Source organism: Rhipicephalus microplus, chromosome X (genome assembly GCF_043290135.1).
Source record: "Rhipicephalus microplus isolate Deutch F79 chromosome X, USDA_Rmic, whole genome shotgun sequence".
Classification (NCBI taxonomy): Eukaryota; Metazoa; Arthropoda; class Arachnida; order Ixodida; family Ixodidae; genus Rhipicephalus; species Rhipicephalus microplus.
In genome coordinates, this window is record NC_134710.1 from 203583611 (window position 1) to 203655699 (window position 72089).

At 43.0% G+C, this 72089-nt stretch overlaps 1 long non-coding RNA gene across 1 annotated transcript; it reads left to right on the forward strand.

The window, feature by feature from the left end:
- The first annotated feature begins 19631 nt into the window (after positions 1-19631).
- Positions 19632-38371, forward strand: LOC119187703 (uncharacterized). The gene is made up of 6 exons (XR_005111887.2): positions 19632-19890; positions 21670-21771; positions 23742-23785; positions 27568-27666; positions 36401-36529; positions 38020-38371. It is a non-coding gene; the product is annotated as an uncharacterized LOC119187703 (long non-coding RNA).
- The last annotated feature ends 33718 nt before the right edge of the window (positions 38372-72089 follow it).

The following is a 72089-nucleotide window of genomic DNA, read 5'->3' on the forward strand; positions in this document are numbered from 1 at the left end:
TCCCAGAGGTTGTTTACCTGACTGCCCACAGAAGGCCTGCATTCAATTTCTAAATGAATATGTATATATATATATATATATATATATATATATATATATATATATATTAATATTTGCATCCATCATGATTTGTCGTTCAGAAGCACCACCTCCAGCACTAACACCGGAATTTCTGTGACGTGGGCTGTCATCATCAAAATTATTTTTGAGAGAGAATGCTCAATAATGGTATCAATTAAAACACACTAAACCTATTGTATTGCAATATCCATTATATGGACACCCTAGGCGTATCTTTGCCAGTGGCATGGGCGTTAACGGGAGGATCCGTACGAAGCTTAAATCAATAGGCAGTGACTATGGTGACAAGGCGCGTCAACCCAGTTCTATCGTTAGAATGAGGGGCCCGTCAGCGTAGTGTAATTGTAATTACGGTGACGGGGTAAGCGGCCCATCTGCGATGCAGCTATATAGTGATGCAGGATAGCGATGCAGCTATAGCAACGGGCCCCGTCACCGTAGTATAATGGTGAAAACGAGGGGATTGGGGCGCCATCGCCTCTTTGTAGTCGTTTTAGACGCCACCACGTAGCTGTTCTGGTATCGCAGTGAAATGATGCGCATTTAAGGATGCGGTCGTGCCGGAGTTTGAATTCGGCTATTTTTTTAATTTTTCTATGGAAATGCTTCGATATTCACGTTACTGCTATCAAACAGTCGTATTTTTACATTTTTGCAAAAAAATCACATCGATTTTTGCACCATTTGTCAGCCCTACCTCGTTGATTTTTCGAGGAGCAGTAGGTACGTTGTTGGGGTTAAACGTAATGCGTTGTTGAAGTGCGACTTCAGTTCAAGTCAAGCTGAACCACTGAACATTTTTCTTTCTTTTCTGTTTTCAATGTTATTTCGAGTAATGTTGCCTATTTTAAAGGGAGCATCCTACAGTGGAGCGATGGAAGAAGCAGCTGGCCAGCGACAACCTGGACGATCAGCTGAGTCGAGGTTTTCGCTGACAGACCCGGCTCACTGAGTGGCAGCTGTCGCAAAGCCCTGGTCTGAGCCACCCCCCCTCCCCCCCCATCGCGAAATCCACTGCAGTACTGCGAGTGTAGCAAGTTTTTTCCGCCACCATTAAAAGCGCGTGCACAGACACTGCCGCATCGAGGCAATTACTACAGCGCCGTAACGATGTAATTATGTCGTGGCCAAGGCCACGACATAATTACATCATTACGGCGCTGCAGCGTTGTTAAAATGACCGTTCTAACAACGCTGCCCGTAGGGATCGGCCTCAACATAGTGCTGCTGTTTGTGCTATTACTGAAGTGATTGCAGAAGTTTTCACTTGTTTTTTTTTTTCTTTACTGCTGCGCGTGACAACTCCGTTCAAGCTCCCGATGGCTACCTTCCCTCATCTTAGAATATATCGACGCTGCTAGATACACGTACATTCTTGGGTATTCGTCTCATTGACTCGGTCACACCTTGTGACATACCCAAGCCCGCAGTCGCACAAGCCAGCGCTTGCAAATTAAAGCATCCAGATGACCGGTGATGCCCACGACTGGAATTTGAATCGCCGGTAACGATGCGGAACACTTTTGGCTCCCGCAGGCCACAAGCATCGTTTCAGGGTGGGAAAACACCTACGCAGAGCATACCACCATGCAAGTATCTACTGCTCCATGGAGAGCTCGAATGTCTATCTGCGTTTACATAGCAATAACACACATTATTGGGACAAAAGCAACGTGCATGTACCCTTGTTTGAAGCCACCGATTCGATGACATCAATAAGTCTCTGTGTGTGATTTCACGCGAAGTAGGCCCAAAGTCGTATCTACGCGTATTGTCACATGCATGGTTGTTTTGAGACGTAATGAAAACTGTCTAACTTCACAGCTCTCAGGGTTGGAACACATTCTATGTTGACTTGCAAAACGTTTGGCATCAGCCTATATTTTGCCTTTATACAGTGAAACGAAAAATACGTGCAACGGATTGATTTCGAAACATCACGTCATGTGTAACCTATTATTAGTTGCAGCAACGGTATCTATGCAAAGGAACGGAAATCCCCCTGAGGGTGGTAGTTGAATGCGATAATAAAGTTCATTCGCACGCATACAACGAAATCTGCTCGCCAGCGCAGTACCAATTAGAAATCGTCGGGCAAAGTCTTCATGCCACGTTGGACGTAAAAGAATGTTGAAAAAGAGCGTGATTCCCACTGAAGTCTTACAACAACGACACTGCGCCACGGAATCTGCATGGTAGGGCTGTCTAAGAACAATCGCAGACAGCTAAATATTTTTATTGCAGCATCACCTAGAAAAAAAAGAAAAAAACTGAAGCATTCGAATATGGGAACTCGAACTGACAACCTCCGCCATGACAGTCAGGAATGCTTTCAGAAACTGCACGTCAAGCCACCATGCCACCACAGCAGCGATACGTTGACGTTTAAGAGGACTACAAAGTTAGAACAACGGGCTCCCTCATTTTTACCAATACACTATGGTGAGGGGCCACCTCACCCTTTACAATGACGGGGTCATCGCTATAGCTGCATTGTTATTATGACGGGCCCCGTCACTGTTACGATTTTCATACGGTGACGGGCCCCCTCACACGAGCGGATGAACGAAGTGAGGTTAACGTGAATGTTCGGATTTGTTGTCTTCCCCCCGTTTTTACGCATAAAGAATTCTGAATAATCTGTAAAGTGGTCATCGCCTGCTCATTTGTCTTTTTTGTTTCTTATTCGATGAATTTTGAATAAGACGAAACGCGGGAAGACTTGCGCTTTCCACTTGCCTCCACTAGCCCTTGCCATTTTCTCAGCGATATCATTTATTGAATCGCGCTTGGTTGACTCACTCGGTTAGCGTGGCAAGTATGAATACGGCATAGATAAGACGTTTGATGTAGTGTGCAGTGAACGGAAGCCGAAGTAGGCCTGGTGAATAAGCGCTAATATGCATTAGACGAAGATGGCGCAATAGGGGCCCCACATGTTTCGTGCGGCTGTACAGTGCCTCAACCTCAGCATTTCCAGATCCGCGAAGGTTTTCAAGGTTTCCTAATTGATTGATTGATTGATATGTGGAGTTTAACGTCCGAAAATCACCATATGATTATGAGAGACGCCGTAGTGGAAGGCTCCGGAAATTTCGACTACCTGTGGTTCTTTAACGTGCACCCAAACCTGAGCACACGGGCCTACAACATTTTGACTGGACTGACAGAACTACAAGTGACTGGACTACAAGTTTGACTGAACTGACAGAAGTACAGTGTCGCTAGAGTAATTGTTCAACATGGCGGCCAAGTTGCTGTCGTCAAAACACGTTTATCGATATGTTTGAATTTGGTTTGCTGAGCTGAATATTGTTCCTTCTTTCACTTTTAACGTGTAGTACAAATGACATAAAGTATTTCTAGGCTCCTTCTTGATCATGAAATTCATGTAGCCAGGGCTTAGGTTTTTAGTCCTAATACTGTCAGTCAAATACATGTGATGGGCTAAATGCTTTTAAAAATCATTACAGTGAATGTCACTGGACCCAACGTTCTCAAAAGTTAACATTTTCTTGTCATGGTGACGCCATTGCCCTGACGAGGACAAGTCAACTTTCCGAAACACTGATTCCAGCGAAGTTTTCTCTTCAAAATCTACTGATCGCTCAAGCCTCCTCGTGCCTCTGAATTTCAGTCTTGTTTCGTACTGAAGTTCTGTAAGAAAACTATGTACGTCGTCATAACAAACGTAACTGGTTGAAACTCGACGTGTCTCACTCGTGATTGTTGATAATTTTTGCATTGGTTTGGATATTCGGGGTCCAATGCTAGCTCATTATGACCAGTGTCAGTTGTAAATTAAAGCTGCTTTTATGGATTGATACTTTCACAGTACGTGTATGGCTCTTTTTTTATACAACACGTGTAATAAAATGCTCATTACATTTGTGCCGATCAAGTTTTGTCATATTGAGCACCCCGTCAGCTTTAGATTCGCCACCTTAGAACATACAAACAACAAGTTTTTAAAAGATATTTTAAAAGATAGGCCGGAAGAGACCTCCAACAAAACCAGCTGGATTTCCCAAGCCAATTGAACCCCCGTCGAGACAGACCATTCCAACAGATTGGTATGGACCTGCTTGGACCTTTCCCCACGTCAACATCCGGTAACAAGTGGTTCATAGTGGCCACTGATTACCTTACCCAATACGCTGAAGCAAAGGCCCTCCCGAACGGCACAGCCGTAGAAGTTGCCAAATGTTTTGTCGAATCAACTCTCCTCCGTCATGGCGCACCTGAGGTACCAATAACAGACAGGGGAACAGCGTTTACGGCTGATCTTGCTCAGGCAATCTTACATTACAGTCATACAGATCACCGAAGAACAACTGCGTACCATCCGCAGACAAATGGTCTCACGGAACGCTTGAACAAGACCCTTGCCGATATGCTCGCTATGTACGTGGACACAGAACTCAAGACCTGGGACTTAATTCTGCCTTACGTGGTCTTCGCCTACAACACCGCGGTGCAGGAGACCACTAAAATGACACCATTTAATCTCGTCCATGGGAGGGATGCCGTTACTACCCTGGATGCCATGCTGCCTAATGTCACCAATGAAAACAACCTAGACGTGGCCGCCTACCTTCAGCGCGCAGATGAAGCCCGGTAGCTTGCTCGTCTACGCATAAAAGACCAACAGTGAAACGACGCAAGACGCTACAACCTGCGGAGACGCGATTTAACATACAGGCCAGGTGACAAAGTCTGGGTTTGGACACCCGTTCGCCGCCGAGGATTAAGCGAAAAACTCATGCGCCGTTATTTCGGCCCATACAAAGTCATCCGTCAAGCGGGTGAAGTGGACTATGAAGTGGTCCCTGACGGGGCTAGCTCATCCCAACGACGCCGCGCACGACAAGAAGTGGTACACGTCGCCCGTTTGAAGCCCTATCATGCGCGCTAAGGAGGCTCCCTGTTTGCATCTCTTGTTTTGTTTATGTGTGCGTGATTTGTGCTTATTTGCCATTTACTTTAGCACAGGCTGCCCTTTTGTGTTGGTTTTATTTTAAACAAAGCATCGGGTCGATGCTTACGTTGAGGAGGGGAGCAATGCCACGAGGCGTATTGCGGATAGTGTTGCGCATGCTGATACCGGCGGCACGCGGCCTTATCGTGGTCCAGGATGCACCGCGACTCATCTGCGAAGATCATGGCCCGCACGTCGACCATTCGTTGATAACGAGATAGCGCCAGACGCTACGGCGACTGTATCTCGGATGGTGAATGCGCCTTGCGTTCCAGTGGGACATTTCTGTTACTCGACGGCCGTCGAACACGCCTTGCGTTCCAGTGGGACATTTCTGTTACCCGACGGCCGTCGAACGCGCCTTGCGTTCCAGTGGGACATTTTTCTGTTACCCGACGGCCGTCGAACGCGCTGTTCGCCTCCCGCTAAGCCGGTGTGTCTGTTTTCCTTTAGTGGGCGCAAGTCCGCCAAATAAACGGATCTCCTTCTATTTTTACTAACCTCCCGGTCTCCTGTCTTCGGGCTACTCTCACTCTTACGTGACAATATGATTAAGAAAATTTTCCGAATGGCCGCATCTTTAAAGGAGCCAGCGGACATGAAAGAAGGCACGAGCGCATTCCATCTGCATGTGATGTGGGTAAGAGGGGCTTTCATGGTAACCGTTCTTTTCTGTATTTTTCGTACTTTCCCTATATTTGGGGACGTCACCAGTGACGTCATGAAAGAAGTGTTCTGTTCGTGATTTATTTTAGTAGGATGCCCGGCTGCCGCCAGTTGCAAATTCTGTGCTGCAGCTGCGTATCAGCATGCGAGAGTGAATACAAGTGAGGTGAATAGGGAGTTTCTGCCCCTTGATTTTACTGCGTTGATGGGCTCCAACGCCATTATCACTGCCGAATCAGTAAGATGGCTTCGCGCATCATTAGTTCCATATGCTAGTGAAAGTGTGGGGTGGCACGGCACGTTTAGGAAAATCCACACTTTACTTGGCCGGGAGCGGGCACGCACTTATCGCTACAAGCATCAGCAGTAGACCAGCCCCTACATATGGGCGGGTCGCTCTGCTTGCTATGAAGTGATTGATAGCACGAAGGTCACTCCACTTGCTGAAGCGATCATGTTTCCGTAATCAAGGGTTTTGTTGAGTTCTATCAGGTTGGATGCAAGAAAAGTTAGCCGCTAACTTTAATTACTCTAACAAGAGGGTAGACATACAGGCAGTCTAGCTGGTATAGATTCATTGCTAGTATAAACAAATGAGATGAATTGAAGTTGGACACAAACAAACACAGTCAGAACTTGGCATTTATTCACAGAGAAAGTGTATGCTGCAAAAAAATACGGTGATATAGCCCATGCCGTCTGAATTGCTTCTCGACTGTGAGATTTCATTTCTTGGGGACACTTCAATTCATTTTACCTTTATCTTTCGGTACGATTTGTCCCAAGAATAAATGCAGTTTTCAATGTGCTTGTTCTTGTCCCCATCCCCTATGTCTTCTTTGTGCTTCCGAAGAGTCGCAATCATTCCTTTAATATTGCAGTATGTTATTACCGCTTTGAGTGGTTTGTCAATAGACAGTTTCAGGACTTGAAACTTTGTACCCCAAAAAGCTCCTGGTCACCTCATTTATCAGTGCCTAACGTCGAACTGAAAGCACGTTTTCAAGTTTCTTCAAGAATAAGCAGAGTCTGTCTTTAGTTTTTCAGATAAAGTAAACGTGCCCAAAGTTAAAGGGAATCTCTTAAAATTTTTATGTAATTAGAAAGAACATTCATTTGAATATATATTGTCAAATAGGAGAAAGAGAGGGTAGACAATTAACAGACTATTTTTGAAGCTACTTTTGCCCACCGATTCTATTAAGGCACATCGGTGGTCGAAACCGGATACCATCAGGGGCCTTTTTTTTAAACAGTGAAGGGGTCTATATGATAAATGTGTGCCATTTTTGTTCAACCCAGACGCGCTGCTTTCATCCGCATGGGTGAGTTATCTCACAGAACATTTAAACTTGCGTCGAATGTATCTATTAGAGATTTATATTTTAGCAGGCTTAGTGGGTTAGCGAGATTGAAATGCGCATGCACCGCATGCTATATGCCTCGTACCTTGTACTGTGGGCAGGCTACTTTTCTGATATAGCTTTACCATGCTTTCGTAGTTTACATGTACGTAAAACGTTGATGCGGTTTTGAGCTCCTGCTTCAAACTGAATTTTGCGTTACTGGGAAATGATTCACTAATTTTTTTCCTAGCAAATGACTACGTAAAATGACTTCGCTTGTCTGCAGGTAGCTTCGACAACCGAGTATTACAAATGGCTTAGCCTATAGTTTTTAAAATCACTTCCCGTTTTGGACGTCCCTCGGCCTAACTAGACGATGGATGTGAAGAAATCTGCAGCATATAAACTTTCGTGTTTGTTGTATGGTTCAAATTTACTACTCTATTATTACTAAAAATAAAGTAATATCGCTTGGCGTGGTGATACAGACAAATATTCTAGTTATTTTTTTCCTTCTTACTACGTTTTTTTAACTCAACTACCTTCCGCTAGGTGGCGTCACCAACTTAGCTAAGGCACGTAAACCACATAAACGCTTCTCTGCTAAACTCAAAGGCACTCTGCGCAACGGACGTTGGCGGCACGTTAACGCTATTGCCTTCATCTCCACTATCCGACTAACGCTAAACTATTCCTCTCTATTCTTTACCAAGCCATATATAGCATAAGTGTAGAAGGCAGAAGTGTGATTGGCCACGCCGCGGTGGTCTAGTGGCTAAGGTACTCGGCTGCTGACTCGCAGGTCACGGGATCAAATCACGGCTGTGGCGGCTGCATTTCCGATGGAGGCGGAAATGTTGTACACCTGTGTGCTCAGATTTGAGTGCACGTTAAAGAACGTCAGGTGGTCGAAATTCCCGGAGCCCTCCACTACGGCGTCTCTCATAATCATATGGTGGTTTTGGGACATTAAACCCCACATATCAATCAATCAGAAGTGTGATTGCGCGCTGTTATTGGTCGCGTATTCAATCTTTACTAGTGATTTGCAGAGGGCAAACGCGCGCACTATAAAACGCTCTAAATGGGCTCTCTTTCAGTCATGCTATGTAATGCCACCGAGACAGCCTCGAGGCGTGTCGAGAACCTCTGAGTGGTATTAGTTCGCAATGAAAAGACACCTCAAAAGTATACAGATCTTCAAAGTCATGTGAATATAATCACGAACACAACTTTCTATGCCGCCATTAGGTGCATAAGTGAAGGTTTTAGAATATCTGACGTACGCAGGAAATAGTTCATTAATATGTTTTTTTCTTGAACATATGCATAAATTGCATGTTTGCATTCGTGTAATGTCGCCTGCTAATTAGGCAGCTTCAGAGTTTAACCTGGTTACAAAAATGTCATCGTTTGGCTGAATACCTTAAAGTGTTCAGTGCACTGTTGGTAAGCATGGCGAATTCTTAATTATTGGAAGCAGCATATATGGCCTGAATTCTTTTTTGACCTACCTTCGACTGGCGAGTGCCTTTACTATATAACGTAGGCTACTGTAATCATTTACAAAGACAGATCATTACATAACTGAAATAGAGTTTATGTAACAGTGTGGCCAATTCCAGACAGCTTGTGCTGGTCGTTCGGTTTATTTTCACTTGGCCTTAGTCACTGAGAAATTGAAGTGTACGGTCAGTCGAAACACTTTAGCCGACTTTTGCAGCCGTTCTTCGCTGCAATGAGATATCATTCAGAACTTTACATGATGCTAGAGCATAGAAACGAAAAAATTTATTTGAGAATATAGTTTTTGTTTTTCGACTGCACGCGTCACCGCTTCACGTTCAAGAATGAAGAACCAAAGCAAAAAAAGCGCAATGAAGCAGCACGAGTCTGAGCTAATTGGGACTTTATATCCTCGTGATCACAATAAAGGTAACATAATACAAAACAAGCAATGCGAAGATCAACCTATTAAGTATGCGATCTCACTATGTTACTTCATGTTCGGCCGTAGATTACGTCTTCTCACATCAGTAACTCTTAGAAATCTTATATCAACAGAGGGATTAAACTCAGCTGTGCAGGGACCTGTAAGAATTCACTCTAAGAATCCGGGAACATGTAATCCTTGTTTTGGCACACAAGTGCCCACAAATACAGAAAAAATAACCCTGCATTCATTAAACGCGCATTATACACGTACCTCCTCCCCGAGTTTTCGTTCACATCCGTTCACAAGTGCGAGAAACTGTTTTTGAATCGCACGATATTGAGGCACAGAAAAAAGTTTGGGATCCTTAATCTTCGCCTTTAGGAGTTGAATGCGATAGCGATAACCTGTCCCTAGTGCGTACTTCAAACACTTAGTGAAAAAAAAATTTTGCGAAGTTGCTATGCACCCATTACGTGGCCTTAGTGGAATAGAAGCAGTAACGTGTGTCTCTTCTGTAGTGGGTGAGTGGCTTTAAACAGTGAAAACATTATGATAATCACATGCTCATACTTCCGATGGCAACGTACGCTTGTACCACGCACTATTACTGGAATAGTGCTAGTTCTATTGGGAAGCATGTATACACGACGCGTGTTTAAGAATGAAAGTTACTTTCACTGCATTTCAAAGCAGGGGAAGACATTTTTACCGTACTCGGCAGCACACACTTGGCTGTGTGGTAGAACACCTGCTTGCCACGCAATCAACCCGGGTTGAATCCCCACTCAGACCCAGAATGTCTTTAATATTTATTTTATTTTCATCTTTGTCAGTTTTTTGGTTACTCACAAGATGATGATTTTTCGCCCACAACCATAAAATCATCTTCAGCATCGATTCATGAAAGTGAGCTCTGCAGTTGTCATTTGCATAAAAAAGCATGGCTGCAAAGACTTTAGGACAATTTTGATTGATTGATACGAGGACTTTAACGTCCCAAAATCAACATATGATTATGAGAGACACCGCAGTGGAAGGTCAACCACCTGAGGTTCTTTAACGTGTACCGAAATTTGAGCACACATGCCGAAAAAATTTTCGTCTCCATCGAAAACGCAGCTGCCGCAGCCAGGATTTGATCCCACGACCAGCAGGTCAGCAGCCGAGTACCTTAGCAACTAGACAACCGCGGCGGGGCACTTTAAGAAGATTGGTGATCACGAAAGAAATTAGGACGAGCAAACAGTGACAAAAAAGGCAAGAAGAAAAAGCAAAAGTACACACCGACTGAAACGGCCACAACAGATTTCAAAGCAGCTGATAGCCGTCTTTATGTTGTTCACACGTTGTTCAGATTAATGTTATTCTCGGTAATAAACGTCCCTGTAAGCGGCATCTACTGCCATCCGCATCAAAGAAGTGAGTTGCAAGCGATTCTGGTTACGGAACGTTTCATAACCTCCCGTTACGCGCAGTTAAAAGTTCCGCTGTGAAGATGACTCATTCGATAAATTCAACGCCGATGTTAGAATTTCTGCAGAATGAGATTTTGAACGCTATCGCGTTAAAAGTGATGTAACAAAAGGAGATGCCTAGCAATGCGTGTTTGCATGCACACGAGGCTGGCAAAAAGCGTGTTTTGCGTGACACATAGACATTGCTCTGTGAGCCTTCCCCCTTCCCCCCCCCGAAAAAAAGGGGGACCCTAAAGCTTCGCCTTTAGGAGTTGAACGCAACAGCGCCATTTTGTTCGTAGTGCGTAGTTCAAACACTTAGTGCATTAAACTTTTTTTTGAATTTGCTATTTACCCACTATATATACGTGGCCTTCAGGGAATAGACACAGTAGCGTGTGTGCCTTTTGTAGTGATTACTAGCTTTCAACCACGGTGTCATCATGATATTCACAATATCTTGACGCCTGTTGGCAAAGAACACTTTACCACGCATTATTACTGCATTATTTCATGTTGCATTGTAAAGCATGTATACAGGACATGTGTGTTCGTAAAGCACGAAAGCTACTTTCACTGCATAGCCAAGCAAATGGCGTTAATTTCACCTGTTCTTGCAAGCTGTGGCGTGGCCGTGTGGTGGAACATCTGGTTGTCACGCAAAGGGCCCGAGTTGGATTCTCACATGGATCCAAACAACCGTGGCTTGGTCTCCACCCTTCTCCAGAAATTTGATCATTTACTTACTTTATTTGCCTCATTCCAAATTTTTCCGTCACACATAAGATGTCGTTTTTTCGATCGCAGTCAACGATGCCGACGCCGACGCCGACGCTGGAATTTCTGCGAAGCGAGCTCTTTAACGCCATTCCGTTAAAAACAGCACACCACAGGGCGATCGAAAGTGGCAGTTAATTTAGTGCGTTCAAAGTTGTGAAAGTGAGGGCATTGAGTGTAGAGGACGTTTGGCATTGGGCTCGAATGAATCATCCTCACAGCGGAACTTTAACTGCGCGTAACGGGAGGTTGTGAAACGTTCCGAAACCAGAATCGCTTGCAGCTCACTACTTTGATGCGGATGGCAGTAGACGCCGCTTACAGGGACATTAATTAACGAGAATAACATTAATCTGAACAACGTGTGAACAACACAATGACGGCTATCAGTTGCTTTGAAATTGGTTGTGGCCGTTTGTGTTATCTTTTTGATAGTCGGCGTGTACCTTTGCTTGTATCTTTTGATAGTCGGCGTATACCTTTGCTTTGTATATTGATAGTCGGCGTGTACCTTTGCTTTGATTGATATGTGGGGTTTAACGTCTCAAAACCGCCATGTGAATATGAGAGACGCCGTAGTGGAGGGCTCCGGAAATTTCGACCACCTGGGGTTATTTAACGTGCACCCAAATCTGAGCACATGGGCCTACAACATTTCCGCCTCCATCGGAAATGCAGCCGCCACAGCCGGGATTCGAACCCGTGCCCTGCGGGTCAGCAGCCGAGTACCTTAGCCACTAGACCACCGCGGCGGGGCTGCTTTGTATTCTTGTCTTTTTTGTCTCTGTTTGCTTGTCCTAATTTCTTTCGTGATCACCAACCATCTTAATGTGCCCCGCTGTGGTGGTCTAGTTGCTAAGGTACTCGGCTGCTAACCTGCTGGTCGTGGGATCAAATCCTGGCTGCGGTGGCTGCGTTTTCGATTGAGGGTACAATTTTTTCAGCATGTCTGCTCAAATTTTGGTACACGTTAAAGAACCTCAGGTGGTTGACCTTCCACTACGGCGTCTCTCATAATCATATGTTGATTTTGTGACGTTAAAGTCCTGGTATAAATCGATCAAAATTGTCTCAAAATCTTTGCAGCCATGTTTTTTATGCAAATGACAACTGCAGGGCTCACGTTTATGGGTCGATGCTGAAGATAATTTCGTGTGCCGTTTTCCTCATAAACATCTGCTCAAAACCAAAGAAGACGTCTCTACTGCCGAATGAAAAGAAAGCGAATGCGGTCGATACATGTCCGCTGAATAAAACATCTGCACCAGCTTGACTTTTATATGCATATCTTTACCCGGTAACGTTTCCATGGTATAACGGTAAAGTGCTAGAGAGTGTGATGTCTAACCATACGTTGTCAGTACTTTTTTTTTTTGAAAGCACATAATTTTGAAAGTGGTCTTCAGTTGTCTGACACAATGTAAGACAAATACCTACGTCAATAAGAATTTTAACAAGACCGGTAAGGGCAGTTTCACCACGTTAAACAATAACTAAGTGTGCGATGTTATAGTTCAGCCGCAAACAGTTTTTCTGGCTGTGTCGTAGGATAAAGAAAACAGTGTTGCTGTTGGGCCCGGTTGACGCTACTCGGGGTAAAACATAATATTATATTTGGTGAAATTCCCAAAATGACGCTATGATTATGAGAGGAGCCATAGCAGAAGACTCTGGAAAATTATACGACCTGGGGATCTTTAACGTGTACTCAAAGCTAAATACACTAGCCTAAAAAAATTTCGCCTCCATCGAAAACGCAGCCACTGGAGCCGGGCTTTGATCCCGCGACCTTTAGCAGTCGAGCAATATAATCACTATACCACCGCTGCGGTGCTCGGGACTTAACAGTACTGAAAAAAAAAAAGGTTTCACTCTTAACGGAAATTTGTATTTTCATTCACTCTAGGAGTAAAGGCCACCTTCTGTCCTGTACTTACTCTGACGCACAGGATAACAATGTTAAGTTCTGTTCTTATGTTCCTCAAAAATCTCCAAGGTAGAAAAGTTTCATTTCTTTAATGCCGGCCTACGTGCACGGGAAAAACTATTGGAAGATGAAGAAAAGGAAGAAGGCCGTTTTGTTGCTCTACCAGAACATTTATTTTTCAAAAGTGGCAGTTTTTTTTCCTATGATGAAGTGCATCGAAAACACGTACGTGGCGGTAAGAACAAGTGAGGTGGTTCTTTCGTAAAGGCTTCCTGATTTTCACGAACAGCGAAACCACACAGGACCCAAGAAAAAACACAGTAGGCTGTGATTCTGCTCCGTGATTCTTGTTTTGGGTGCTTGCTTCGTTTTTAATCTGAAAGTTTACCAGCAAGCTCAAGCCCAAACCTATTTAGATACACTCCCCATTTAAGGCATCTAAGATAAATAAGGAGGGGGGTCATTCTGCCTGCCTTAATTTTTAAGCTGCATTAAATATATCTTTTTAAAGAAACAACACACTTTAATGAAGACAGTCGTATGTGAAAGTATCGCCGTGAAATAACCATAGGTGTGCGTGGTTTCTATTTTTATTTAGTTCACCTTTCGCAGTTTAATGAACTCCTACTTTTTTTTTCGCATGCAAGCAGAGGGCGTTAGATATCCGATTGAACACGCATACGACTCTTTTTTTTTTACAAACTCTCTGTAAAGATACCGATAACGCTGCGGCCATACTTGAGTGACATCCCGAAGAAGAACGAATTCCACTAAAAGCCAGACTTGAAATGAGCTGCGTGTCTGACTGCTTTCTCATTAGCGCTGTCAAGCCAAACGTTCCTACGGGAGTTGAATGACGTAGCGTTCGCGCGTAGGAACGTGAATGGACTAGGTCATCACGGCAGCAGCACGGGGAATCTCGGCCTCTTTGAAAGCAAGGACACTTGAGAGGCAGCTGCAGATGACGCGTCGAGCCGCCTAGCGCCGTTGCACCACCTCCACACGAACCCTTCACTTTCGGAAGGGCTGCTGCTGTATCAAGGGACCAACTGTTCTGGAACCCTTTTGACCTCTGTAGAGGAAGAGGAGGCCGCAGTTTTGATACGATTAGCGTCGACAGCTCCTAAAGTTTTCATGAGCCGCTTATTGAGGGTTCGTAAAACCATATCGCGGAGCATGAGAGACTCCTTATGTGCTACAGCACATTCTTTAAAACTTGTGGACGGCTGGACGGCGACTTCTACTCTTAACCATTAATTAGGGCAGAGAAAAAAAAAGACAAAATTTCAGCGTTTTACCTTGCGTGTATAATTATCATTTCCTTGTGTTCTTTTTAGTGTTATTTTTGATTTTTATTAGAAGCAATGACATGAACCTTTTGAAACAGTCTTTGGGCTCGTATAAAAAACGAACAATTGTTTCGGGGTTTGTTTTTGTTCGATATGCTCGTATATCATACGCTCGTATATGCTCGAATTAGAGATAGATATGATTTGTCGTAACATTTTTATTGCACATCAAATTGAGCCGATAAACAAAGTTACTGGTAAACTGAATACGCGCGTGTGCTAGCGGGCTGTTTATATGTAGCCTCAACGCTCACAATATAAGCAAGGAAAATGTATGTTATTTCTCCATCAAGGAACCACTATGTAGCGAGTGAGTGACTAAAATTATGGCCATGTATCTGCATGTTACACCGCAAATGTCGTCTGACGATAGTCTTGCGTCTGGAGACAGTGAACAGAACTTTTATTTGATGTTCCGCGCAAAAAAATCGAAGGATGGTATACTGGAAGCACTGCGTTAGAGTGCCTCGAGCGTGCAGCGGAGGCGAACGAGCGCCTCAAGTCGCGTCACACGTGAGATATGAGCGCTATCTGGCAGTTATCCTGGAGAATGGGGCGTGCGCCGTGTGCGCCCGTCTCTGAAGTAGGAACGTGTAGAACGCAAGGCGATGGGTAGGTGCCACCACCATGTCGTCTTAGAAAAGCGTTGGAAACACTTGCCGTTTCGTGCAAGCGTTTCATGGTCAACGCAACGTGATAAACGCCATGGTCCTTAAAATTACTTATGTATGGCTTTTCTGGTAAGAGACACACATAGAATATTACCGCGTTGTTATGGTGCCTCTGATTAGCGCAATAGTTTCTTTTTAATTGACAATCGCACAAGTTTGAACGCTGAACCTTGCGCAATATAGGTGGGCGCTGTGGATGGGGTTGGCCGTTTGGAGTCCCGTTTGGTCACTTTGGTGCCGTTTAGGCTACCATTAAGGGTGGGCAAACAGACAAATGTACAGACAGACAGACCAAAATATTTGCATTGAAGGTCTCCAAGGAAGACTATCGTCTTTAAAAAAACTTTATTTACAATGTCCGGCGCTATTGTGTGGTGCGGGGCTATACGCAACCCAGCCTAGGTGACGGCTTCGAGTCCTTGGACACGGCGGCTTCCTGGGAGTGCCGGACGGCCCAGATTTCATCACAACGAGGTCGTGGCTGATGAGTGCTGACTTCTATCGCGCCTAGGTGTTCAGGATAGCCACGTCTACCTGGTTCATAGGGGACTGCTGTTTGCTATCGACACACTCCCACAGCATGCGCTGCAACGTCATTCTGGCTCCACACGCTTTGCAGTCGTCGGTCGTATAAATGTCTACGTAACAGAGGCGTAAGATAAACTTCGTTTGGGTTCGTGAGAGTCTGTAGTAGTCTCCAGGCAACATCCTGTTTCTCGTTTATTTTGTCGTGGGGTGGTTGATATTTGCATCTGTTAAGTCGGTAGTGTTGTGTCATGTCTCCGGAACCGACGTAATAGTGCCCGTGGTCTGTTCTCCGACGCGAATGGCATGAACAGCTGTTTTAAAGAACCGTGAACTTCTTCACCATCTATTACAAAAAAGATGCCAAATTGACTTTCACTGATTATCAGACAATGTGGTACCAGCAGAAATGATTCTGCAGATAGTGCTGCTCACACTTCACATCGAAAAGCAAACATTGTTGTCATTCCGCTTTCATGAACACACGCTGTGATTAAGATTCGTCAATTGGCTCACAGCCTCACACTGACTACGCACCAAATATTCGACATACCTTATCACCTTAACCCCTCACTACAATTCCGGCCTCAACAGAGCTTTCATCCATGCGAAGCTTCACTTCTCTGTCGCCTTTGGTTGGGAGTTGCTTTCAGGAAGCATATACCACGTTAATCGGAGTTGCCGACCGTCAAGCATGCGATATTTGTGGCACCGACAAAAATATCGAACATTTCCTATGCCACTCTACTTGGTTTGCTTCAGAAAGAGACGTACATACTAGCACATAGCGGTGACTTGATGATCGGCCGCTTTCTTTGTAGGTGCTTTTAGGGTACCCATCAGATCTCCCGACAGCCCACAAGGTAGTAAACGCCCTCTTGTGTTTTTGAGGACGATAGAGTTGTGCGATTGTTGATTATTTGTGATGGAGTTCTACACGCTACAGTGAATTCGCAATGCCCACGGCCTATAGGTGGCACGAGGTGCAATCGAAGATGGCTGCGGAAGGATGATCAACCCCTCAACTTGCCTTAGAAAAGATAGTTCGCACGCACGTACTACCCGTGCTGCTTTCATCGGATGAACTCTTGATCGTCAAATTATGGTATATCGAACCAAGCTATTTTCCTGACAAATAGAAACTACTGAGTGGTTGCTACCTCGTTTCTCGCCACATTGCAAAGGATGGTGTTGTCAGCTGATCAACCGTGTATCAAGTATGTCTTGCGTAATCCTGTGTGTGATGCAGAAAACTGTGCAAACCAGAATTCACGTATGAACTGAACGGCACTCCGACATCATTTGTGCCGAGCTTGTCGGTCTGGCGGATTTGCCGCAGTACACTGTGAGAACTGTCCCTCAGAGGCACGGCAAAGATCGACGTAATGCTGACGAGTGCCTCTCAGTACGTGAGAAGAAGGAGGAGAAAATGAGCGTGAATGCCAGCGGGCGTAGTGTTGTTATTGTAGGTACGGAGACAATGCCCTTCTTCAGTGAACCTTAAGCAAAAGCCTAGAAATTGGCTGCTCTAATTCATTATTTCCTAGCTGGTATAGCACTACCAGGCCACTTTTTTGGGGGGCACGATGTGTTGACAGAGAGTCTGGGTGCGTGTAACCAACATTTGTTTTTTCATAGTTTCTATTTAATTTTTTTACTGTGATATGGATACTGTTGACGTGTTTCCGATATTGGCATCGCCGTTACGCACCATACAAATTCCAAATCGATGAGAGCCCCCACGGAAATCGTGTGTTCTAGCCGAGAGTAAATGAACTCGAGCGAGCACTACGAACGTGGCTGAAGCAAAGGGGAAGCAAGCCAACCCATCTCAGTCGCACGAAGGGCGCATGCGGTAACATCACCCACGTGCGAGGCATTTCGTCGATTTATACCCTGCCTGTCTTGAGGAATGCCGGGGCCACAGGGAACAAGAGAGCAGCTGCCATAAAACCAAATGGAAAGATAGCCGCCAACTGGAAACTTCAAAAATTATTTACTTCCATGAAACAAAAATTGACATGATAAAACTTGGGATATCAAAAGAACTGCTTATTTGCTTTCCAGTTAGATATATGTTATCTTTAATTACACCACCACGTAGTACAAATCGGCCTCAATGTAGACAAAGTTGATGATTTTGGGAAATTTGTGATTTTTTTCACGTAAAGTTTTGTGACTTAAAGGGTGGATAGGTAATTTTTTGTAAAATATATCTTCTATGAAGATTTCTCAGATAATCATTCAAAGAGCATTCATTACAAAAAGTGCAAACATAACCCCTTTCGGCTAAATTCTTGTTGGTGTATGTGGCCAAAACATTGCACTAATAATTATTAGCTTAAAACACCTTGCACAGTCACCTATACTTAATATATATAAACTAAATTTGATATTGGAAGAGCGAATGACACTTTCAATAATTTTTTTCACGAACAACAGTCATACGACATGTGGATAAATTCGGAAAACACTTACGTGACCACAATTTTTTTTCTTCCCGAAATATTCTAGTGATTCACCGCTTTCAATGCAGTAAATCAGCAGGACATTTCTTCAAATCTATTTGAGGTGGGGGCTAAAATAGCTGGTATGGTTGGCGTGAAATGGCCCCACTACAATTGGCACTGGCAGCGAGCAATGCTCCCGGCTTGGATCAAAAGCATAAGCGCTTTTTTGTAAAAAAAAAAAGTAGGATGAAAGAAGAGGTGGGAAAAGGGAAGAGAAGAGTCTGAACACCTGCGCCCTGCGTGTGCCTTGGAGAAAGTGACGGCAAGGGTCACGTGCTGCCGCCACGCGATTACAATCGACCAAAAATACAACCAAATTACTCAAAAATATGTGAACTTTGTTTAGCGTAACATTCGCGCCTTCCCAACTGAATTTCCGTGTCTTCGTCAATTTTTCATAATTTTTATTTATTATCTCTTTAAATGGCAGATAGGGAAATTTATGCACACCACTACCACACGGAGTCCCTCATAATAATAGAAGGGTGTTGGGACGCAAACAGTTCTCGTTTTTCTTCTTTCTTTTCGAGGATTACACGCTACGCTTTACTCCCCCCTCCCTTTTTTTGGCACGACACACAGCAGCCACACTTGTTTCATATAACTGAAAATGAGGCACAGCGGCATTGTTGTAAGCGGGTTGTTTTGCAAAGAGAGCATATCAACATTGGTGGTTCCATCTCATCATCATCACTGATATGTCACTGAAACCAGTATCTATGTAATGGTGGCTTCCACACGTTGTTATGAGCTTGCGGGAATTTTCAAATTATTGTGATCCCTCTGATGTGAAAATTGATATGTCCTGTCATCAGGCATTTCAGGGTTTTAAGAGTGCGTGTACAACAACAAATAAAGAACCAAGTGCGCTGAAATTAACAGAGCTGGTGCACGACCTTTTTTTTTTATTCTCGGCAAGAAATTTTTTTTTCTGTTTTATTCGCTTCACAATAAAGAAGTGGTCGAAATTGCAAGCAAAAAATTGCGTATACGTGCTTTGCGTAACAGAATGCGTGAATTCACCTCGTCAGTCAAACAGCGCGTACGTACAATTTCATGGTGTACTTATAATGTTTTTGCATGCAAAAGTTAACTACGACAGCCAAAGCATTTTTACGAACTGTCTAATTCGCAAGTACACAGGTTATCGTACTGCATTGGAAGTGTGTATCGAATTCAACAACCTTATACCGCAACCGCAAAGCACGGTTTCAATATTGTTTCAACAAGAAACTCCTCAGAGCGTGGGCCCCTTCGCGACACCAGAACAACACCGCCTGTGCCGATCCAGTTGGCCGTGCGTCGGCGGCCGGCTCGCTTTCACATCTCTCCGACGTGGTCGCGTGATGTATGTACGCGGCGCCTCCATGATGCGGCGCATGCAAGGTCGCGCATGCGCGGCGCTCGCTAGCCTACATGGACGCTTGTCACGGTGGAACGTCGTGGTCGAGGACTCGTTAGAAACTACCAAGTTCAATGGCGATTTGCGACACCAAGACGTGTATTTGTTGTCCTATTATGATCGGCTCACCTGTGGTTGCGTGAAGTCGGAAAATATGCCACCAGTAGTTTGCGCAAGGTGTCGTTAACTTCACTGCTTCGAGTAGCCATTGTGTCGGAGCTTTCCCACCAAGCTGACCACCGTGAAGACTTGTGGATTTCGCTATCAGGTAAGTCTTATCTTACGGCTCTAGTGTATTTTCCCTGCTTTCGACCTGTTCGACTGCCGACAAAATGCTCGTGCCTTGAATGTTCACGCTGCTTCGAAATCGCACAGAGGCTTACAGGAAAGCGGCCCTTTTTTTTTTTTTTTGCGCCCGCGGCTTCAGTGTGTTTGCGAATTCTGTGCAACGGTGTCGCGTGCCCCTGACCGTAAGGTTGGTTACCAGTGGTTTAGCGGTGTGGGCTTGATAGCTGCTGTCACGTGTCGTGTTACAGTACGCATTGCGTTATAGTTGATGAAAATTCCTCTACGTCCCGGTAGAGTGGCCGACAAAACAACGCATCCCATCCTTTTCGTTGCAGTTGCGTTATCAGGCGACACGACCGAAGTTCAGTTGGCACGTTCCGTGTAGATAAACAAGCCACTTTGATTAGCAGGGGTGTGACTGCTGGGCTGTTTCTGATTGCAATAATGCACTTATGGGTATCAGCACGGCATATTCTGCCGGCAGCGTTTATTTCAGCGTTTGCAGGACTTGTGCCAGCAGTAGTTGCTCAAGTTACATCCAGCTTGTTGTCCTTTTGGCTCTCGCTATTTTCGCAGTGTCTGTTAGTGAATTTCTCGTCTCATTTGGGCGCCAGTGACCTATGCTGTGGCGCATTGCGGGTGTCGCGGTTCGGCTATCAGAAAAAATATGTGTTAAAAAAAGAACAAAACGGAAACACTATATGGAAGAGATCGCCTGATTGGAGAAACCCCGAGGGATGCACAGCGCGTTAGCACGGGCGTTTCCGAAGCTCATAGGGCGAAAATGGACGAAGAAGCTACCTTCGTTGTAACGGTTTGGCAAGAGTGCTGGCACATCAACTCCGAGCGGTATAGTCCCCGTTGCCGGGGCTCGTCAATGTCTGCACCTTGCGCCCGCAAGTTTTTTGAAGAAAAGGAGCCCACTCGGTTTCTGAAAGAAGGGGTTCAAAGTTCATTTAGCCGCTGCCGCCTTTCACTGCAGCTCAATGACAGACTGTGAAAATCTCTGAGATATGCCATTGCCATTGCTCTCAATGTTTGCAGTGATATCACTAGCACTATTTGATATAATGTAGTATGACTGTTGCTGGTAAACATATTGTAATACTAAATCTTAAAAATATTTTTCCTTTATCTCGATACCAAGTATCAGAGAAGAGGTGACATACGGAAGAAATAACAACAGAAATCAAATATGAAACTGAAATTTACTTGCATTTTTTTATTCAAACGCCTAAGTACTTAGCAGAAGTCGCATGCCACTATTAAATGACTTCATTTGGTGCTGTCAGTTGGTGTTGAACCGAGCGGTGCTTGTTACAATGGGTATACTTAAATTTGGCCAGACTGCTTTGCTGTCTGTGCAACTTCAGGAAATTATGGAAGCACTAGCTGGACAGCGAAACGAGTGCAATACGTTGTCGTTTCACTTAGGCTTAATAGTGTGCAAGTGTTTGTGAAATTCAGCACTTTGCATACATTTTATAGATGGCACAGAACATATACTGTAAAATACCAAGTGAGTGTTTCTGCCTTCTTTGGAAGATTTCAAATATGCGGCCTCTTGTCTCCTCTAACCATTTTCCCTCTTTTATACTGTTTATGCGCAAAACTGAAACAATTAATGCATGTGTGTGTAGCTTATGAAGAACAATGCTGCACTACCCCTCTCTCCTCTCTATCTCCAATGGACGAAATGCTGCTGCCATACTTGCTTTGTTTTTGTCTGAATGCCCAAGTTTTTTGCTGCGTACCGCAGGTAGCAAACAGAAGTGCTCTGACGAACTGTTCGGTGCTGACCACATGGTGAGCCAAGGATCCCATAATAGGTGCTTATTCAGCATCTGTGGCTAACTCAAAGGTAGTGTACAAAGTTCCATTTAATGAAGAAGAGTGTTCTTTTGAGCTAGTCATGTCGAAGTGGATATATTTCAAAATAAGTGAGGGTATACAGAGTAACATCAGGATATAAGCTACCTACCATCTTAACATTATTCATGCAAAAGTGTTAATTATGTGCAACCTTTATTTGAGAGAAAATTGCAATGGTTTCCCATGAATGAGCATAGCTGGAAATCGCTGCACAACCAGTCTCTGTGTTTTTGCACTCATTATTATATGGTCGTTATTTCTGCGATCACTCACTGAGATAAAATTGCTTCACATAAACAACAGTAGAAAGGCTCTTGCTAGCTGTAATAAGAAATGATTGTTATGATAATTTTTAGTTCCAATAAATCATGCTGTTGAAGAGTACTCCACCTATTTGCCACCATGGCGAGTGCATTTCGTCTAGAAACAAGACTTGGCTTCGGAAAGTGTTGCATTTCTGTAGAATGGGGTACTGACAAGTGGAATTTCGCAAAAACTGTAAAACTTTATTGTTTCTTGCAGCAAGCATTGTTATCTTTCTTGTAGATGCATGCATTATGTGAAGAATAGTGCCTCACTTTGAAATTTACAACCTTATCATTACAGTGTCTTGGTAGTTTTTACTGTATGCGATTTGTGTCTGCAAACGTAAACCTAGTTTTTACCATTTTTCAAGGTCAGTTGCTAATTGTTCTGTTTACCTTTGCAAGCAAACTTTCACCTCTGGTGCTAAACAACAGGCTTGAGTGAAGTGCCTGATTCTTGTCTACGAATTTTATAGAATACCTAAAATGAACTCTTCTACTTGGCGCATTTAATTATTACTGTGTGCACGTTCTATGCATCTAGATATAAAACTATAGAATGCAGCTGGTAGCATTCAATACTGTGTTCAGAAGCTTGTATACACTGCGAAATCTTGCTGGTGCCAAAATTTGTTTTGGGTGTACGGTGAAGTGACTGGTAGCTAGCAATACTTCATTGTTACAGCTAATCGCACAATGGAGGATTGTTCAGCTGCTCACGTAATTCGAGCAGATGTCGATCACGTTCACTGTGGTACGACATAGCCACAAAGTTCATGCATCTGCATCCTGCATACCAGGAACCCTTATGGGAAGCAACATGATGCTGTGATGGAGACAGCTAAGTGAGAACTGGGTTTTCTCTATCTGTATATATCATTACAAAGGTTTGTTAAGTGCACTCAAGTAGATTGGGCAGGCACTTGCAGCTACAGAGTCAGTACTAACAGCAAATTTCAATAGCAGAATTACCAGTATACTGCATTTTCAAAAAACTCCATTGTTTTGAGACACCTTAATGTAACAGCTTGCTCACTCATTTCTTGGTGGTGGGACATTACAAGAATTAAAACTTCTTACATCATGCAAACTTACTCAATCATTTTTGATTTTGTATAATAAATTCATGTTTTTCAACTGCTTCCTCCTGAACAAAAGCTTAACTTCTGCTGGATCGCCTCATGGGTGAAAACAAATAACGCGGCCAGGGAAAGAGGTGCTCCATTATAACAAAAGGGAGTATTGCTGTGGTTGAGTCTATAGTTTAATTTTTTTAAAAAGGCACCAATGTGGATTTCATGTGAGTGTTTGCAGAGCAAAATGGTGTTGTGCTACTTTTGTTATCGCAGGAAGCACCTCCCAAAAGCAGTGCTACAAGGATGTAAGCCACAAGTTCTTTTTAACGAATGAATCAAATGCCTGAGAGCCACGGGATGGCTGCTTCTATCCTACACAGACAGTGCGGCCACCACAGTAATGTTCTTTTAAAAGTGTGAGGCATTCCCATGTTGCATAACGTGAGCATGTTCATTGTAACTGTTATAGCTTATAGGGATATGTCTGCAAAAGTAATTCCCTGCACAGTGTGTTTTACAATCTCTCAAAGGGTCATTAGGCAGCTTTTGCTCCGTCTTTCTTTTTTATCACCTTCCAGACCATCTTGCGGATTCATACAGTGTGCTGCAGCAATCGCATTGGGTTAGTATGGCAGAAACTTCATTTCGAAAAACAATTATTGTGACCCCTTCTTTGCCTTACCAGTGGATACTCTTCACTAGCGTAGTGATGTGATTTTGCACCGACTGTCGGTTGGTTTTCTCTGCAATAAGAAATAGTGTTTCGGCCCTAAACATATTGACTAGAGTATAAAGTTGGGCATGTTGGTAAGACATTCTTAATTGACGTAGCGCATTTTAAAACATAGGACAGGGGAAGGGACAGAAAGGAGCGCTTACTTCCAACAAAATTTTATTTCAAGGAGCGTACATATATATGCTCATGAAATTCGAAAACAACAGACAAACAGATGAAAAACCCTCTATTGCCATGCGCTAAAAACTTATGACCTCAAAAACGATAATTCTTTTTCACAAAGACGGAGAGAAGTATTTCTGACGCAGTTCAGCCCTAATCTACTAATCCTTTCTGCTTCAATAATCTCCCTTGTCACTTTATTTCTGTTTTTTGCTATGATTACCGTACCATGAAAAAGTGGTTTGCAGCCAAACGTGCTGCAATGTAGTGCCAAAGAACCATCTCGACCATTTTTTACGTTGCAAGCGTGTTCGCGGAGCCGGTCATTAATACACCTGCCAGTTTGTGCTATGTAGTGTTTACCGCATGAAAGAGGTATCTGATAGATTACAAACTGCGCGCATGTGACAAACAGTGTTAAGTGCTTTTTAGAGCATCCCCGTTTTGCATGTGAAACAACTTTCATACACAAGTACGAGAGCTTTTTCGGGGCAGAAAACACCACCTTTACATGGGCCAGCTCTCCAACCTTTTTCAAGTTGTGGGAAATTCCATGCAGATAACGACTTCTGGACGCTGGCTACCCCTCTCACGTACAGGTTTCCGTCACGGGAATTCTGGTCAAGAAGCTTCAGTCCTTGCAACAACCTCACCCTCATGTTGAGCCAGTAAGACGTCAGAAGCTAACCGTAGTGCCTTATCTGCGTGGAATTTCCCACAACTTGAAAAAGGTTGGAGAGCGGGCCAATGTAAAGGTGGTGTTTTCTGCCCCGAAAAAGCTCTCGTACTTGTGTATGAAAGTTGTTTCACATGCAAAACCGGGATGCTCTAAAAAGCACTTAACACTGTTTGTCACATGCGCGCAGTTTGTAATCTATCAGATACCTCTTTCATGCGGTAAACACTACATAGGACAAACTGGCAGGTGTATTGATGACCGGCTCCGCGAATACGCTTGCAACGTAAAAAATGGTCGAGATGGTTTTTTGGCACTACATTGCAGCACGTGTGGCTGCAAACCACTTTTTCATGGTACGGTAATCATAGGAAAAAACAGAAATAAAGTGACAAGGGAGATTATTGAAGCAGAAAGGATTAGTAGATTAGGGCTGAACTGCGTCAGCAATACTTCTCTCGGTCTTTGTGAAAAAGAATTGTCGTTTTTGAGATCATAAGTTTTCAGCGCATGGCAATAGAGGGTTTTTCATCTCTTTGTCTGTCGTTTTCGAATTTCATCAGCATATATAAGTACGCTCCTTGAAATAAAATTTTGATGGAAGTAAGCGCTCCCTTCTGTCCCTTCCCCTGTCCTATGTTTTAAAACGCGCTACGTCGATTAACCTAAACATATTTCGTATAGATTGTGTCATTGTGAGGCGTGCTGGATATTTGTTTATTCCACCTATGCCTTGCACAGTACTTCCTCACCATGCTGATCTAGCCCAGCGGCACATCAACGAGGCCTTGCTTAGTTGATGGCTGCATGTTGATTGCACAATCACTTACGTCATGCTTTGTTTTCATGTGATTGCCGTCATGATGGTAGTATGCGTACCCCTATTCACGATAAGAACGACGGAAAAGCCAAGTAATAAACTGAAAACTGCTATAATGTGTGTTTTATTGGCTGTGACTTCATCATTTCATCACGTGAACACAAATTTTGTGGCAACGTGCTCACGTTTTACAAATTTGCAGTTATCAGAAATTTCAGATGATGGGGTTGTTTATTAGCTGTTTAAATTTCAATTATGAATGGTCAATTTATGCACTGCATGGCTTTGTTGATTTATATTTTGCAATGCTCCTCTGTGGAATAGTCTGCAGCTTCCGTCATTATTTATGTTTTCATTATTCGAAACATTCTGTATGTTCAATATGTACCAACAACAGATAAAAGTTGCGCGACACGAAATGCTCGATAAAGCTAAATTCTCACTTTGTCTGAGAATGTAATTTTGAAAGAAATATTTCATACTTCACTTCGCATTCCGACCTATGCAGTCACCAGTCTAATTACAAGCGTTAAGTACCGACGTAGAGGGAATTTGCATTTGTTGTGGATTCAACATCTACCAAGCTTTTCCTATTGATATTACTTCCATGGAGTTTGCATGGTACTAGAGCTACCTCCTTTCTCCCCTTTTGTAGCTACATAGCTGGCGGTTCATTGCTTTGCTGCTTTGTTTACCTAATACCTATTCAACCAGCACATCTAAAACGGTGTTTTGGGTGTACTGGAATCATTGAGTGTTTGATATTTTATTAGTCATGGAGCCTTTTTCGGTCTTTTGGCTTTGCTTTTTGGCAACTTAACTGCCATTTTCAGAGCAATCTGTAGATATCAATATTGACTCTACTAAGCTTTGGTTCAGAAAGAAAAGCTGAACAGTTGCCGAGGTGCATGGCCTGCGCCACAGCACTCTAGGTTAACAGAAATAAATTCTAGGCTCAGTAATATGTGGGTCCTTGCTAGTTGCGTGTCTTGCTTTCACATAGAGCTCTTTTCATTATCCTATAATTTATCTTAGATTGCTTACAGCTACTCTACCGTATGAACAACCCCCGCACTGAGTGGATTTGACTTATGTAAAAGTTGCACTTTTGAATAAAGCCAAAATGCTAGATGCCTAATTGCTTTTTAATTGACATTTACATTCAGAACCACATTATTATTGTCACATCAAGTGAACAAAGTGGTAATTTTAGATTGTTCACCTATTTCAAATAGGAGAGGTGAGCCGCTTAGTAGGTAGTATTCAATTTAAAAAGGCAGGGCACGCAAACATGGACTCGATAGAGTAGTCAAGACACCGCAAACACCAACCAGAAAAGTTGACACTAAGCTACAAAAGAAACAAGGCAAGTGGTGGTATCGATCAAGATGGCATGCCTGTTGGTCTATATGAGAGATTACTGTTCAGCATTTGATTTTTTTCATTGAGTCATTCGGTGGTTGGTTCACACTTGCACTACCACATGTCGCTATACCAAGACTCAACAATAAGATGCATTTCTTCATTTCTGTGCTTGTACAAAATTGCATGATTCAAATTTCGGCATGCATTTATGTCGTGATATAAGGATAGGTTTAGTGATGAGCGTCTTGTTAACAGTCTTATATGTTTCCTTAGTCTGGCTTCTCATTGTTAGTTGGCATTTGAATTGTCCTCACTCACCTGCGGCCATGATTTTATGCCCAGTCTTTTCAACGTGCATGCATATAATACTTAAAGAAAATAGCTTATTGAGTGAGTATGAAGAAGTTAAATTTATGTCTAGTGTGAAATGTTGTTTCTCTTTTTTTCTGTCAGACTTCTTGTTTAACGATGACTGGGCATTATTTTGGAGCCTGCTAATGGGGTATGAGAATTACATACATAAAACAGCAGCTGTTAGCATTCTTTCGAGACTGCTACCTCATCAGACCGAGAAAGTAAAGTTGTGTTACATGGAGCATGCTAAAAAAGTGAATTGTTTCTAATGTTTTTTTCTTTTCTCGGAAGACATTCTACAAAAACTAGCCCAAAGCGGACAGAAGGCAGTACAGATGGACACACAAAAGCCATCGGGTTGCCTTAGAAACTGTGACTGAGCATTCACCTGTAAGTATTTGCGAGTTCATGGCCTTGTCATGTTAGTCTGGGAAGTGGTTTTTTGACCATTTGCAATATTTAAAAAAAAACATGTGCTTTGATGCCTCAATGTGGGAAGAAGTTGTTCCAGCACTATTTTTTGGGGAAAACTTTCTCATACAGCAGAGGCCTTTCAAGCCATGTGCTAAGAAATCGAGTTACGGGAGAAAAGTAACTGACACATGATTGTTGCTTCATGCTTTTACTACAGTCCTTGCTTCTTTGCCAGCAAAATTTCATAGCTACGGTATCGAAATAACTTTTGTTTCAATTTACGCTAATGTTGGTCGTGAGGAAACACGGCAAAACGGTACTCCGCTGCTGACCCTCAGGTCGCGGGATCAAGTCCCGGCTGCGGCAGCTCTTTTCCGATGAAGGCAGAAATGTTGTAGGCCTGTGTGCTTAGATTTCGTGCACGTTAAAGAGCCCCAGGTGGTCGAAATTTCCGGAGCCCTCCACTACGGCGTCTCTCATAATCATAGGGCGATTTTGGGACGTCAAACGTCACATATCAATCAAATCAAACATGGCAAAATGCAGTGTTTTTTGTGTATTTTTACAAGAGTGATTCTTTCCTGTAGAAGAAAATTACATTGTTTCCAGGGCATTTACCAAGAGGTAAAATTACTTCTGACTCTAAAAATTGAAGACGCCTTCACACATTTTTACCATGTGTTTCTTGGCTGATAAGACAGATATTAAAGCATAAACGTAAAGGGTGAGCATTAATTTGAGAAAGAAGGCTTACTGTCCAAATCTTAAAATTCTAATAAATACTACATGACAGTTGTTTTATTATGGCAGAACCCAAGATGATGATAGGGGGGGGGGCTTGAATGAGGGTCAAATCATTAAAAAACGTTTGTTTCTGGAGCCTATCGTGATTTTTCAAGATTAGGTTGTTTTGAATGTTTGAACAAAAATTGTTTGTTTAAGCCATCGCAGCAACCTTGATACGGTTTGCTGCTCCGGTAAATGGACGTCCTCTTGTCAAATTACTCATTTTTAGCATCATGGGCATAGTGTTATAAAAATGTTGAGCAGCCAGACCCCTACTAAATACATTATCCTCTGCAGCTAAAGTTTTGCACCCAGTATCATTACAATAGACGCATTTGTTAAAGTTGAGGATTTGTAATGACTGTGTTGAGATGTATACCTGGTGGAAAAAAACTTTGAATGAATGTTAGAGCTTGTTATTCGACAACAGAACTTTTCTTTACCGAGGCAGCAAACTGAATCACATTTGCTGCCACAACTTAGACAAATTGTCTTATTCAAACATTGGCTTGAACAACACACCTAATTTAGCGATATCACACTCAATCAAGCCCCCATCTTCATGTTAGCTCCTGCCATAATAAGATGCACTACTGTTATGTAGTGTTTATTGCATTTGAAAAAACTTTATATGCAAGCCTTCCTTCCTAATTTAACGCTAACCATTTGTGTTGATGCATTATTTATTGTCTTCAATAAGGTTAATACCTCCACCTTGACGTTATGAATAAGGCGACGTGTACCCATCAAGCACTCTGTCACGCACAGTGACTGAGTGCTGGATGGGTTGAGGCTACTGAAACGACAACGAAGTCCTGATTCTCTTATCTCACAGCTCCTGTTTCTCGCTCCATAGGTGCCGTTACTATATGTTCCCTGCCGCACGTAGGCCTTCGCAGTGGTCTACAATATGATTTGTCTTGTGTAAGATTTCATGTCTTGTGTAAGATTTCATAGATCATTTCAGATCTATCATGTCACGGATGGTCCGGTATATTCACTGATGCACCAAACATACAAAGAACTTTGTGTTCGTTTCTTGCTAAGGCGTTAACACTGCGGTTTGCACCGCCGAACAAGCCAGCATTAGAAGCGTCTCCCTACTGATCATCTTTGAGAGGATGCTACTGCATTCTGTTACGCGATGTGACAGTCTATGAACATTGGGAATTCACTGACTGGTTTTCCCTCCCTTGCTTTTTTTTCCTTGTCGTTCCTTCTATCTATTTCTCACCCATCTATTCGCCTTCCTAAATCTCCAGTGTAGGCTTCTCGTTTCTCCTATTTCTCACCTATCTATTCCCCTTCCCAAATCTCCAGTGTAGAGTATCCAGCCGAAAGTCTGTGTGGTGAACCTCCCTAGTTTCTTCTTTTTTTTTTTGCTTTCTTCCTTCTGAAAGAGGTCATGTGATTCCCCCCTTCCCCGTCAATTTCCGCATCGTTTTTGAAGTGTGCGACACATCGGGGCTGCAAGCAGACGTCACAGTTCCACGTGCAAGGCCTTGAGCCACGGCGTGGGCAACCCCGTGGCCCTAAAATGGAGGGTCCCTGTGGGCAGAGGCCCATACGAGGAAACAGTTCTTTTTGCAAAAAAATGTTGCCGTCACTAATTTTTAGGATGGGGGTCGCTTTGCGGAAGGTTAGGCCGCTGGCGTAGGTACGTATATGGACGCCTGAAAGTCACCTATTATCACTTCGGCCCCCGCGGTAGCTATCGCGAATAGAGCACTGCATGGTCCCGGGCGGGCAGGGTGAGACATTTTTTAATTGGGCCCTGGCCGGGCTCGGGCCCATGAGCTTCGGGCTCGGGTCGTGCCCGGGCCTGAGTCAGGCCTGTATTGGGCCCGAGTCTCATATACAGGGTGTTTCAAGAAATGTGTCCAATATTATTAAAAAAAATACAGAAAGAAGTATATCAGCTGCCACATTTCCGAATTTTCAAAGTGGGTATAGGCTATTCAAAGGGGAAAAATTAATTCACCAATTTGACTAGACTAGCAATATCCACTAGTTAAAAAGTCAATTGTTTTAATTTTTGTAGTTACTGGCGTAATAGAAGCTGCCCTCGTTCTTTTAATCTGCTGCGAGACCATTAAGATTCAAACATGAATTAACTTCCCGAAGTCATCAATGCAGAAGACAAACTATTGGCGGAAGCGGTTGTTTTAGCAAGCGTTACCGCTGAACCTAGAGTTAGTTTTTGTGATGGGGTTAGACCGATTGCCGAAAGCAGTGCGCACTGCCAGTGAAGTCCATTGGGTGTCGGGTAACAGAGCGTTAATTACCAATAACACGAAAACGAAATGAACTCTCCAAAGACTATTATACAGCGAGGAGCATAGTCCACAGTATCCGAGCGTCCTGCGAACATCATCATATCTGCGTCCTGCGAACAGATGTACAAGAGGAAGAGAATTTCGCTGAGTCGTCACAACGGGTTCCGGAGCTCCATACCAGTGGTATTGCGAGGAAGACATTCCTGAAGCAAGGTAGCGATATGATGAGGTTAAACGAAGTCATCAATTTTCAAAATGGTTGCAACGAAGTTGCGCTACTAAGAACATCAGTGAACGATCATGACAGTATTGCCGTTTGTTTGAAGAAAGAGCTATTTGAACCTTGTGAAAAGTATAAGGTCACACAAGAAAATACGGACATGCGGAGAAGATTGCCACTGATAAAATGTTAGATATAATCTGAAAAACAGGTACGGCTAGAACGCCAGTTGTAATTGACGCCTCTTTGAACGGAGCAGAAGAATACATTTCTATGTTCAACTTGAAGCGGAAGTTGCAGATAGATTCTTGACGTCAGCTCTCCCTTCGACAACGGGACAACTCCAGAAGGCAGCAACTGTCCTGAATGGCTGCCGAAGTATCAACATAATGCGCACATCAATTTGAATGACATGCAAAGACGTCGTCAGCCTTCACGGCACTTTAGCTGAGCTATGTGAATTGTTCTGGTCACTAAGACGACACCCACGTGTTAAACAACTCCGCAGTAGTTGTGATGCATGCGAGTGGTTAACACTCAATGCTCCCTTAACAACTACAACACCTTTCTAAATGACAGTGTGTCCCTATCCAAGCTGTTTCAACTCGGCAGTGTCGACTTTGGGCCTACATGAGGCTGCAGGAGAAAGCTTTACCGTGAAACGGTATATTGTCACTTTTAAAAAGGTGCCAGTTCGAACAGTGAACATATTTGAAGTGCCTTTCAGTCTATAACGCACCTCTGAAGGCTTTCCGTTCTTTTATCGCGCAGAGTTTCATATTACGATAAGGAGGTAATGGTCAAGACAGATAGTCATGAGCTGAAGTCGAGGTTTTGAAACACTTTATTATAGGACTTCAATAAACTCGTGCGAGTAGGGTGAAAAATGTACCATAATGCGTTGTGGTGAGGATTTCTGGAAGGATCAGGCCGACTTAAAAGGCTGCCTGCGCGGAATATTAAGGAAAGTTTAGCGAAACTGTCGGGGTTAGAGAATTTGTATAGAAAATTGCGCGCGACACGGACTGAGGAGACGAAGAAGGGCAGCGGTGCAGAGTAACACACACTAGAATTATGTGTGAGTGTTTGTGTGAGTATTTGCGAGGTGAAGGTTGTGTCAAATATCTTACAATATGACGAATAACCGATTAGCCCCACAACAAGTTTTATTGGGCAGAGGCTTGTTTGTTTTTGGAGTGTTGAATGCACGCCATGTTGTGGATGGCACTGGGACGAGCGGTAATAAGTACTTCAGAGAGATTTTCCCACAAATGCATAACACTAAAAAATCGAAGGCAGTCGCGAGAAGACGGCAAAATAGGCATCTTCAGGAAGCAACGAGGACGGTGGCTTGCATGCTAATAGGTTTGGCCTCTTTGACAAATTATGGAACTACGGTAGTGGTAACTTGATAAACAAAGGTGGGAAAATAACCTTGGTTTGAGATCAAATAAACAGTGTACGTTAAACACAGCCCAGAAGTCGACGCGATAGCTTTAGTTTATGTAACGCTGCCCATCCTGGTGCATTCGGCTGCCAGCTCCTTTATTGACGTGCTACACTCTGGTCAACGATGCTTCAAGTTTGGAGCGTGGAGCGGCTGCCGTCACGTCTTTATGTATGACAATTCTGAGGACTTTCACTGAGATGCAGTCGGCCTCGAGCTCTCGCCTTGAGTGCCAAAGGTTCCCATTTTCAGGGGTGGCAACGGTAACAACTTTATTAGAAACTCCAGCAAATTCATGGCCTGGGCTTCGGACGCCCCCGAGTAGGGCTAGAGACCATGTTTCCTCGCCACCTCACGGGCTTCACGGATGGCTTATATTTTATCCTGAAGATCCCCCCCTCCCTCCCGCACTGCAGGTTCATCTGAAAAGACAGCATTTTCTTTGCGCATAATCCTTTTCCCCGTAAACTTAAAGCTTCATTAAATACGTAGACCAAGCGGACGCCAAAAAAGCGTATTTTTTGTTTATAAAAGCCTCTGCCAATAAAAAGGTGCCTTGCAATTGCTTTTGAGCATCACATGGTAAGAAATTAACTTGCTTTACTGTATCCGCCTTGCTCTACATACAGTTGGCGGAACCTTCAAGCTCGATTAGTAAAACAGAAAAAATAGTGTTGTTGAATATAGGTGGACAAAGCCAAGCAAGAAAACAAATCTGTATTCTTTACAGAGCGCATTGTGAGATAGGTCTCGAAATGATATAGTGCAACACGAGGTATGTCATTTATAGCAAACACCTTCGATTGCTTCGGGAACTTCCGGTTCTTCAACGTGTGTCCAATGCACGTCACATCAATGCTTATTCCTCTAAACGTTTCATCAATGGAATGCGACTGCCACTGGTAAGATTGAATTTGAACCCGTGATGCGCGCAGCAGAGCAACGCTAGTTTCGGACTAAATATTCACTTATTGATCAACAACGTGACCTGTCAGCATCAATTTAGGGCTAGCATGTTGGTTGATTTGTGGGGTTTAACATCCCCAAACCACCTCATGATTGTGAGAGACGCCGTAGTTGAGGGCTCCGGAAATTTCGACCACCTAGAAGCTGTGGCTAGCACGTTCTTGTATGCTAACCATTTATGGCGGAACGGTTAACTAAGCTTTAAAACTTTTTCCGCGGTGAGTAGTTGGTGAACTTTGGAGTGAGTGCGTCCGACAACTAAAAGTGGCATCACAAAAAGAAAGTGGTTAGTGAGGCGCCTGTTGTTCCGGTGGATTGAATAGGTAAGGCGTAAACTCGCAAAGGATCATGGGATGCATGCGGTCTGCACCGGCTTCCGTTTCAACGGCTCTCAGGCTGCTGCCTCACTCCTTGAGTGCCATTCGCTTTATTTATGGCAACCTAACGAGTATGCTGTGAATTTTCAGCGCACGTTAACATGGACATATCTACGACTGACTATGAAAGAATGATGTGCTGTCATTGCAAAATGAGATTTTCACTTCAAGTGGCAAAGAATGAACTGTACGTGCTATCGCATTTGTGCGTTTCTTGGGAATATTAAGCGGCATACCTTTAGTTGTCATGTCTTTCAAGTAATTTTACACTTACATATCAACGCAGGTCACCCATACCGTGCTTATTTTTACGTGTTTGTAAGGGTGTTTTGGTATCTTCGCATTCGCAGTTGCACCGCAGCTTTTTCCATTGTTCAACGTGTGCAAGGGGTATCCAATGTTACTAGAACCACGCGCTCAGCGGTAACGGCGTGGCAAAACATTCAATCGTTCATTTTCCAATGAAATTGTCTATATAGAATGCAGCACTTACAAAGCTCTCAAAGTGAAAGAAGTCAGTTGTAACTTTTTTTTATCGAACTCGAGTCATGTTTTCTGTTTACGCATTGCATTGGTGAACAGGCTCGCCGTGTTTGTTATTCGTAGTTACCTGTTCTGCCCGCATGTGCACCAGATCAGGTATTAATAAATTGACTATTGTATACGAAAAAAATGCTTGGAGGAGCACTTCCGAATTACCAGCCACATATTGTATACCTGTTCTGTAAAGAGAATAGTGGAGCGCTTTCTCGTGTTACTGACACATCATTTTCTCCCACTGCTGCGAGGTAGTCGTCTTCAGAAGCAATGGCTGACTGTGTATACTTCGCTGCAGTTAATGTCATTGACGAATGTTGTGTCCATGGATTTCGTGGTATCACCGCTGGTCTGATGTCGTGCGGCTGTTGGCTGCTGTGTCACGCTATTTTCGTTATCAGGGTCAGAGCTGGCTCCACCTTGCGTGGCCGCCGTGCGTCTTAGCGTCAACGCCGTGTGCATGTCGTGTACGTTCGTAGGAAGTTCGGTGCTGATGAAAACCTACACATCCGAATTCGTTGGTTTGTTGCTTCCATCTTGACACCTCAGTTTCTCTTTCGTAGTGCCATAATATCGACGGCACATAATCAACCTGTCGTGGATCCTTGCGGGGAGTGTCCGTACGTAAACAATGAATGTGTCATACAAACGAACCCATTCAGGGTTTGCAAAAAATAGCGCCCACACTAGGCATACAAAGGCTATATACCACTCACCGTGGCTTTTGTTATTAACACAAAGTGCACTTAAAGTTTTTTTGTTTTCGTGAAAAAGAATCGGAACATCTTTTCTCTTTGGTGGTTGAACTCGAGCAACTGATAGCTGCACAACACACTATGATTGCTTGAGCGAATAGGTTTCAACACCACCTAAACAAACGACTTGTTTACAGCTCCAAAAAAGTGGCCAGTGAAAACGTGCGCCACGAATAAATTGAAACGGAAGCCGATGCAGACGGCACCTCCCATGATCCATTCCCGGTTTACGCCTCACCTATTGAAGATGGCAGCTACCTCATATCGAGAATAAGCGGATTTTGTGGAAAGGGCAACTTCCGCAAAAAGAGGCTGATAGGGTTTTCAAGGCTCTCGCTTGGATACAGCCGTCAGAGGAGAAGTGTCGATCTTTGGGTCATGAAAACGGCGCCGAAATAAAATATGAACGTTAGCGGTGCGCACTGAAAGAGAACAGAAGAAGTACGAAGGTCATAGCGCAAATATGAAAGGCACAAAAATAAGACGCAAATGAAGGGAGAGTTGCTGGGTTGCTTTTGATAGAATATTTTGTATTTACACTTAAATATTATGTTGCATCATGCGGCTGTTATGCTACAACAGATAGAATTGTACCGTATGAACCATCTAATTATCATTGTAGGCTGTTTATTTTCTTTTGTTTTACAAGTTTATGTAGTCTAATTTCTTTTATTATCTTGGTAGCTTCCACCTAAAGCTCTTCCGTTGCAAATATCTTATGCAGTTTGGGTGCAGAGGTGGTGCACGTCGATGTCGCAGGCTTTCTCTTATATTAAGCTGACAGTCTTTATCCCAAAAATTTCTGTGGGATAAGCACAAGTGAGCTATTGAGAAGAAGTTCTGTGATAGTTGGTATATTGCAAGAGAAATGACAATAAGGCAATTGAAGTAATACCTAAGTTTTTCTTATTTATTATGACGGAGACACTGGTTATGTGGTTTAAAAGATAATCATGACAAAATATACCAACTTTTGTTATTATTAGACGCAAATAGGATCTACAAGCTGCGTAGTATTTTTTTCTTTTTACACGACAGCACTGATTTAAGGTCACAACGCACTACTAACCCTACTAATATCCCTAATTATTAGGTATGCGTGCTTGTATATATGGTCACAATTATCTGAAAAGCGAAGAAAACCTATCGTGAAGTTATTTGTCCTATTTAGGTGGAATCCCCATAAATAATGGAGAAACGAATGCGAATTCTAAAGAAAGAAAGAAAACTTGTATCTGGTTCTTTGTGTCTTCTCTCAACATACTTCCCAACTACCAACCTCTCCACTATGCCCTAAATAAGAAGTACTTGTTAGACGTTTTTTGTACCTTCCTTGCTGCTTTCAGAAAAAAAATATACCTGCAGGAGCCTTCACTTAGTTGGCATAAGTACACGAGCCCTCTGCCCAGCCCCGTAACACAAAATTGTGCATCAATACATCTGTGCAATGCCTCACTTGACTCACTCCACCTCAGGTATGCCCAACGACATTCTGCATTGACATTGATATATTTTTTGTGCTAGCAAAACAAAATAAAATGACCATTTTACTTATCCGATCAGGGTGATCATGGTTTATTGATGCGTTCAGATGAAGTTAGTATGCAACAAATGTTTCATACTTTCAAGGAACCATTTCTTTAATGCGTGGGAGACCCATGCAGCCGTCTTTTCGAAAAGTTTCTTTTTTGTTATGGGAGGTGGAGCTGGGAACAAAATTTTTCGTTTCTAGTAAAAACGTGCCACATGGGAGAAACTGGAAAAAAAGGGAAAAATTCTGTGCCAATACAGAGACACCTAGTGTAGATAGTGCAATTTCACTCAAGGCTAAGTTGTTTATTCTCTATAGGGTTGGTTCAACTTGTACAAGAACAAACGTGAATTAGCAGAATACACCAGTGTCGGCTGCAAAAATAATAAAGAAGCCTTCGCAATTTGTGCTTTAGTTCAAGTAAGCTTGTAAGCAACTGCGTTATTGGTTCCTAAAGTGAAAAAAAATACAAAAAAGGGTGGCACTGCGTTAGAGGTGGCTGTCGCAGCAAGGATATTGTTAAGCTTCGCCGGATAATTTCAGTTTCGAAATTCCTGAATACCAGTTTCTTCAGCCATGTGAACACAATCACATAAATCCTAAAAGTGCAACGCGTATTAAAAACCGACAGCCACTCCCACAAAGTGAACCACCAGCCTTGGTAGCATATACTGTGATGAATGTTGTCTGCTGTATCTCCGTAGTTCAATATATGTCCTCGAGACCATTGCTCACCGATAGTGCTTGCTACATGTCGATCAGGTGCTACATGTCGATAACACTTGCTACATGTCACATGCTACATGTCGAACGGTAGAGCGCTAAGGCCGATCTTACTGTAGCAAGATCAACCTCAGTGCTTCACTGTTTTAACAGTAATATCATTTGTGTCATGAAATACAAGGATGTTATAAATAAGCGTGAAAAAGTTGAGAGATTTGCATTACCCTTTGCGAAAAACAAATGCCACTTTACGTATGTACGTAAAATCGCCACTTTACGAATGCGTGGTGTGCCGAATAGTAAAAAGTCCTAATTATATATAGCACCGTGCAGTAGCGTACCATCTATAAACTCTGAATGATCTGACGTTTTTCTATGCCAGTCACATCCACCGCATCATCATGGAAGAACCGAGAAGGGGCATGCATGCACTAGCAGCGCACCTGAATGCTAGTGCCTCAGAATAGAAGTGCGCGATGGTTTCGGTCGTAGCGAATACAGGCTGAAGCAGTCGTGACAACAAGAAAAAACACCACACATTGCCCTCTTGCAGGTATAGAGAAATTTGCTGCAGTGGAATCATAAGTCTGGTAATCTAAAACTTGATTAAAAGCAACGAAAATAAATAAGAATGTACCGCGTAAAGGTCGAGATGCCGACTCTATGCTTTCTGTGTGGTCATGCTTACGCTATACATTCTCCTTACTGCAGTTTCAGATGGCTGCCTAGCCCAAGTTTTTGACCCACCCAAGAAGTGTGTTAATAACCGATTTATACTCGACACACCAAATGAGGGGAGACTACAGCAGTGAAGTAGTCAGCAAGCTACTCAGGACAGTTGGAGGTCCCTTCGACGCTCGGTCTTTACTGATGAATTGCAGCACTTTCGCCGTCTGGGCAGGATACAAAAAAGGATGAATCTGACTAACCATCATCACGACCATTAAAATTACCTGATGCCTCAAGTGGCGATAGCAAAGCCGTTTAATTGAAATTTCATTTGTAAACGAAGGTGCACCTAAGCTGAAACGCATATGACAATAAAGAAATCAACAAAAAAGAACCGGTCAACTTGCAAAACTTTTTTTTTTGCAGATGTTAACAGAAATTTGTAAAAACAAGCATCGTGTTCATGAATGCTCCTCAGCGAGACTTTGCCGAGGAGAAGGTGCGAACTTTTCCGCGAGAAACATTCTTTGCCTTCAAATTTAATACTTAGTAGAGAGTTTTGTGCTGGGTACCCAAGCTATTGGGGCGCTGCGGGCTTGGGGGCGCATGGCGTTGCGGACCCAACCCATACCCAACTGGAATGCCTTATAGAGGCGCACACGCAAACGCAAGCCACACGAAAGTCACACGTGCTCGCAGCGCCATAGCGTCTTGTCGCGTAAGTATTATTTAAATATTTTTACAGTTTAAAATGTGAAAATAAACATACATAGTGACATGAAGTAAACTAATTCCAATAAATCATTTTTAAATAATATGACAGTTATCAACACGATACAAAAAAAAGCTTTTCTGTATGCGCCACACTTGCGACTGATGCCGGCACCATCGATGCCAAGCAATCCAGACGACCGGTCATAGTCTGACAGTGTAACGTGTAACGGTGTAACGTGTAACTCTGTGTATATTTTAGCTTGTACGTATACTTCTTTACGTTAATGTGTTATCGGATACCAGTTTGCGTTTACCGTTTCACCGGAACGCACCTCTTCCAACGTTTGGAGCTCCTCATACGTAAACATGTATTACGTTTTCGCAAACCATAAATAGTGATGCTAACTGCATTTAAACTGTATTTACCTTATGTAGGGAAGAATCACCGTTCCTGCAAAATCACGAGACTTTTTTTATTGTGTACAGTATCCTGGTATACGCAAAAGGTGAAAAATACAAGGTTACTGTAACAATAGTGTCGACATCTTGTGACACTTCGTGCAACCACAGTCATGAACGTGTTGGCTTGCGTGTAATGTTTTTGAGGTCAAATGAATAAAAAGGTTACCCATTTGTAATGTTGTCGCTGCGCGCTTTTTGCACCAGATGTACAATGCACAATGTTTCTGAAATAACAATGTTGTGATTGTCTGGTGTAATAAGACCGCGTTAGATGGCGCCACCTATTCAGCTGGTCGGGGGCTGGCATATTTTTAGTTTCTATGTTCCATGCCATTCTAGCTTTGGTAATCTGGATGAAAAAAATGTAATTGCTGTTGGTGCTCGACGGCTAGACTATCCGCAGTGCAGATACCATGAGTTCTTGTGAAAGGTGGACGTTACAAGGCGGCCGATCTATGGTGTCCGAGATTTCGCGCTTTTGTGACATACTACTTGTATAGTGGGTAGCCACTATAATATTTGCGCTTAAAACTTAAAAGTCAAAGTGGCGGCTCTGGCCAGCCTTGGCTTTGCTCGCCGTCAAGGTAACATGATGCGCCAGCATGTGCACCGGGAAGCTTATCTCCGCTATAGGAGGCCAGTGGTGGCAGCGTTGTTTACGGCCGCGCGGACGCATGGCCCCATCGCCCCAGCGATCTTGCGACGCATTTGTTTGGGGTTTCGCACATGCGCAATACTGCTGCCCCAACGTCCAGGGTATGCAAGCCGCTTGGGTATCCAGCACTAAAACTCCGTAGTGATTGCGCCTCCAGCTGCCAAAACGGCGCCCATTCTTCGGCGAAGACTGTCGAAGAGCCGGGTCACAAGATTACTCGCGTGCAGGCACTCCCATTCCTCATTTATGGCAGCCCACAGCGCGTCTTGAGAGCTGCGCTGAATTGGCTGCCTCGAGAGTGCCTTCTTCATTGCGCCACACTCATTCTCACATATGTTCATGTCGGCGCCCTGTGAAGGCCACTGCAACAGCATCACTCCCAGCTGTTTCAGCAAGCGTTTTGTTGATTTGGCCATGCGAATAGGGCTGTGGTCCTTTGAAAGAATTACAACCCATCGGGTAACTGTCCATCGAGACCATAGGCCACCACGAATCTTTCGATGAAATCGCAGTATACCAAAGCGTTGAACCTGTCCTCTATGCGAAATAGTGGTCCAAGGCCTTCCTTGGAGAACGCACCCCACACGGTGATGGAGCAGCGACCACTGCTTGTTACGCACTGTATGTTCTGGAACTAAAATATGCAGAAGGAATGTAAACCGTTATTTCAAGCCTTTCTGCCACTTTGTCATCATCAAAGATTGCGAAAATAGATTTCTGAATAACAGTGCCGCAAAATATACCGAATCATAATGGTTTTGCCGAAGCGCAGGCACATTTCAGAGTCGCCATAACAACAAAGTAACGGCGTATGTCGTTACTTTGTTTTTGTTCGCCATGCAGTCAGTGTTTATGTTCGCCATGCAGTCATGTCATACCATACCAGTTTTGCAGCTCGTGTTGTGAATGAAACCGCCACAAAACAGCAAGATTATGACGCGTAAATAATGACATTCATGACGCACATATAATGATTCTTATTGTATGACTAGTAACTTATACTCATCATACACTCATATTATGCCATACCACTTTTAGTATAGATCCCACCAGCGAAACGGCCAGGAGAGCTAAACGTCGTAGGCGGCTAGAAAGATAGATAGATAGATAGATAGATAGATAGATAGATAGATAGATAGATAGATAGATAGATAGATAGATAGATAGATAGATAGATAGATAGATAGATAGATAGATACGTATATACACGCCAAACGTTCTTGTGTACGCGACAAAATGTGTCGCATTAAAAGAAAAAACCTCACAACCTATTCTACAACCTGTACTGTGCACGTTTCAAACGCGATATTTTACAATATGCACTGTTAAAATCAAATCAAGGACAAGATCCTTGACAATGTGGCGCATACCCACGCTGGGGGATTAGCCAAGAACCGGATAGTTTTCATAAATGTTTTCCTTAATAACAGGTTAAAATGAATCTATTCACGAGAAATAAAAGAAAGATGCAACAAGACGACTTTGATAGTTGTATTGCAAATAATGTTAAGCGTAATACAATAAAGCGTCGTATTTGATTTATTATGAATTTGGGAATTTCAAAATCTACGAAGAATGATTTCAACTCTTAAACCTCTTCAAACTTTTGACGAACTCCTGCAATGCGTCAACAATCTTCCCGTCGCTTTGGCCTATAGACAAAGTCCTGAAAGAAAGCACCTTTTGAGCATTTAAATGTATACCGAGAAGGTGGCAAATGGCACCTGAAGTGTTTTTACGTAAGGCAGAGAATCTATTACAATAAATGAGCTAATATTTAGTTGACTCATTTAATTCAGAATCAGGACAACAAGGGAAGGCTGCCAGGCCAGCTCTGTGTAAATATAAATTTAGCTGTGAAATTTGACAGCGCAGTCTTTTGATTGCGATTTCCGTTCCTCACGTTTGACATATTTTACTATTCCAATGGTATAACAAGTGCTTGAATTCCGGTGTGGCTGTTAGTGAAGGTGTCGAAAATTTCTCTAACAGCAGTTTCCTTCTTAATGTAGCGTCTATCAAGAATTTAGTTGCCGGTAATACATCAATAACAGGCCCATTTGAAGATGACTTGGCCAGCGCATCTGCCATTTCATTCAAATAAATGCCTTTATGTCCTCTAATCCTGACCAATTTGGTCAGATTGTGATGCGAGGAAACTAATGCTTTGAAAGCACTCTGAGCATGCGAGTTTTCATCTGCAGTTTGACAGACACATACTGATAGTGAATCCATTAAAATCATTGCGGACATTACTGAAGCAGTTATTTTACGGAGAGCTAGAATTATCGCGAAAAATTCTGCTTCAAATATGGACACAAAACCTGAAAGGCGAAGCGAAAAGGACCAGTCTAGGGCAGCAGAAAAAATACCAATTTCACATTTTTGTTCCCTTTGTGACGCATCAGTTGCTATGACTGCTTGTATTCAAGTATGTGCCAGGTAATCTTTTAATATAGCTTCTAAAAAACTGAGCGGCATCAATTGTGAATTATTCGTCAATATATTAATGAACTGTAATTTAATAGCATTGTTATGGGTACTGATTAAAAAAACAGCAATAATTTGAACGTCTAAATCATCTAGAAAGCGCTGTATAACCAGAATTTGGGGTATACGAAATCTCGACCAGTATTGTCCAAAAAACAAGTCACGATGGTCAATAAAAACTGTTTCTTAGCGCCATACGGGCGACTCATACAGCCTGAGAAATGCCTGTGTAGCTAACAATTTAAAAAGAGTCGTAAGTGAGGGAAGCCTAGCTTCCAGATACAAGATCTTGATTGAAACAAACTTAGGGGAACCTAAGCATAGTCTCAAGGCCTGTCACTCTATGACTACCAGAAAATGTATCTTGTAGGCAGGTGCCCCCGCGTATAACATGCAAACAAATTGAAGCACCGCGCGAATATACATACAATACACTGAGATAGGAAAATTTCTCCGCATACCTAACCGACTATTACAGATTTTGTTTAATATTCCCACCGCACGACCTCGCTTTGCTGCAATGTACTCAAGGTCGGTCTTTCAAGACATTGATTGGTCATAGATCACCCCCAGGTATTTCACATTCACTACTTTAGGGATGGGATCCAGATGATAGGAGATCAAAATGTGAGAAGGGTCTTTGAGTGGAAACGTTAAAACGGAACTTTTTTTGACATTTAAATACAGATGTAAGCTATCAAGCCACATTTCGACGGCAAATAGGTATGTCTGTAATATTTGAAATAGCTTATGAATGTCCTCTGCTGCTGAAAAAATTGCATTGTCCGCATATACATAAGTGTGGACGTCCTGATGCTGTGGTACAGAGCTCATCAAGATATTGAACAACACTGGGGAAAAGACGGCCTCTTCGGGACACCTCTTGTTTGCATATAGTTAGAAGACGAGATGCCGCTTTTGTAACAGTAAAACGTCGTATTGCGTAAAAATTCTGCTATCCATGACTATATATAGTTTGGGAAGTTAAGGTTGTGCAGCTGGTTGATTAACACTATATGCTAAACGCTGTCGTACGCTTTTGCTATATCGAGAGTGACAAGCACAGCATATTTTCCTTCACGCTTAGCTAATTTCATGCGACTTTCAAGGTCTATATGGACCTGTCATATTGGCATCTGGATCAGAAGCCAATTTGGGATGGATTCAGAATTTCTCTCTCATTGATCAAAATTGTCATTTGAACGTTTAGGATTCTTTTAATTACTTTTACAAAGTTTGAGGTTAACGCAACTGGCCTAGTGTTATCGAGAATGTATCCTTTATTCAGAACTTTCACTATTGGTATTACCTTTGCTATTTTCCACTCCAATGGGAGTCATGCCGTTCCTAAAGAATAGTTGATTAAATCCAATAGGTATTCTTGGCACTTTTTATGCATCATTTTCAACATGAATGACGTAACATTGTCAGGGCCCGGAGCCGCTGGTGGCAAGTTAGCTAACGCCTGCAACAATTAATACCTAGAAACTTCTGTGAAGTCCTCATTCCTTAGCGCATGTGAAGAAGGTGGTGATAGTTGGCTGAAAAAACGGTGCTCCAATCTCTTACCAAACACTTCTAATGAAGCTTTTATTTCTTCGGCCGACAAAATGATAGAGTCTGCATTTATTGATTGCGGAATCATTTTCATTTTACGTAGGAATGTAAATAATGCCTTATTATTCTTGGATTTAGAAAGATAATGGAACTTCCACTTTTCGTAATCTTTTGACTTGGCAACTGTACGTTTAAAAACACCTGAAACGAACTGGTAGTCTTTCCAGTTTTGAGAACACTGATTGTACAAAAGCTTTTTCCATTCTGCCTTCCTGCGTCTATAGTCCCTCGAGCAATCGTCATTCCACCAAGGAGAATTCGAGTTATGAATAGCTCACGACAACAAGAATTCAGATTTCTCACGGGAATTCTTTAATAAAGAATATAAGCTCCGAGCCATTGGCATCATGCTATTATCTGACAAAGAAGATAGTGAAGAAAAGAAGGAATCCTTAAATTTTGAGTAGTTTATATGCGTACGAGTAATAGAGATTAATGAGGCTTTCTGAATTTCTATTTCGAATGTTATCGGTAAATGGTCGCTGTTTGTTGCGCAATCAACGACTGACCAAGATGAAACATTAAGGTTGGAGCTTGTAAAAGTTAAATCTAGCGCTGAAGAAGTATGACTGCATACGAATGTGGGCTTCCCAAATTCTGACATAAAAAACGATTATCTTGGGCCCAATGCCACAACCGGCTGCCCCACGTATCAGTTTTACTCCCTATGTAACATGGTGGGAGTTGAAGTCACCTGCTAGTAAAATATTTCCTTCAAACGTGTTTATTAAAGTATCTAATGGCTGAGTGTCACATACGTCCGAAAGGAAAGTAAGCATTTACTACTGACGAAACCTGCCCGGTCTGTAGAGTCAAGCCTACAACTAATATTTCGTATGCCGGGGAGAGGAACTTCCACGTCAGTTTGGCTTTGTGGTAAAATTTGCTCGAAATCATTGTCACTATTCCGCCACCTTTCGTAGGGCGGTTTAGTCTGAACAAACGGTAATTCTTAATATGAATGTTAGTATCAGGAGCAATCCAAGATTCTTGAAGAGTAAATGGGGATTTACTTTATCATACAGTAAGCGCAGCTAATAGAGAACGACAATTCTATTGCAGAACTCTCAGAGACGCTATTTTGGTGTAAGCGTTGTTGCGGGGATGGCTTTCTTCAAAATACTTTTTCAAAGTATTTTACTAGACGGAGTCTTTTTGGGATTTGATGGAAGACGGAAGAGAACTTGAAACGCCATGGTTCAACAGGAACCGGCTGCGTTTCTGTGCCCGAGCATCAAGCTCGACATCAGTAGACACATTTAGGTCTAACACTTGTTCTTGTTCAATGTTTGTCATGTACTCTGAGGAGCCCTGGATCTTATCCGCGTTATTCACCTCATCATTACATACTGCAGTACCATCACTGGCAGTCGGTACTTTATTTGGCTCAGGATTACCCAAAGCAGTTGGAATCAACAGCTTAGTAACTTGATTACTGAAAACGTCTGCTATGCGTTCGAAAATGTTAGCTACCAATTGGTCCATCACTGAAGTCATAGCTCTTCCTACCGCAACCTCAACTGCCTGCACGATATTAGTATCCTGACATGAATGACGTGCTTTAACGCCAGCATAGCCATGGGCTCTCTCCTTAACAGCTGCAATGGCTTCCTTTCTGGAGCATCTCCTTTTCTATAGAATTTCTAGAATTTGTACTTCTTCAAGTCGCATTGGGCACTCTGCGAAATCAGCTGAGCGATGGCCACCGCACATGCAACACAAGTCATCCCTGGCCTTACAATCTTGATCAGAGTGACGTTCACCACATCTACGACATCGACCCTTCGATTTGCAGCCACGAGAGCTATGTCCAAACTTCCAGCAGTTCTGGCATTGCAATGGGCGGGACGCTAACTGATCTACTCCAAATACTAATGGCCATGCTTTAATTTCTGAAGGGCACGACGTACCTGCAAAAGTCGCAATCACTGACTCTGTGGGATGTCGTTTGTTGTCAACCACTCGATTGCATCAGTAAACTGCAACTACACCTGCCACCGACAGCTTCTCGAGCGTCTCCGCAGGACTTTTTTGTGCGTCAACCACACGCACAATGCCTTCAGTGCATGCGAGATATTGCGGTATATACGCACTTACCGGCATCGAAGCAAAAGAAGAATGCTTAAGAAGATCTTTTACACCTTGCTGATCTGGTGTTCAGCATACAATAGCACAGTGACGAAACTGCCACACGTTAGTTATGCTCTGGTAGTTTGGGGTCACGGCATGGAGATGTTCTTGTGTCGCCTTAGGGTTCTTCAGCTTATTGAAATTTCCGCCCAAAGGTACCAGAGCGACGGGAATATTGCTCACGCCACTGCGGAGAAACAAGTCAAGAGGTAAGTCATCATTGTGTAGCGAGCCCGTCCACAGGGAACGATCCTGACCCGGAGAATTCCTCGACATCAGTACAGCCTCAAGACTAGATCAAGAAAACAAAAATGATCCTGCATGAAATAATGAAAAACACACCAAATACTAGGCGGAAAATAAAATCTATCTGGTACTTAGCCACCCAACTAGCACTGAGAACCACTTAACCAGATCGAACGCCACTTGCTGACCAGTGCCACGTCCACAAGGCGCTGCTGCCGTTCTCCGATCGGCCGCTGATCGTGACAATCCTCATCATGCACTGTTAGTTTTCACCATCGTCGTCATCGTCGTTGGCCTATTTTACAGCTAGACGAAGGCCTTACTCATGTATATATATCCACTGTGATCATGGGCACAGAAGTCACGGTTCAATTCTTCGACATCTATTCAGATTTATATGCGTGTTGTTGAGTTCGAAATGGCTAAATTTATCCGAAATTGTCATTTTAGGGCGTTCCTCATAATCATCTTAATGGTTTTAGCTCTCAACACCATCTGAATTTTCATACTTTCAGTGAAATGAAATCAAACATTTTGAGCTAAAATGGGTTGCATAATTTTACATTTAAAAATCACAACGTACGTAAACTACGCATTACATGCCTTCACATAGATGAAATGATCGGTTTCTCACACTTGTATAGACGCTGCCACTAAAGGCCTTGCACCAATATGAGTAATATGCGTGATTAGCCACACTGCATTTTCCAACGTAATTAGACTAAATATTGGCAGCACGTGCTCTAAGACAAATTAGTAGTCAAACGATTATTCAAACACCGTGTCAGGTTTGGCACAAAAAGCTTTCTAATATTTGTCTTGTTAAGTAGTCGAGATTATTACAGGTATAATACCGGTTGTACATATATTCCTTAAGCGACCCCTAAACTAAAAAACTACACGCAGCCCAACAGAGCATTGTATAATGTATGATTGCAAAGCTTACAAACATCCAGAAGCATTGGCTCAGCGATGAAAATGCGAAGTACGTTTTTTTGGCGCTAAGACTACTTAACACGCTCGCAGAACTGTCAGGGCCACGCACGCTGGCACAGTATGAAAAGCTGACAGCTCGATGGGCCAGTATATCTGGGGTACAGTTAAGGTTACGTATGACGTACAACGTGGGGTCAAAAGAGAAATTCCGCTGGAAGTGAGGAGACATACCTTAGCAATATGCGTCCGGAGTAATATGCGTTTCTACAGATAGGCGTCACAAGCACCACCACGATAAAAGGATGAAACGGATAACGACAATACACAGAGCATCAGCAACGCTCGGTACGGGTCCAATGTACACGCAGCGGAATGCTGAATTATCCTAGGCATGGTGATAGCAGCCTTGTATATTCAAAGTGACTCCAAGGTCAGTGGCACTCTACACACAGGGAATGCGGAAGGGGCGGAGGAGGTGGCTATAGTAGTGGGGCAAGCCTCCACAAAAGCAAATATCAGAATCAGGGACTACACAACGACCGAAGGAATTACGTAGAGTTAACGACTTCACCGGAATATCTACGAATCAGGTGCGAGAGAGGTTAAATTGAATCCTGGCCCTGGCTAGGCCGACCAACGGCTAACTTATGCGAAGAGCGTGTTGTTCTGTCTAATCTCACCATGTCACAATATTATACGTGCCTATGCTCTCTCCTCTCTGCCTGTAAATGAAATCGCGCACAACCTTGCTCGAGAATTGGCAGACTGAACAGGAGAAACACGTAGCCATGGGAACGGGAGAAAGTGCATGGTTCACAAAACACTACAGGCTGGGAAGTGCCCGCATTCTCGCAGAACACTCCTCGTTAAGCAAGCATCAGGCGACGGCATGGCGCCTCTCACAGACAAACACTTTTCAGAATATGGTCACATACTACCAAACTACCCGGAGTGAGACGGGTGTAAGTTCTGTATTGAAACGGCGGACCTAAATCATATGTGCTGTTGTTTTGGCAAAGTGGCATGGCAAACTAGAGCACACAGCAACGAATAGCAGTGGAGGGCAACAATACTTAGCTCAGACCAATAAATGTACCTACAAGTACTCCGGCAAGCCGAAGATGTCGCCAGGACACAAAGATTCATGGCTGCCACCTAAAGAAAGGAGCCAACTCCCTCTAACTCCTAATGTTTTATTATAAAAGGTATTTCCTCTTCCCGATTTTCGAAATACTTTTTGCCTCCATTAAGAGGAGTCGTGCAATTACTTTGGAACGTGCACTGAATTTAACGACAAGTCCATTCGGAAGCTGGCCAATTGTCGACATGAGCTTGCGAACAGGACGTCTTGATGAAGAATGTGTCACGTCTAAACTCACAGCGCTGTAGCATACATGTATTGTAAATATACTTATATGTACACTTATATGTATGAATACCAATAAGTATTTGTTGCTAACTAATATAGGCTAATTCAATTTTTCCAAGCGGAACAATAAGAACACGCACGTGACTGCGAGATTGTGGAAAGACATTGTACACGTGTCTGTTTAACACAAATTTTTACCTTCACTTCTCAATACCGCTGTGCAAGCACACAAATAAGGAAATGTTTTCCTCAGAGTCTTCCACTAGCCATGACAGGCAAGTTAATACAAAATACCCAGGCGCCTTCTCGAAGAGCCATTTCAAAAATCTGTAATTTGGCAATCGTATGAAACAATTTATAACTGGTTTAAGCGCACGAAGAAACACAAAAAGGCACAGAACAAACGCTTGTCCTGTGTAGCTTTGTGTTTCTTCGTGCGCTTAAACAACAGTTATACTATGCATATCCAACACGCCCCACTTTCAATTCTGTTACAAATGTTGACGTTGCCTCACTACAACGTGGGTTCTATATTGCGCTGAAATCCCATGTGGTTAATGTAGTAGCGGAAAAAATAGAGAACTTCACTTACTTAGTTGTATTACCACTAACATTTTTTAAAAATTTATAATTGCCTTTACTCACATAAGCTAAAAAAAACTCTAGAGGTGTTCCTACGACATTTTTCTCAGAAAGTATTCCGCATGAATAGAAGCACTTAGCTTATTATGATAAAAAGAAGAAAAAAAAAGCTTTGCATGAGCATCGACCACCACAGCGGTTACAATGTGGTAAATCGTCTGCTTCCAAACCGAGTTCGTTTTCTATCGGGGACTGGAAGCCCGCCGAATTTCGGAGCTGATTGGCTGGTCGTTGACGAAGCCTATTTTGTTACATTTTAAATACCCGCCTCAGCAATCGAGTTGCTGGCTTTCAAGCCAGAAATCGAAGACACCTGGTAGCCTGAACTCTTCACGATTTTAGACAGCGTCTGCGACGGTCCGGTGCCTCAACTTAGGCGGGCCATATCTCCTGCCATGTGGACATCGCGGCTGCTACCTTGCGCACCTTCAAGCGCAAGCGCTGTCATCGCTGAGCTCAGTGACCTCCCATCAGCCTTAAGAAGAAGTGTCGGCAACTTCTGAGCGGGATTTGCAGCCAACTGCTTGTCGCTGACCAAGCCTGTTTTGTTATCTTTTAGGTGTTATGTGAGTGTTCGCTGCCATCTAAATTCTTGAAGTTTTTTTCTGGCTGCAAACCCCAAGGGTGTCTCTTTTTGATGAGTATAGACATATGCACGCATCACGTCCTCGTTGGCTGCTTCGCCTGTAACCCCAGCGTAAGGCAAACGTGGGCCGGGGAGTGGTTGCGTCCGGCTACCATCCTTGCTGATGTTTGCGTGGCAGGGCGGCTACATTTTGGGTTATTTTGTGTGGTGCACCAGATGCTTCGTGTTGGTGAGGTCGAATTGCGATCTGGCCCTGGCGAGGCCGACCAACTGTTAACTAAAGTTGAGGATATGATTGTGAATAACAAAAAGTTTCAAAAGTACTTCTTAGGAACGGTAACAATGTGCAAACGAGCATATTCGAAACAAAAAGACTTATTTTCAAGCTAGAAGGATCCTCTGCATTCGACGACGTTGTTCAGATAATCAGAGACACTCACAACAAACTGGAAAGCACAGACTCAAGACATTCTCCACACTCCACTTTGGCCCCACCGCAGTTGTCTAGTGGCTAAGGTACTCGGCTGCTGACCCGCAGGTGGCGGGAACGAATCCCGTCTGTGGTGACCGCATTTTCGATAGAAGGAAAAATACTGTAGGCCCAAGCGCTCAGATATCGGTGTGCGTTGAAGGGACACTAAAATCAAATAGCAATTTATGTCAGAGTGAAAGATCAATCTATGACAACGTCTAAAACGACAATGTTATCAACAGCAGTACCCTACTCACCGATAAATTAAGGTAAATGCACTAGAATACACGCGCCGCTGTAGAACATTCTCAAAATGATACGGATGACGTCGGACGAACCACCTACAAGTAATCGTGAGAAATCGATCTAGCTACACTAAATTAAAAACTTTTCGTGCATCAAGAGACGCAATAAACTGCTGCCTCTTTTTTTCTGTTTGATCCATGCAAGAAACAACCGCCGGACGTTACAATGTGGATGGCGCGAGTGGTTCAAAACTTTAATTTTTTTCGTAGTTAAACGTGACAGGTCGTGCTATCTAGCGGGGTGCAGTTGAACCAAAACACGTCTTTCATTTCAGAGCCAATGAAAGGAAATCAATCAAAGGCCGTTGTTTCTACTGTGGCTGTCGCTGTTTTCGTTCTCTATACTAGTGTCGGCAATCGCGCAGTAAAGCCGGGCAACGTTGTGCATGGCAACAATGACGTGAGTCGGTCCGCATCTGAAGGCAGGTATTTTCAAGTGCGCTGACTTGATGCAGGCCACTAAAACGCAATGTTATGCAAAACAAGCCCTTCTTTGTAGAAAAATAACACTACAAGGTTTCTGGACCGCTATTTTACTTTATAGTGGCCTTTAGTGTACTTTTAAAGAACCCCTGATGGTAAAAAATTCCGGAGCCCTCTTTTACAGCGTCTCTCATATTCATATGGTGATTTCGGCATGTTAAACCTCACATATATATCAACCGACAATCTACTATAGTTGTAGACAACCTCAACAACAGAATTCTTATCTCTAAAGGAATCATTGAGAAGAAATTGAAGACATGGCGCGAAACATAAATACTTCTAACAGAGTTCGTTTCTAAAAACTTCAAAATCACAGCTGGTGAAATATAACGTGCTCACCGGATAGGACAAAGAAACTGTGCCATACTCTGCCAACAATGATAAAAAACTACTAAAAAGCTACTTAAAAAGACTAACATACTAAAAATGCATTTAGGCTCAACAAGTTAGCGTTCTCTCTTGTGTGGATGGAAGATTTTTCACCCAAGTTGCAGATAATTTGAAAAAATATTCGAGATTTCGCTAAATTCAAACAAAAAGCCGGTGAAAAATTCAAATATCTGTTTGACAAGCTTCTTCTAGACAACAAGATTTATGTCATAGACCATACCTCTAACAAAGTAACTGCCCCGCTGAAGCATAAAGTCCCCGTGAAAACCAAGTGATGGAAGCATGAACAATCTGACACGCACCTATCTATTCTAGCGTCGAACTTCCACACTATCTTTCAAAAACAAGGTATCCTATCTTCGTGTGTAGAATTATGTTCAGCAGACGTAGTCACGGCCATGGAACGTGGTTGTCACTTGACATTTCTGAACATGAATTTTCTTTGCCTCATGACTTTTCATTGTTTAAAAAAGGTGGGGTTCAAACGAGAGGGGGTGGCGGCCTGGGTTTCTTACCATGCACCCAAATCTTAGCACATGGGCCTACAGCATTTCAACCTCCATCATGCTTTACAGCAACACAAGAAAAGTCGGGAAAGTTCTTGACTCAAGTTACGCATCAATTTCGGCGTGTAGCTGCAGAATTGAATTATTTTTGTCTCTTTTCATGAATGAGACATCTGTTCCAAGTTATCTTCAGGTACGTCTTCCACATTCCAGCATGCGTGACATTATTAGCACATGGGCCTACAGCTTTTTAACCTCCATCATGCTTTACAGTAACGAAAGAAAAGTTTGGAAAGTTCTTGACTCAAGTTACGCATCAATTTCGGCGTGTAGCTGCAGAATTGAATTATTTTTGTCTCTCTTCATGAATGAGACATCTGTTCCAAGTTATCTTCAGGTACGTCTTCCACATTCCAGCATGCGTGACATTATTATCACTCTGGAACGGATACAGTGCTGCATCGATCGTCTTCCAACTAACTCTGCTCCTGGTCCTGATGGCGTCTGCCCTAAGCTTGTCAAAATGTTGAAATGTACAATACGTAACATTTTAGCCGCACTGTTTCAGCATGCTATTGACCCGGGATGCGTCCCTGATGATTGCACGGAAGCTCGCGTATTTCCAACATTTATGTCTGGTGACCTGTCTATCTTAACAAATTACAGACCAATTTGCTGAACAAGCACGTGTTTAAAACTGTTAGAACAATAGAATTTATTTGCTGTCATAAAATTTTTTACGGTACATAGTTTCTGCTTTATGAATGAACACAGTTTTCTACATGGTTGCTCTTAAGAAACGCAACTGTTTGAATTATTTATGATTTGCATCACTCTGTTCCTTCCTTGCATCAAACTCACGCAATATTTATTGACTTAGTGAAGGCCTTAGACAAGGTTATTCATTCGCGGCTTGTTCATAAACTTACAAGTTTTGACATATTTACAAACATTGTGATTATACCTTTAGTGCACGCAAAAACAGTACAAGGAAGACACAGACAAGCGCTAACTCTCGAATAATTTCTTTTAAAAGGAACAAAACATACAAGCAGGTTGAATAAAAGCTCTATCCAGAACCAGCTTTCGGCATTGAAGGCTTCTGAGTCCCCGGTAATTGGTAATTTCGAAGCGGTGGCCCACTATTTGAAAGAAGAAAACCAAAAGGAATGTGGAGCCTTCAGTATTGACGTACAATATTTATTTTACTCCATTCCACATTCAGAGTTGTTATTAAGTGTAAAACAGTGCATTCGTGAAACTAAAAATGAAATCACGTTTAGAAATGAATGCGTAATTCCAGTGGGAAGTTTCACCGGAATACTGCTGTTTTATATGAATTCTACTTGTGTAGGGCGGAATAAAGGAATATACGTGCAAAAATCTGGCATATATATAAGTTCTAAAGTAGCGCCTTTACTCAGTGATATTATTCTTGCAAGAGCGGACCAAAAAAATTAACATCACGGCGTGACTAAACGAAAGCTGTGCTTGTTCGACAATGTTTTAAGTATATTTGATTGGGCTGGCATGAGTTTAATGCTTTGAATGTACTGAAAATGTTTCGTGAATGTGAGCTGGGACTAAAGTTTACCGATGAGATGGCAAATGACAACCAGGTACAGTTCTTAGTCCTATCAACAACATTTTCGCCTAACCACATGTGCTGGATGTACAACCCTAGATCGTCAGTGGGCCTAGGCAGGCAAATGTATTTTTGGACACGCAGTTATTTACAAGGGTGGACCTTATTTGTGAGCACTGCAGATGGTCCAACCTCCCAATACCCAACGCATCGTGGAGTTCCGCAAGGTGGCGTCTTGTGCCAACCCTCTTCAACCTCGTTCTCATTGGTCTTGTAGAACGACTACCAAGTGTGGTCAAGTTATCCATGTACGCTGACGACGTCTGCGTCTGGGCATCTGGCGTGACAAGACCTCAGGTACGCGCAAGACTTTAGTAAGCTGTGACGTTGGTATCAGTGTACCTCAAGGACCAGGGTGTAGAAATCTCGCCAGCGAAATGCGCATTGATTGCTTTTAGTCGAAAGCCAATGATACCATACGCTATATTTATCGATGGCCAAGTAATACCATATGTCAGGACGCCAGATTTCTAGGCGTATTCATTGATAGAGACCTCTGCTGGGGCCAACATGTGGCCCACTTGAAAAAGAGGCTGACAGAAATTGCTAACTTATTCAAGTATCTTGGAGGAAATACCTGGGGGACTTCAGTACATGCAATGATGCAATTGTACAAGACGCTTTTTCTTGGCTATTTGCGCTACAGTTTGCCTGTGTTAACCAACACCTGTAGAACCAACATTCGGACTCTCGAAAGCATCCAGGCTATGGCTCTGCGAGTTTGTCTGGGGCTACCGTGTTGTTCATTAACAACCGAGACAATCGAGATCGCTAATGACTACCCGCTCAAGACACATATCACAATGGAAGTGCTCAGAGCACACGTGAGGCATCTTACTCGTGCCCCTGCCCATCATCTAGCTTCACTGCCAGGAGCCCGACCTCGTGCCTCATTCTGCCAGACAGTCTTTTCATATCGCACATGCATTCCTGCGGGATATACAACTCTATGGAGAATTTCAACTCCCCCACGGAGTATGACCTATGCACATGTTGAACTCACGGTTCCTGGCATAGGGTCAAAAGCCCGGCTCTCGTCTCCAGCACTAAAGCAGCTTTCTCTTCTCTTGTTATATGAGAAGTACAGTGAGGATACTAATCTATATACTGACGCTTCAACTAAAGTGGATAGGTCTGCAGAGTCGGTGATCTTTCCTGCAACAGCGACAACGGTGAAGTTACGGTTATCTCACCAGACATCATCGACAGCTGCGGAACTTGCTGCTCTACGTAGCGCAATTCAAGTCATTAAACACCAAGAAGCCAAGAAATGGGGCGTGTTCACAGACTCTAAGGCAGCACTACAGTGTTTCATATTCGCCTTACGCCGAGGACCTCATGAACAACAAGTACTAGAAATTAGAGAGCTGCTTCACTACCTCTTCGACGAAGGACACAGAATCACGTTTGAGTGGCTTCCAAGTCACTGCGGCATATTGGGCAATAAACATACCGATGCAGCTGCTCTATCAGCACACGAAGATGGTGGAGAAGAATCTATACCATTTACAAGGACTGATGCTGCAATGACCATCCGAAAAATCGCTAATGCAGAATTAAACTCCCTGTGGAACGCCGAGTGCTTACGGCACACGCGACTGCATAGACTGGACACGTCTCGTCGACTCTGGCCTCCGTCTAGACTCTCTCGACTCTAGACAACGGTGCTTTGCCGACTATGGCTCGGTGTCGCTTTCACCAAAGCTTTTGCCTTACGAATCGGCATGGAAGACAGTGCTGGTTGCGGTCATTGCGGCAGCAATGAAACTATACAGCACGTTCTCGGTCACTGCCCTCGTTAAAGCGTGCAAAGACGGCAACTAGCTGCTGCGTTAGCTCGCCTTGACGACAGACCTTTGTCTGAACAATCAGTGCTGGAAAGACGACATGATTTGTGTGCTCACAGAAAATCAGTTAAGGCCTTACTGAACTTTTTGCGTGGCAGCGACCTATTGTATAGACTGTAGCACCCCAGCTCCTCTCTCCCCTTTTATTTGCGCGCGTCTATTTCCCTCTTCGCTTTCTTTCTCATATTTCTTCCCCATTCCCCTAGTCTTCATCATCATCATCATCAGCCTGACTACGTCCACTGCAGGACAAAGGCCTCTCCCATGTTCCGCCAGTTAACCCGGCCCTGTGCTTGCTGCTGCCAATTTATAACCGCAAACTTCTTAATCTCATCTGCCCACCTAACCTTCTGTCTTCCCCTAACCCGCTTGCCTTGTTTTGGAATCCAGTTAGTTACCCTTAACGACCAGCGGTAAGTTAACCTGTCTACGCGCTACACGCCCAGCCCATGTCCATTTCTTCTTCTTGATTTCAGCTATGATATCCTTAACCCCCGTTTGCTCCCTAATCCACTCCACTCTGTTCTTGTCTCTTAAGGTTACACCTACTGTTTTTCTTTCCTTTGCTTGCTGCGTCGTCCTCCATTTAAGCTGAACCCTCTTTGTAAGTCTTCAGGTTTCTGCTCCGTAGCTAGGTACCGGCAAGATACAGCTGTTATATACCTTCTTCTTGAGGGATAGTGGCAATCTACCTGACATATTTTGAGAGTGCTTGCCAAATGTGCTCCACCCCATTATTATTCTTTTAGTTACTTCAATCTCGTGGTTCGGCTCCGTGGTTATTACCTGCCCTAAGTAGACGTAGTCTTTTACAACTTGAAGTGCACTATTACCTATCTCAAAACACTGCTCTTTTCCGAGGTTGTTGTACATTACTTTCGTTTTCTGCAGATTCATTTTAAGACCTACCTTTCTGCTCTCCTTCTCTAACTCCGTAATTATGAGTTGCAATTTGTCCCCTGAGTTACTCAGCAATGCAATGTCATCGGCGAAGCGCAGGTTACTAAGGTACTCTAGATTAACTCTTATCCCAGACTGTTCCCATTCTAGGCTTCTCAAAACGTACTGTAAGCACGCGGTAAATAGCATTGAGGACATTGTGTCCCCCTGCCTTACACCATTTTTGATTGGTATTCTGTTACTTTCTTTATGAAGCACTATGGTAGCAGTTGATCCCCTGTAGATTTCTTCCAGGATGTTTATATATACTTCATCGACGCTCTGATTCCGCAGTGTCTGCATGACGGCTGATACTTCTACTGAATCAAACGCCTTCTCGTAATCTATGAAGGCTATGTATAATGGTTGGTTATATTATGAGCGTTTCTCTATTACCCCATTGATAGTATGAATGTGGCCGATTGTTGAGTAGCCTGTTCGAAATCCTGCCTGTTGCTTTGGTTGATTGAATTCTAATGTTTTCTTTACACTGTTAGCAATTACCTTTGTCAATAGCTTGTATACAACAGAGAGCAAGCTAATCGGCCTGTAATTCTTCAAGTCCTTGTCATCTCCTTTCTTATGTATTAAGATGATGTTAGCGTTCTTCCAAGACTCTGGTACCCTTCCCGTCAGGAGACACCTCGTAAACAGGGGGGCTAGTTTTTCTAACACAATTTGTCCTCCATCTTTCAGCATATCTGATGTTACCTGATCTTCACCAGCAGCTTTGCCACTTTGCATGCCCCTTCCCTAGTGCAGAGTAGCAAACCGGATGCTCCATTTTCTGGTTAACCTCCCTGCCTTTCCCTCATTTTATTCTCGCTCTCTCTCTTCTAGATCGGAAAATTCTCTGCTCCGCCACATGCCTGGTAACTCCAAAATTGTTAAAAATGAAATAGTAGTATATTTTATCCAAGGGGCTATGGTAAAGTGTTGCTACCACGCAATAAAAGAAAGATTTTTAAAAGAAGTAGCATGACTATCCTCTGTAGGTTTTCCGAAACAGGTTATCACCAGAGCTGTTCACAGAGTTATAAGGATGGTAAAAGACATGCTGCCTTCACCTTCAAGGAACCATTTTAGTAAAGAAAACAAGGAATGCGCAGTTGTGCCATACATTTACAAGTTTTCGCACGGATTAAAAAAACGTGGCCGGGAGATAAGGCATTGATGTTGTTTTCAGCGCCCCTATAATGAGCTGCAACATTTGTGTCAGGCCATTTGCAAAAAGTTGAAAATAGAAGGAAGAAAATGTAGCTGTCGCCTAAAATAACAATTGAAGTTCAGGAAAGACTAAGAAGAGTTGGTTAATCTGATACCAATTACCTGTGAAAATGTTTAAATAGGACAGATTGGACGTTAATTCACGTCAAATCAAGCGTTCATCAAGGTGCCGTACTTGGGCCTATCTTGTTTTTAGTTTATATTAACGATATCAATAATTGTATGCATTCCACAGTTAGATTATTTGTGAAAAACTGTGTGGTTTGCACACAAAGTACTAACCCTCAAGATGCTTGCAACCTTCAGTCTGACATAGCAATTTTCAGTAAATGGTGTAATGAGTGGCAAATGAAATATAAAGCAATTAAAACATAGGCTGCCTGGTGTGGAAGAACTGTCAACACGGTGTTATACGACAAGACGTTGAACATCATGGCCATAAACCGTGTATTCAAAATTAAGTGCCTTGGGATTCATTTATAATCATACTTGTCATCAAACGCTTGTATAGACGCAATCGGTAGTCGAGATGCTTTATCCCGGTCCATTAGCATTAGGCGAAATTTGGATCCGGCAGACTTCGAGACAAAACATCTTGCTGATAAGACCCTTGTTCACTCACAAATTGAATGTGCCGCATTTTTCTTGAATCCGCATCAAGCCCACGTCATACAGAAGCTGGATTCTGTACAAAATAACGCTACTCGTTTCATAAAAAACTTTCTTGCGCACATCAAGCATAACTGACATCAAATTTTCAATCTACTTAGCTCCTCTTGAATGCGCAGGATGCTGAAACTGTTGTCCTTCTCTCATAAGTTACAATACAACCAGTCATCTCACCGTGCGTTCAATATCAGGCCACCTCATCATATATCTTCCCGACTATATCACAACAATAAAATTGAACCTATTTTCGCTTGTACAATCTGTTCTATCACTCGCCACTTCTTAACACCATTCGTGCATAGAACGTTCTGCCTACTGACTTCGCTCACATTGTCAATCATGAGTCATTTGTTAATCACGTAAAGCCATTCCTAAAACTGTAAGATAATTGTTATCAAGAATTGTGTTCCCCCTTCGAAGAAAATATTAGTATTGTTAGGTGCTCAAATTATTGATTTTTTCTATGACTGCTTTTCGTAGGCCATTGTTTGACGTTCATATGTCTTGTTCTTACCTACTCTTGTTCATGTATTTTTTACATTACTTAGTGTTTTGTCTAATATTGTCCCAATAAATGTCTCTCCCCACCTCCTTATGTATGCTTGCTGGGTTTTTAGGGTATCTGAATAAAATAATAGGGACAAGTGAGTATGAGTACCAACCTTGAAAGGGGTGCCCTATAAATATCTGTGTAAGAATCTGAGCCCTGCTCATCCAACAACCAACTTCTTGATAGCGATAATCCGCCGCTGCCTTGGGAAGCAGAGAATCGCTGCCACTAGGTCCCTTACAGGCCAAGCGTGCTTCCGGCTTTGTGCCGGGTAGAAGAAAGTTCATATTCTCTTCTGAGACCACATACCCTCCGGGAAATTGGGATTGTGGGACTGTCAGACCTAAAATTCAGTCCTCTTCTTATTCATTTTCTGCGACAGTTAGGAAACTGAACTCTATATAGGTTTACAGAAAGTTTCAGAGCAGTAAATGTAAGAAAAAGTTTGCTGATGCTGCTAAAGGAACAAATAGAGAAAGTGCTTACTTTTGAGCTTAGGCGTAACAACTATTGCTCCACAGACCATTGGCCCGTATTTACTTTAAAACCATTCCAGGCACATCGATTTCTTTTATCGTCTCAGAAGGTGCCTATCAAAACAACTTGGTATTTGTCACCATTGTTTGGATGAAGCGAACCGCGAGATAGGCTGCGGTAAGCAGCGTATGACAGTTGTTCTGATAACTTATATTGAACAGCGAAAGACCAAAAACATTATTGACATCTTAACGCAAAGAACATATCTGTGGAAGACCTTGATAACAAAGCAACTTTTCTGATCAATTCCGTCCGAAAAAAAAAGGAAACGAACACACAAGTAATCTCTAGAAGAACTCGCTTTCTGCGTTATTGTATTATTTTCGGGGTGCAAATATATCCTTTTAAGAATATGCGCAACACACCTGTATTATATACTTGCGGGTGTTCACACACTTATTTCGGAATCACATAAATTTCATAAGCTTTCGTTGCTAGTTAGTTTGTGCAACCTCACTGTTTGAACACGTCACTTGGCAACGAATGTAATCTTATGGTTCTTAGTGCATACTAATTGTGTGGTAAAGTGACACGGCGAGAAGGTATTCGTTTGTTTTTATTTTCCTAGTCTTCATCAAGTTTTCACCAATACATATTATATAGTCATGTTGTGTAGTGATTGATGGCGCAAGGCACAAGATTGGCCAAAGGTTGCCAGTGCATACATTCCTTAACGATGTTTTTCTATGGATAAAATGCCAAACGTCAGAGATTCAGCTTGTCAACTGATTCGCAGTTGTCGATGTTGGAGTTGCTGCCTATGGGTGCATAACAGGGAGGGGGGGTGCCGCATTATTCAATATAATATGCCTTATTCTCTTTCCTTCAGTATAGGCAGGCCCCGGAAACTCAGCGCTAGTTTCGTTTTCAGGGGACATGTGTGCTCGTAGTGATTGCCAGCCATCCTAATATATGGTTGAACAAAATAGGGTTAAAGTGGATGTTCCCATTTGTTGTCTTTCACCAGTTTTTATGTTAAAAAATTGAATCAACTGCAAAGAAAGCATCGTCTGTTAATTTGTCTTTTTACTGCCTATTTTATGAGTTTTGAATCACGCGAAGTGCGGAAGACTTACGCTTAGCACTTGCCGCCACTCCCCCTCTCTACTTACTTAGCAATATCACATATTTGATCGCACTCGGTTGCCTCGCTCAGTTAGCGTGCCAAGCATGAATACGGCAAAAATAAGACATTTGATAGGGCGTGCAGCGAATGGAAGACGTATTAGACCTGGGGAATAACGTCGACCATGCATGCAAACGAAGATTTCTGAATATGGAAATCAAATGTTTTGCGCGATGGTAAAGAGTGTTAAACCCGGCATTTTCAGATCCCTGAAGGTTTTCGGGGTTTCCTAGTGGCAACAGGTGAGCAGAAGTATTTGGACTCATTATTTAGGCAAGTACTGCTTTTGCATGAGTACATGAGTATAACAGTTCTCTACAAGCCTGACGTGACTGACAGAAGCGCAGTGTCGCTGGAGTAATTGGTAAACATTGTGACTAAGTAGCTGTCAGCAAATGCATTTGAAATGCCTAAATTCGTGTTCGCTCGGCTGAATAGTTTTTGCTTCTTTTGTTTTGACATGTATCACGAACGATATCAAATAAATATGGGCTACTTCTTCATGAAATTTATGTAGCCAAGGTTTGGGTTTTTGGTCCTAATACTAACGAAAAATTCATCAGATAGACTAAAAGCTTCTGAAAATCATTACAGCAGATGCCGCTGGAGCCAACGTTTTGAGAAGGGTACTTTTCTTGTGAAGGCATCGATGTTGCCCTGACGAGCACTTGTCAACTTGCCGAAAAACTGTTTCCACCGACGTTCTCTAATCGAAAACTTCTGATCGCTGAAGCCGCTTTGTGCCTCTGAACTTCAGTCTCGTTTGGTACTGAATTTCGTGTAGAAAACTATGTGTGCCGCCATAAAAAACGTGACTGCGTGAAATTCCACGTGTCACACTCGTGATAGTTGATATTTTCCTCATTGGTTCGAATATGCGGGGATCACTGTTTGCTCATTATGTACATGTGTCAGTTGTAAATTAAAGCTGCTTTTGTAGTCTGACACTTTCACACTACGTGCATTGCTCTGTTTTTTTAGGGGTGATGCTCCTGAAGGCGTGGGTCTTTCCATCTTTTGTATATATTGCAACGTGGTCTTCTACACGCCTTTATTAGGTCTGAAAGACGTGGCCGAAAAGAGTCGCCGCCGAGGCACAGAAAAGACTCAAGGGCTATCTCCATTAACGATGAAGGGGAGGAACACTTTGTGATGATAATTATGTACAGGTAATTAAGAAGCATTTTGCAAATGCCCACACTAATTCCCGCGCATGATAGCGGTCATCCTGGCCGCAACCTATAAATGTGGCGAACGCCTTTGCAAAAGGCTTCATACGTGAAACATGCACTATCTCGGTACCGGGACAGCACCAGTCACTTGGAGCAATCACAGGTTGAATGCGATAATTGACGGGAGAGGTCTGCTCTAAGACTATGAAAGGGCCGAGGAACTGAAACTGAAATTTTTCGCACAAGCCAGGAGTGCGAACTGGTGTCCGAAGTAGCACCTTGTCACCAGGGCGGAAAATCACAGTGATGTCGGATGTTTTATGCAAATTTTTGCGGGATTACCGTCTCTCCTCAGTAATCTCCTCAGGATTACTGTCTCTCCTCTGACCACGCGACAGCCAGAAACTCCTGTTCAGTAATCGTGTAATTTTTCTCGGCGGTAGTCTGGACGCGGCTTGCATGCGCAATGACCCTTTCTCGATTGTGATGATTCATCGCACTGCTGTAGAATACCTCCAATTCCGTGACCGCTAACGTCAGTATGCAGGAGTGTGGGTGCTGTTTCATCAAAATGGAGAAGTACTGGTTCAGATGCGAGGGCGTTTTTCAGATGGCTAAACGCTGATTTGCTGGTAAGAGGCGACTCAAAGCGAGCACCGGAACCGAGTAATTTGTGCAAAGGTGCCGCTACCAAGGCAATGTCTTGTATGAATCGGCAAAAGTATAAAGCCAGGCCGAGAAAATTGCGTAAGTCCTTGGTCCTTTAAGAACGAGGAAAATGAAGAGCGGCCGATAATTGATCGGAGTCAAAACGAATGCCGTCTTTACTTACAATGTGGCCCAAGACCTTAATTGTCGTGTAAGCGAATATGCGGTATCGTTCATGTTGACAACACGTTACTGGCAGCAGATGGACATGGATGCCGTTAAAAGAAGGTCCGATCCTAATATTAGCTGTTGAGTACACTAACTAAGCAAGGCAAATTGTACATAATGCAGAAGTCCATCATTGTAGACACAAACAGTGCACATGGCGGAAGATCGGATGTCATTCCTTGACGAGCGAGCAATGTTGGTCCATCGTAGGGCATAGTAACTTTGCGGAGACGCGCACACAAATCTCTGTGAATGACTCAAAAACTAGCACTGGTGTCTAATAATGCCGCCACTTTTATGCCCTCTACGAAAACTGATATCACATTATGAGGATGTTCTGGAGCAATATTTCTAATTTCGCTAAATGCAGCTCTTCCCCCCAAAGCTGCGTAATTTAGTCTTTCGGGTGATCGTCGGCGAACTGAGAGACTGAGAAGTGGCGACGTAGAGTGACGAAGAGGGGACGGCGAGCGCCGCCTGGCATCACGATAGTGAGGAGCCATTTCTGGAGGTACTGATGGTGAAGAGGAGCGACCGTGAAACGTAGCGTAAGGACGGTGCTGGAAAGTGGTCGCAGTGGCAAAGTCGTCTCGGTCGTAAGTGTCAAACCCACGGCGCTTGTCTCGCTGACGCTTGCGACAGACATGGGCGATGTGTCCATGATACCCGCACTAGAAGCAAGTAGGTCTTGTTGGATGCCTAGGTTGATAGTAGGGTTGGGTGTTTGGGCGAAGGACTATGAAAGCTAGGTATGCTGGCGCCAGTCATGCATAGTAAGGCTGGGTAAGTGCTAGGTGCCCTGTACGCCAAGTGGGCTGGCGTGGCGTCATTGGCATCGATAGAACGAAGGCTGGAGTCAGTGCGGTGACTTGCGCGTAAGTTAGTGGGTTTTTAGAGACGTGAGGGTCTGTGTACGCATTACCAGTAATTGCCGCCAACTCCTCTTTAACGGCGTCCCGTAAATTTGTACTGGGGATATCCGAAGGAAGCTGTCATGCTGGGAAACCGAGCGACTGCAGTTCTTGTCATATCATTGCGCGGATCATGGCTCGTAACGAGAGGTCGACAGTAGGATGGTCAGAGATAACCGCAGGAGAGTTGTCCAGCTGCAGCCGTGCGGATTTGAGCTCGTCCAGGCGTTGGCACGTAGCTACAATGTCAGCAACGATACTTAGGTCATTTGCGACCAAAGTATCGAAGGCAACAGGCCCCAAGCCTTTGAGAGATGGCACACTTTGTCTGTCTCGGTCATGGAGGCGTTGACACGTCAACAGAGACAGAGAGAACATCCTCAATATACGAGGTATAAAACTCGCCTAGTTGTTGTTTGCGGCCATCAAGGATTCTCTTCGTCAGACTGGCTCGAACTGCCGGAGTAGCGAAGACTTGTATAAGATGCTCTTTGAAGACATTCCAGTTATGGAAGTCAATTTGGTGATTAAAAACCAAGTCTTCGCCATGCCGGTAAGATAAAAAGAGACGTGGCGGAGCTTGTGCGGATTGTTCAAACAGTTTGCTGCACTAACTATATTGGTGTAACCAGACGTCCACGTCCTCATTTCGAAGTTCAGCAAGCAGAGGGGGCTCGCGATGGGGTCCACTGACAATCCAAGAGTGAGGAGGTGCGGCAATTGTAGCCGGGGGTGTAAAGGAAGAAGCGCCTGAGAGTTCATCCTGCGGCATACTGGTGGACACGTAGCCCCCATGGTTACTTGAGCGAAGCTCTAGAAGGTAAAGTGGGCGATCAGGGATGGGGAATCGAGGAGCATTCTCTACCACTTGCGACGTAGTACTTTACACGCCTTTATTAGTAGTTCTGAAAGACGTGGCAAAAACCGTCACCTCCGAGGCTCAGAACAGACTCAAAAGCTACCTCCATTAACGAAAAAAATGAGGAACACCATGTGATTATGGTTATGCAATAAAGAAGCGTGTTGTAAAAGCCCACAATATGTACGGGACCGTCTATAGGAGGTATCCACACTACTGTTCCAGCTACGTGGCATTAGCGAGTGCACTGCCATTGCCATGGTTTATCAGCGATCCGGAAGAAGACAGCTGAGTGTCTGGCAGCCCTACACATACCCAACACTGTTTTTGTACCAAAATAGCAACATAACAAGTGCTTCCGAGAACTTTGGTTAGAGTCTGACGATAAGTATTGAGCATGAGACCAGAGCTCGGTGACTGCCGCGCTAGCGCCTCTCGCAGGTGACGTCTCCTGAATACACTCTTTAGTTTCACTTTTGCCGACTGCCCACTACTTTGTCTTTGCAAACATCCCACTATGCCTTATTATCGATCCACCGCTTCACCGACAATAAAGCAAATACTGTTGCGAAGTAGTGAATATTAAATGCGAGATGCTTGTGTACTTTTCCACAGGTGCGCGGTGAAAAACTATTATTTTTCCCATTCTGTGCATCCCTTATCTCTACGTGACCGCCTATAGTTCCACCTTTGCAAACTGCCCAGTGCCCACTTCTTCGTTTTTGCAGATATTTCACTACACGCCATCACTGATCTACCACTTCACCGAGCATAGAGCCATTATAGTGAAAGTGGAACGGAAGCGACTTATATCTACCACGTACAAATAATACAATTTAATCAATAAATATATAGTGTTTGTCACGTTTTTGATGATGTAGTGGGCGATGTTCGCGCATGGTTCATGGTTTAGCAATGAAACCCTCCATCGCATCGCCCCACTCATCACCATCCAATCCGTGCGTATGCTGTTAATTTTTTTATACAAAACGTTCAATAAAAGAAAATTGGCAGATCTCACGTAGAGTGGGAATCGATCTAATGCGAAGCACGAATAATGAAGTTTGATAGGTCAATTTAAAAAAAAGCACATTGTTACAAGCCACACGGATATAGTACGCAGTACACAAGTAGAAATATTATGCACACTCAGGTATCTAGATAAGATGTAAGTATAATATTTATAGTCGCGTAATGACGGCACCACTAACGTTTGCGATTCCAGCCCTGTAGACTTGTGAATAATGCCGTACACGACTTACATGTGATGATTATTATGTTTGCCCCTTGCATTATTGTTTTTCGTTTGTTACGTCACGTAATACCAAATTTGTTGTGTGAAGATAGCAATACAGTCGCGAACGCACTATAAGCGTAACATGTATTCATGTCTTACATCACACGCATGTCATGATTATTATGTTTGGAGGTGTAATTTACCTTCGTCATCAGATCAAGTCACGTATTACCAAATTTGGTATATAGGAAGATAGTGAAACGGCCGCGAGTACATCATAAGCATTTTAATAGTCATGTTTTTACATGACACGCATGTCATCATTACCATGTTTGGATGTGGCATTTACCTTCGTCGTCAATTTGCGTCAAGCAATACTAAATATGGTGTATATGAAGCAAGCAAAACAGCCGCGAGCGCATCATGAGCATGGCATCAAGTCATGTTCTTACATGACACACATGCCATGATTATCCTGTTTGTACTGGTCATATACCTTCATCATCTATTCACGTCACGAAATACCAAATGTGGTGTATGTGAACCAACGAAAACGACCACGAGCGCACCATGAGCATACGGCGTGTAGTCATGAAATATTATTGACATGCATGTTAATATTTCATGTTAGGACCTGTCACTTATATTTGCCATGCAGTCATGTCATACCACGAAAGTTATGCAGTATGTCATGTCAAATAAACCACCACAAAAGCAGCAAGACTATGACATGTAAATCCTCACATTCATGAGGTAAATATTATAATCTTTATGTTATGATTCGTCAATTATGTTCGTCGTGCAGTTGTTATGCCATACCAATTTTGGTATTGTTCCCGTCATGTAAATGACCAGGAGGGCTAAAAGTCGTAGGCGCTAGATAGATAGATAGATAGATAGATAGATAGATAGATAGATAGATAGATAGATAGACAGATAGATAGATAGATAGATAGATAGATAGATAGATAGATAGATAGATAGATAGACAGATAGATAGATAGATAGATAGATAGATAGATAGATAGATAGATAGATAGATAGATAGATAGATAGATAGATAGATAGATAGATAGATAGATAGATAGATAGATAGATAGATAGATAGATGCGCCCAAAGTCGCTGAAGTTCAGAACTCAAAAATGCTTTGCATTTAAAAGCTAAATACATTTGGGCCGATCGAGCTTAGTTTCAATAAACAAACCATTGAGCTTCACTTTTGAAACTTCAGAACACACGAACAGCAAGTTTTTAAAAGATATGTTTAACAAAGTTTTACGAATGGCCGTATCGCCCAAGCAGCCAGCGGACATGGAAGAACTGAGTAACTATTACTGAAACAAATTTTTTCAATAATTTCCATGCGTAACTCTTTTATGTCTATGATAGTGTATTTACTTGTGTCCTATTTTCTTTCTTTTTTACTTTGGTGAAAAATTGCATTATGCAGCAGGTGAGGCGTTTTTATACAAAGTACAAAGTCTTTTGCCAGTAATAAATACACATTTTCTGATTTATATGCTTCCTCAATGATTGTGTGAAGTACTTCACGAGAAAATTAGGCTGAATTATTGTCAAAATATAGTAATAAAGTTAGAAAAAGGAGCATTTTGACTCATATGATGGCTTAATTTTCACATAGCAGTAGTTGAAGTAAAAGTATAGCTCTAACATCATTGCATAGCATAGTTTGTCAGCAAGATGAGCAGAAAGTTTCAAATGAGCATATTTCGTTTTAAGGGAGAAAAACATTTTCCAACTGAACAACCACTAGGTAGAACGAAGCCTGTTTTTACTTAAACTTCACTGCATAGCACGTCTGCGTGAGGTTCCAGCGGGGGCTTTTCGGCAGCGAATAAGTTGTGTCACACGTCTTCTTGTCGTTTGTTGTAGTAATACAGTATATAACATCTAAATGGGGCAGTAGTGCTTTCGTTACGGAACACCATCTTCCCCCTTGGACCATCAAAGGGCAGGTTATATTGAATCGTTTTTTTTTTTGTAACAAGCGGCAGAAGTATAATACAGTCGATGCCCTGCTATACAGTCGATGGCCTGAAGTACCCGGGGGCAGCACATGCCCAGCTTTGTGTTTGTGCCACTGTTTTTTGGAAATTGTTTGAGGGCCTCCGCGACGGGATTGCGACCTTATTCACGCCATGACAGGCGAGTCGCATTCGACAAACCGTCCTTTCCATTCGTTATAACTTTGGTGTACCGCAAGTAAAGGGAGTGATCATGACAACGCCCGGCCGTGGTGGCTCAATTTTCGGTGGAGGTGAAGATGCTGTAGGCTCGTGTGCTGAGATTTGCGTTCACCGCAAGGAACCTCACGTGTTGTAATTTTGTGAGCCCTCCACTACAGCATCTCTCATAATCATAAGGTGTCTTTGAGACGTTAAAGCCCACATATTATATCAAAAGTGCTTGAAGTACGGAAAGAAATTCTTCACATTTCAGAACTAAGACATTCTTCACAAGCGAGAACCCTGGTATTGCACTCTTCTTCTACTCGGTCGCTTAGTAGCTAAGACGTGCTGCTAAACATGCCTGGTCATAGCGCTCGCGTTTAAATAAGAAAGCGCTAAACTATATGCACTTGGATGTACTTTTTAGCGCCTTAGTAAGGACCAGTAACTCTTCAAACACTTTACATTTTCATAACAAACAACTCATTTCACGCTATAAGCATTTATTTTCAAAATGGAAACAGAAAGAGACATATACACAGAAATATAAATATGCGTGATCAAATGATCACAATATACCGGGGTGCCCCCATTATCATGCAGCCCAATATAGGAACGGCATTAAGAAAAGCAGTCGTATTGGATGTTTGTTTCCTTCGCACTGTAGTAACCATTGCTTTTTTTATGAATGGTAATGAATACTTGGTGAGAACTGTATTTGTAACTCAGAAGGTTTTCACCTACTTATCAAAATGTCGACGAGGCAGATGTGCGTATATTGAAATAAATGCGGATGCGCAAGTTTCAACAAGTATTTATTACATGAACTTTTTTCCTGTTTATAAAAAAAGCCCCCCAATGTGAGATGTGACATGTAATTAGACTGCTGCTCTTAATAGCGCACATTAGAAAGCAGTGCCCTCAAGCAGGCACACATTGAGGTAGCCAGTATAAATTAAAGAAATGTAATAGAGAAAAAACGAATCACGCTATCTGACACTATACTTGTCCGAAGAAAAGCACCGCTTTGTCTCTACAGTCAGGCTCTAATCAGAACAGTGCTTTGGAAGTGGTATGAATGAGAACAGTTGGACATAATATATGATTAAGGATAGTGACGTACAGTCAAGTGGAATGAATCCTTGCGAAATTGCGACACGTGTTGTTAGCGCCCTATCAGTATTCTTGCCAATGTGCGGAACGCTACCTCTAGTAACGGAAGAGAAGCAAAGCGGGTGGTTTTAGTAAGTTTACTTGACGGTGATTCTTATTTTTTTTTTTGCAGATGGGAGCACAGTCACGTGTGATTTTTCATATTTCACGGGCTTTTTTATTAGAGAAAATGAACTTGCTATTTGCATATTGTTGAAAGTAGCACAGGCCAATGTCATTTCAACATGCGTACATTTACGTCATATAAAATTGTATAATGAGTGAGTATTTTCAAAGTGAAGTATAATATCACAAATAATGGTCACTAATAAAAATTAGTACTGGCGAATACAGTGTACTGAAGACAATATGGCTTAGGTTTTGTTCTCCTACCTTGCCCCGCCGAGCAGTATTGAAAACTGAGCATGTTAGTTCCAATTCAGAGTAAAGGAAAGACACAAACAAAAGCGCTTTTTTTTTTCACAAGACATTTTTAACCGCTTGCTCTCACAAGGCAAAAAAAGAAAAACTCAAAGCAGTTGTGTAGACACGAAGCACCTTAACTTAACAACGGTGGCGGGGATAATATTCTAAAAATGATATTCTATTATTATAAAGGGCAATTGATGAAGAACTAATGCAGTTTTGCTCTTCCTTTTGAATTCTGTGGACATCGAATATTTTCCTCGACAGCTGGTCGCAGTGGTGGAAAAGAATCCTCATTCTCAAAAACTCTGCAGTGCACACGCATTCCCGTCAGTGCACGGCCAAGTGTATCAGGGGCACTATATCCAGGAGGGAATTCTGGTGCTCGCTCAGCCTTGAGTTTACACTATGCCCCATCTGACCAATGTATATGTTTCAGCACGCAAGGGTAGGTTGTATACAACTCCAATGTTACATCGTACAACCATGCATTACCAAACATGCATTACCAAGCATGCATTACCAACGAGCTGTTTTCAGCGTGTTTTCACACTGCCTCGCAAACATTGCCAACCTTATGCTTTGCCAAGAAAACCACTTCAATACCTTGACGTCATCCCACCTTCTTGAGCATATGCTACAGTGTGAACGTGAAGTAAAACGACGAGTTTTTTTCTTGCTTTTTTGGCTGGTGCTGCGTTATCTTTCAGAGAACTCTTCGAAATCTGCATTATCTTATCGCAATCCAATCAAACAACACCTTCCGAATAATTATCTTCTTTTTGTTTCGGGATTTTTTTATTGTACGCTTGCTGGGACCTGATGATCACATGACTTAGGTGTTGTACACCTCAAGAAGGAGAAGGTGATACCTTTTTTATGATTTTTAAACGAACAGAAGCGAGGGAAAGCAGGGGCTCGGAACTACGAGGGTGATGTTGCAGCATGCTTGCTTATACTGGAAGGATATGCTGAAGTCTTACCCTCGTATTCAGAAACGGTGTTTGACTTGAACTTGACTTGCCACCGACTTCAATGCAACACAAACGCGTTTCGAACGCGCTGTCTTCAGGTGGTGCTTAGGCAACACAAACGCACAGACTCGTTTCAAACGCGCTGCATTAAAGGCGGTTCGAGGTCAAGTTCAAGTCTCAGAGTATTTATGAATACGGGGGTAAGAATTGCAACGTATCTTGCGATGCCATATAAAATGAAAATTCTCAACACAGAGCTTTCTCTCTGAAGATTCTCAGAATGTTAATCGCGTTGTTGGTGAAGTTGCTCCTATCTATAAAAATAATTTCGACCCCTTCCTACCTGTAAGCCATTATCGTGAGCCCGTTCAGGTTAGCTTCAACTGCCATGCTAACCTTGGCCAAGATATTATTGCTGATAACTGGAGCCACTTTTGACTATATCTTTTTTATTATTATATCTATATATTTATAGCTATATCTTCTTTGCCAAGGTTGATAGGGCTATTGAAGTGAACCTCAACGGGCTCGCAAGAAATATTTACAGGTACGTAGGCGATGGTATCATTTTCGTAGATAGGAGCAACTTCATGAACAACGCGATTAACATTCCTAAATTATTCAGGGAGAAGGTTCTTTGTTTACAATATACATTAGAAATGCCATTGGAAGGTCGTTGCGATTCTTAGGCCTTAGCTCTTACTTTAATGATGAGCAAGTATGCTGGCATTACCATCCTGGTTTTTTCAAGCCCCTGCTTTCCTTCGCTTCTGTTCATTCTAAAACCATACAAAACAAAATTGCATGTTTCACCTTGAAGTCTACAATAACTAAGTCATGTGTTCATAAGATGCCAGTGAGCGCAAAATCACTAACGCTGAGGCTACAAAAAGGTAAATATCTAGAAGGTGTTGTATGGCTGGCTTGCGATTAGCTTATGCAAAACTTGAAGAGTGACCCGAAAGATAAGGCAGTACAAGTGGATTGTGCAGCCAACAATAGGATCGGCAATGTTTCCTCGGTGGTGCAAAAACGCGCCGAAAATGGCTCGCTGGTGAGTAATCCATGTCCCAATAAGCACAAGCTTACGTTTGTACGATGTTCCGTTAACGTTATATACAACCTACCCACCGCAGGTGCAAACGTTTACGTTGGTCAGACGGGGCGTTGTGTTAACTCGGGACTGAGGGAACACCAAAATTTCCTCCGGAGTATAGTGCCCATGGTACCGTGCACTGCCGGGACCATGGGCACTGCAGAGTTTTCGAGAATGAAGATTCTTTGAGGCCAGCCGACAAGAAAAATATTCGAGGCCCACAGAATTCAAACGGAAGAGAAGAACATCGTCAGTCAGCCGTCAAGGGGCCCTTTCGGGGTAGGTAGCCTGAGCATGCGCGCCGGCCTTGAGGAGGCACGCGCCATGATTTTTGGTGGCCAAAACATTACGATACGCGCGAACCAAGTGACATCTGGTGCCACAAACATGCGAATGTTTGCCCCAAACAGATGCGTGAGCGCAGGCCTCCAAGATTGCCTACCGGCATGTGGCACACAATTTCGGAGTCCAAGAGCTACCAGTTTTTATTTCGGCGATCTCCACTTGGGGTGCTGTTCGGATCATGAAACGTCGACAATGAAGTATTCTTTTTAAATTGCTGTAACCACTAGCGTTCTTAAGTGGCCTCGTGTCTACAGAAGTATTTTCAGTTTTCTTGCCTTGCGAGAGCTTGCACGAAAAAATGGTATATGTTTGGTGAAAAAAACTACTG